A 52044-nucleotide genomic window follows, 5' to 3' on the forward strand; every position below is an offset into this window, starting at 1 on the left:
ACTATGATCATTTTATATAGGATCATTTTTATAATAATTTTTATTATAATATCAATGCTTGTCCAAACTAATCCCTTGGGAGAAATGAAATCCACGTAAATGATTGAGAGTAAAAAAACAAGTCAGGGAAAAGAAAATGTGAGTCATGCAACTCATTTTTGGGGAAAATTGTGAGAGTTTGTATATGCTACAAGGGAATGTTGCCGGTTGAGGGGTAATTCAAAGAAAACTCAGAGACTTCATAAACATTGGCATAGTTAATCATGTGTAAACGCTCTGGTTCAAATCAGACCACATCAGCGGCCAACAAACACCCCGTTGCCCTGCTCTGTATAAAATGAACATGATGTTCAGTTGTTGATCGGAAAGGTAAATGACATGGGGTAATGGGTATTATCTGTGCTCCTTTTAAGAATCCCTGACACGTGGTTTACAGAGGGTGTTTGACCACTGTATTCCTCAGGTTATTTAGCACCAGTAATCTGACCTGTGACCTGTTCTGTGTGTTGGGCAGATGAGGGTCTCTGACAGAGGTGGTGGGTGGAAAGAGTGGACTATAATCCTCTTCTCCATTAGCTTCTCTGTCAAAATATACACAACCTGAACAAAAACACAACTGACTAGGAAACTGGGAGGACCTGATGGAAACCATCCATACTCAGGAAATCTGGTCATCCTGATTGGGGGTAGACAGAGGAGGTTAGAGTTAGAGGCCTACCTGTCAGAGAAGAAACCTCTGGATTACAAATGTTTGGACTATCTCTAACAAGCGGCCTCGTAATTGTCTGTCAAATAAACACGGTAGGGAGTTTTAAGCACAGATAAAGTGATACTCGCAGGGAAGGTAAATGTGCTCAGTCCAATTAGCCAACGGATTTCAGGATTTAAGAAGAAAGAATGTCATGTTCATTGATATAAAGAACTCACCCACTAAAATGTAACATAAGCAAACAACGACATTGTGAGTGATTTTAAATTGATCCCAAGTGAGGTAACGTACATTTATGTAAGTGCATGCATAGTTTAACCACTCTCACAGTCTATTCAAAGACAGGCTCCCCATTATGATAATAAGTTCGTAGCAAAATTGTCCACTGGGCGCAGATATCAATTCAATGTCGGTTCAACGTAATTTCATTAAAATGACGTGGAAATAACGTTGATTCAACCAGTGTGTGCCCAGTGGGTGGTCTCCCAATCGATTTTTTGTTTCAACATTGCACATATACTCCCTGAGCTAACTGGTTTTGGGAAGTTCAACCTCCCAATTAGGAAGATGTTAAGACAGGAAGGACAGGTACCAAACCATGTCATTTGATTCTTCTTCGAGCTGGTCAGGTCAAAAATGAGCCACTCCATCAGCCCCCTTGTAAACTGTGCTGACCTCGGACCTGACTTAGCCTCCACTATCATGCTCAGTGTAACCAAAGGCAACAGTGTGTTTGTCTGAAGGGTGTGACCCATACAGACCCCACAGATGGTTAGGGCTCTGCTGTTCAGGGCTCAGGGTGACTGATCGCTGTGTGAAAGCATTCACCGTATTACTGTACTCTAGGGCTGTGACGATACCAGCATCACAATATTTTTTCCATGTCAAAAATGAAAACACGAAGCAGACCAAACTCTTTGGTCCTTTAAAAACCTTCTCTATGTAAAATATTGCGTGCTATAGCTTGGAAAAATAACCACATGTAACTCTGGATGACAACATAATGATGTTTGTTTCCAACATGAAGGCTTTTTTCCTCAAGAAGTTGAATCCATTTCGCAATACTGGTATCGTCCCGGCCCTACTGTGTTCCACGTCGTCATCAACCACTGGCCACTGTGCAACGTTTCTGGAAGCGCTTATCGATCCTCGCCACAACTGAATTTACAATGTACTGGAATGCAATGAATGGGCTGTTAGGCCATGCATGTATGTGTGGCAGTGACGTAGGCAGAAATCCGTTGATGGCACGGCCAGCAAAAATGTAGGTGGGCCCAAATTTGGGCACTGAAATTATCATGAAATGATCATAAAAGCATAGTCTACCCTATACCCTACTGTAATCGATCACACACAACAAACCCTCTAACGTGATTTCGCATTACAAACTAAATAGAATTGTAGGCCTACGTAAATCCATGACTCCTGCATTTTAACGTGCGACTAACTCACATAGACCTACACATAATAAACCATAGGTCTATAATTATTAGACTGTGAGACTAGGACATAATGCCCTGATGTCACAGTAATAATCACAACAGGAAACCATAGCTTATATAGACTAGAACCTTTTCTTAGTCACTTTATGAGTCAAAAAGCAAGCCGAGTGCAATTCTCTGCTGGGCGTGGGTGATCAAGTGGATCTACAATGGATTTTGTGATATCAGTTAAATGATCAATAGCTTATAGGGCCTAACTATAGTGCATGGGCAGAGAAGCACGGGGCAAAGTTCTATTTGCAATTACATAAAATTCCTAAAAATGATAGGCTGTTTACAATTGACTGGAAATAAATATTGTTTCATGAATTTGCTTATTTTCATATATAATAAGAGAGGTCCAATTTTCTCCATGTTGGCCTACCCCATATTATAAATAATGTAGAGTCCCTTGTAGTTAAAAACTTGACTCTCAAGCTAGGCTATACGATAACATCGGTAATAGGTCAGTTGTTGTAGCTAGGCTATACGATAACATCGGTAATAGGTCAGTTGTTATAGCTAGGCTATACGATAACATCGGTAATAGGTCAGTTGTTGTAGCTAGGCTATACGATAACATCGGTAATAGGTCAGTTGTTATAGCTAGGCTATATGATAACATCGGTAATAGGTCAGTTGTTGTAGCTAAGCTATATGATAACATCGGTAATAGGTCAGTTGTTGTAGCTAAGTTATATGATAACATCGATAATAGGTCAGTTGTTATAGCTAGGCTATATGATAACATCGGTAATAGGTCAGTTGTTGTAGCTAAACTGTATGATAACACTGGTAATAGGTCAGTTGTTATAGCTAGGCTATATGATAACACTGGTAATAGGTCAGTTGTTATAGCTAGGCTATACGATAACATCGGTAATAGGTCAGTTGTTATAGCTAGGCTATATGATAACACTGGTAAAAGGTCAGTTGTTATAGCTAGGCTATATGATAACACTGGTAATAGGTCAGTTGTTATAGCTAGGCTATATGATAACACTGGCAATAGGTCAGTTGTTATAGCTAGGCTATATGATAACACTGGTAATAGGTCAGTTGTTATAGCTAGGCTATATGATAACACTGGTAATAGGTCAGTTGTTATAGCTAGGCTATATGATAACACTGGTAATAGGTCAGTTGTTATAGCTAGGCTATATGATAACACTGGTAATAGGTCCGTTGTTATAGCTAGGCTATATGATAACACTGGTAATAGGTCAGTTGTTATAGCTAGGCTATATGATAACACTGGTAATAGGTCAGTTGTTATAGCTAGGCTATATGATAACACTGGTAATAGGTCAGTTGTTATAGCTAGGCTATATGATAACACTAGTAATAGGTCAGTTGTTGTAGCTAGGCTATATGATAACACTGGTAAAAGGTCAGTTGTTATAGCTAGACTATACGATAACATCGGTAATAGGTCAGTTGTTGTAGCTAGGCTGTATGATAACACTGGTAAAAAGTCAGCTGTTATAGCTAGGCTATATGATAACACTGGTAATAGGTCAGTTGTTATAGCTAGGCTGTATGATAATACTGGTAATAGGTCAGTTGTTATAGCTAGGCTGTATGATAACACTGGTAATAGCTCAGTTGTTATAGCTAGGCTATATGATAACACTGGTAATAGGTCAGTTGTTATTGCCTACTACTTTTGAGGCACATCAGAGCATACATTTAAATAAGTGGCGCTCCTGAGTGGCGCAGCGGTCTAAGGCACTGCATCTCAGTGCTAGAGGCGTCACTACAGACCCTGGTTCGATTCCAGTCTGTATCACAACCGGCCGTGATTGGGAGCCCCATAGGGCGGCGCACAAATGGCCCAGCATCGTCCGGGTTATGGTTTGGCCGGGGTAGCCCATCATTGTAAATCAGAATTTGTTCCTGACTTGCCTAGTTAAATAAAAAAATGATGTATTGTGGCCTGCTGGAGGTCATTTTGCAGGGCTCTGGCAGTGCTCCTCCTTGCACAAAGGCGGAGGTAGCGGTCCTGCTGCTGGGTTGTTGCCCTCCTACGGCCTCCTCCACGTCTCCTGATGTACTGGCCTGTCTCCTGGTAGCGCCTCCATGCTCTGGACACTACGCTGACAGACACAGCAAACCTTCTTGCCACAGCTCGCATTGATGTGCCATCCTGGATGAGCTGCACTACCTGAGCCACTTGTGTGGGTTGTAGACTCCGTCTCATGCTACCACTAGAGTGAAAGCACCTCCAGCATTCAAAAGTGACCAAAACATCAGCCAGGAAGCATAGGAACTGAGAAGTGGTCTGTGGTCACCACCTGCAGAACCACTCCTTTATTGGGGGTGTCTTGCTAATTGCCTATAATTTCCACCTTTTGTCTATTCCATTTGCACAACAGCATGTGAAATTTATTGTCAATCAGTGTTGCTTCCTAAGTGGACAGTTTGATTTCACAGAAGTGTGATTGACTTGGAGTTACATTGTGTTGTTTAAGTGTTCCCTTTATTTTTTTGAGCAGTGTATATACCATTGAGTTGAGTTTTTCATTGAGTTTTGCGCTTCCAAACATCTAGCCACAAAATGTATATTTGATAAAAATGTAGTTAAGGTTTGTATTATCTTGTTTTAGAATTTGAATTGATGCTGGTATTGATAGTCTTTGTCATAATGGACCAGTAAGATAACAAAACTTCCACATACAGTGTAAATCAATATTAGTGATTCATAATGTCAAATATAACAATATTTCATATTAAGTCAAAATATAAGTATTTGTTGCCTGGAGCTTGCTGACTTGCTGACTGAACACATCAATACACAGTGTAAGTGACAGCCAGGGCTATAGTTATTTGACTCCTGCTTCCTATTCTAATGAGTTTGCAGGAAAAGGGGCTGATGTGCGTTTTCCATTCTATATTGATTTGTTTTCCTTGGCTTGATCTCCTCTACAAGGATTCAAATGAAATGCACCGGTACAGCGAAATGCAGAATGCATATTTTCCATTCGATCAGCATCTGGTCACTTCTTTTATAGTAGTTTCTTCCGCTGAGTCAACCAATGCTATTCCATAGCCCATCAGGTCATGTAGGTGAATGTGTTAAATGATTTAGCACATTTACAGTAAACGTTTGACGTACTCTACTGTACTTCCCAGGTGGTAAAATGGGATGGCAGAGGATCAGCAAGCTCAGCTCAATGAAACAAGCCTTTTAAATCTACTGAACCCTGTTCCTCGCCGGAAGCCCATATATGGTTAACATCGACCTGGGCTGTCAGGAGGCATCACTCTTACCTCCAGGAGATCATTCCTCTTCCTCAATGGGCCCCGGCTATAAATCCAACACTAGTTGCAGAGCATCAAACACAGGCAGATAAGAGTGAAGTGAGTGGGCGGGTACCGCGGACAGGCATAAAACAAACTGTTTGTACTCTACTCTGCCACTGCCTTCATGTCCCAGTGAGAGTTGATTATGTGATTGTAAGCTAATTTGTGTTAGATTTAGATGGATTCCAATGTAAGAAAAATATGAATCAATCATTTTTTTTAAATGGTTACATGTCACTTTAAGTGAGGGCATGGTGACTCTCGAGGAATAACTGTAATATCAGGACAAGTTAAAAGCATCCAGCTCTGACATAATGGCATGTAGAAGAAGCAATCACCAACCTAGCTTCCAGGGGAAGGTTTGTAACTCTCACTTCCTATCACAGTATACTTGACATGGCCACCAAAGGACAGAACTCTTAACTCACTTACATAAGCTACCAGGCTGCCCAAAGAGGTCAGCCCAGAGTACGTTCTTCTCAAGTCATCAAATGTTGAAAAAGCTTTAATATCAGTGTGTGGAAATGCAGTACAGCCCCCCCCCCCCCCCCCCCCCATCCTGAATAGTATATTTCTGGAGGTGTCTTACTGACAGTGACAGAGGGAAGACAGTAGCGCATCACGGTACTATATCTTTCCATTTTACAGAGAGACCGACAGTTGATTCTATTAATAATGTGCCGTCACATTGACCTCTACTTGGCAGGCACAGAGGTGGCGTCAGGCAATGGAGAAACAGCAATAGCAGGAGACATTAGACATTAAATATGGAAAGGACCTTCAGGAGTCAGAGCTGCTGTACTTAAAGTCCATTTAACTGGCTCAAACTTAACCCCTTTGAGACAGGCATGCTATTTGGAATATCAAACAGAGCAAAGTATCACACGTTTGTGATCGCTCACTGGCAAAATAATACAATGCAAAAAAGTTGGATTAAGATTTTAATACAGATTGATTTATGGGGGCTTTTCTTAGAGTTTATGTATACTGTAACTTTCTCTAAAAATTCCTGTGAGTTCACTCACTTTCTAAGATGTGCTTATTAAAATCTTTTGACATGAGTGTTTCAACAGTGTTCTGGAAATGTTCAATGTATGCCCTCACACATTACAAACATGGTCCTGAATATACAATTAATATATTTAATTTGTGTGATGAATCATTATTGTAGATTTAATTTCACGTCTCTACAATATCTGTTGCCTGTGGTTATGTGTTACTGTAAATACGGTAGAAGGGTCTGGTCTAGCCTACAACTAGTCTATAAGTCCTCTCCAACAGCCTCTCTAAAGCCCTGTTTATACCTGGTTCTAACATGCGTCAGTAGTCCTGATCTTGTCCACATTCTGATTGTGCCAACATTTGTCGACAGGTGTAGACAATCAAAAGACGCATTGTGACCTGATTGTGATTAGATATTCCTGACTTCCTCCGGAGGTAGTCGAAGACGTATCTTGTACGAATATCCTTGAAATGTAAATGATCCTGACAAAAAAAGCATATACATTTGGCCAATATCACAGTTGTCCTGCCCTCTCCAAAAAAACACACTGGCCAGTTGAGGTATAATTATGGACGACGATACGTCTACAATTACTCCAGAATTAAGATCATGGTCTTCATTACAAACGAAGTGCCAGTAGACACACAAATAACCTTCTCACCCAAAAATGCTAACCTCCCCCTGTTATCGTAATGGTGAGAGGTTAGCATGTCTGGGGGTATGATATGTGTGTCTGTAACTTTCTCATTCATTATTATTCACGATTAATTCAGAACTATCTGTAATCAAAGTAGCCTCCACATTAATGTAGAAGTGTTTAGAAACATATTCTATTCTTATTTACAATAAAAGTGATACATTATTTACCATTCATTTATATTGGGCACAAAAGTATCTGAAACACAACCAAAACAAACAGCAAATGTAAAATATGAACATTATTAAAAAGACAACGTACGTAAACATCCAGGCGTAAAGATCAAACCTGTCCAGACCTGTTTGAAAAAATGTGTTACGCCATTCGGAGATGCCCTACTCTGTTTTACTGTGTACTTCAGGGCTTAAGTGTCATTTTTATTTATACTGTGTGTTAATTGTATTTTGCACACACATACTCTGATAATTTGTGAGGTGACTTTTTGGGGGATGGGAGAGATTCTCCAAATATTTATGTGTACGGCTGTGGACAGGTCAAGGTTATCAGGACAGTAGCCTATTATGCCAAGTCTTAAATCGTTGGATGACAAAAGTAGGCTGTAATGATGAGAGTATTAAACTATTCACTATAAAAGTGTTCTGTTTTCTGTCGATTTGTACAGCTTGTGTAGGGAGGGAGGGACCAGGAAATCTGGTCACAATACGGACGCAGTGGGCAGCTAGAGACACATTTTATTACCATGTGTAGACGCAACAAATCTCGATCAGATAGTGAGCAGATAATCTTGATCAGATGACGACAACCACACGTTAATGCAAGGTGTAACCACGGCTTAAAAGCCTGTCTTCTGTATTCGCTTGATATATAAGAAAGGCTTATGAAGCAGCATTTTCTAAATTATCCCTGGAGTTTTAGATTGATACTTGAATCAGTGTAGAGATGGAGCCCATCTCAGACTCCCTGTGTTATCTGAAAAGCCTGTTGAAATCTGCCCCTATGCTCCATGCCATATTAGCTTGAATACTGGGGGAGCAGCTTAGACTACTAGTAAAAATTTGCACTCAACAGCCTTTAATTAATATTATTTTTCTAAGGTGGTCTTAAAATGTGTATTTATGTATTGGCTCTGTCTGCACTTGCATTTACTGGAATTTGTGTCTCTTTTTCTTTGGAGTCTCTCACGTTGCTGTAAGCGTGACATGAATTAATGCTATTGCTTCATGACAGACTGAAAGTGCCATTCATTTGAAGGCTATGCCATCCTAACCATGTCAAGGTTTGAATGGGAATTTAAAGAGGAAAAAAGGACATACTGTACTTACAATGACCTTCTCCGAATCTCTTTACATACTAATAGGCTTATCGTTTTGGAACATGACTTCCCTAAATGAAGCTGAAAAAAACATGACAAGTTAAACCATTAAGCCGCAGAGTTGGCTGGAAGTCGTTGCTATTCGTGTGAAACCTGGGATGTCACACTCTTGCTTGGCACGCAGACATGTGATGCTATATGGACCTCCATTCATCACGATGTGACCTTTTCATTTAGAATACCTGTCAGGCACAAGCCTGCACTTCCTCTAGTACATCAACTATGTCAGGACCTCCATGGAACTCTTCCCTCTCCTACCCAGCCAAACCAGGTCAACATCATCCATTCACACACCCTCCATGGGTGACAAGTTCAGTCTGAACCATGAACATATCTGGGATTCGTTACTCTCCAATGTCTTTCATTCTGCTAATAAGGGATTCATGTTAGAACACTCACCAATCAGCTTTGCTCTGGTAGGTATGAGCCTTATAACTTTCCATTGCATAGCATAAGGTTCTGTTCCCAAATTCATCCTGATGTCTTAATCCTACAGAGTTCAATTTAGGACTGATAGGATTGGACCTGGTTAAGAATGTGTCTTCTCATTAGAGTTTGTTGAGGTTCAGTAGGTCTCTGGTCCACAGGAGTTTCTAGGATTTCAAGACATTTGAAGCTGAGCCTAAAAAATAAGGCAAAAAAAAAGGAAATTCAACAGCCAAATGCATTCATTTGATGCAGTTTGAGATGAACATTGAGAGATTAGATATTTTTCAAGTAACTTGCACCTTCCCACCTGCCACAGCAGACACTGCCAGTACTTAATTACAGTAGCTACTGTGGGTCTCTCTACCTGGAACACTCTCCTCTACTCTGGAACACATACATCTACAGTGTATTGCCAAAACCTTCATACCACTCAAAAACTTCAAAACATTGGCTCATTGGACAGGTCAGTCTAACTGATGAAATAATCCCACAGTACCCAAACACCCTCTCTCTTACACACACACTGTGCAGTAATTAGAATCCACAGAGCAGCTGCAAGTGATAGTCTTCTGTGTGCTCACCCCTCTGGCTCTCTCCATCGCTTTCTCTGTTGTCTGTTGCTGTCTCTCGTCTGCCCTCTTCTGTTGCTGTCTCTTATTCTTCTATGATGCTGTCTCTTATTCTTCTATGTTGCTGTCTCTTTTGTCTTCCCTCCTCTCTCGTCCTGGTTGTAAAAAGTGTAAAAGTAAACAATTGTTTTAATAGTAATTTCACAGGCTTTTTCTCCTCACCTGAAAATTCTTTGTAAATCATGTCTGTATTTCACTTGTAATAATTTCTGCAAATAAATAAAAGTAATTAGAATCTATAAAGCAGCTTGAAGTGATATAGTCTACTGTGTGCTCAGCCCACCTCTTATCTCTCCATCTCTTCTGTCACTTTCTCTGTAACTTGTCTGTGGCTGTCTCAGTTTTGTGTTTGTTACTGTCTCCTTTGCCTATCCTCTTCTGTTATAGCCTGTACTGTTCTTCTGGTATCTCTCTCCATCATAGCAACAAAAGAGTAGGTCATCTCTGTGTCTTGTCTGGTGTCGCTCTCCGTCATCTCTTTAGTTTTGCAATTCAAAATGGTCAAGTGGGGCAGCTTAACTTGCTGCCTTGTAGTTAGTGTCCAACCTGAGATTGAAAGGTTGGAAATTTGATCCCTGGCAGAGGGAAAAAATGGGACGCGGTGTGTCTCTGCTTGGCACTCAGCATTAAGGATATAGATTTGGGGTGAGGCCCTGGGATAGACTAGCTTCCTGTCCAGGGGGTGTACATCAAGTTGCCTCATGCTACAGAAACAGGAGATAGCCGGAACAGCTCATTGGAGCCTCACACATGCCATGGCTTGTGCAAGACTACTTACTTACTTTTTTTTTGTTTTACTTGTTTGGGCCTGTGTCTTGGTCACCTGAATCATCATCTTCCCTACCAGTTGCCCCTGGCTGCTGATGTTCTAAGTACTCCGCTGGCCTGCTGTTCGATCAAATTTCAATCAAATGTATTTATAAAGCCCTTCTTACATCAGCTGATGTCACAAAGTGCTGTACAGGAACCCAGCCTAAAACCCCAAACAATGCAGGAGTAGAGGTGTTCTCATCTGTCATTCGCCTTGGCTCATCTGCAAGGTAGCAAGGTAGCGAGCGGTACATTAGTTTGTTTTAAAGGACAACTGCACTTCCTGATTTGGCCTCATTTTAGATTGAGTCCATTAAGAAATGCTAGCGGCCATGACTGAATTCAAACGTGAGTTGGTTTCGGGGTTTGGTTTGATTTGATTTGAGTATATTGTGTGTGTGTGTTCGCAGGTGGGAAGAGTTAGTGAAATTAATTTGCCAATTAGCTTGGTGTGCGACCTGACTTTCACTTTGGATATCTTCAGCGCTAGTTAGGGACTGTCAACAAATTACACAATGTTGTCGTGACTTGACTTTAACATTAATCTGAAGACTGTTATTTATCTAATTACCTAAATATGTTAAATTGTTACCCGATTAAATTAATCATGTAACAATTAACTCATTAGGATCTGGGGCACCACGAGAGCAGTTCTTTAAAGAGTTACCATCTCCCGAATTAAACTCAAAAGGTCTTTACCTATCACATCTATAAACCGTCAACTTATTAGTCATAACCTCGTATCATATCACCATTCTGAACAGTTGTAACCTCCTTGCATGTGCAAAAACCTGAGTCTTACTTATGATTCAGTACTACACAAATTGGTATAATTATTTATTTACTAGCAAATTAAATGGTAACACTGGATAAAAATACACACTTAATACGTTAAAAATAGGTCCCTAGCATAATGACAATAAAGTGGCTGCTTCTTACAAAAGAGATGGAGAGAGAGGGGGCAGAGACACTTAACATTGGTACTTTCAGAAACTACTCTCACTTACAGTAACCATATACTTTGCACACGAACCGACGCCCGCTTTGAGTAAGAAATCATGAATGTATTTATGTGAAATGCCTTGGTTTTCCGGATCTCTCTCGTGGACAGGGCCGCCTTGGAAAGTGAGTTGGGCCTTTTCACGGCACGCTTGTAGGCTCCGATTGTCCAAAAGGGTTCCAACAAGTCTTCTACTGTTGTTCTTCACTGTAGTTGTCCAGTATCTGGTGACTTGTCGCGTAGTCCTAAACAGATCTACAGAGTTTATTTTCCTTCCATTAGCTCTTGAAGATGCCTCTTTGTAGATAGGCTAGCCAACCGTATCGATGGTTTGAGCAGAGTAACAGAACGGTCCTACTCAAATTCGCTTTCGAAGATACTTTACTTAGGACAGCTAATCAGCCGTACCAGTGATTGTTCGGGAGGTAAGTTTATCGTCTTTAACTTGTGTTGAGATTCACAGTTCAAACCAGTTTAAACGTGTAGCTACTGCTTGACGCTTTTTCTGGTCTGTCGTGACTTGACTTTAACATTAATCTGAAGACTGTTATTTATCTAATTACCTAAATATGTTAAATTGTTACCCGATTAAATTAATCATGTAACAATTAACTCATTAGGATCTGGGGCACCACGAGAGCAGTTCTTTAAAGAGTTACCATCTCCCGAATTAAACTCAAAAGGTCTTTACCTATCACATCTATAAACCGTCAACTTATTAGTCATAACCTCGTATCATATCACCATTCTGAACAGTTGTAACCTCCTTGCATGTGCAAAAACCTGAGTCTTACTTATGATTCAGTACTACACAAATTGGTATAATTATTTATTTACTAGCAAATTAAATGGTAACACTGGATAAAAATACACACTTAATACGTTAAAAATAGGTCCCTAGCATAATGACAATAAAGTGGCTGCTTCTTACAAAAGAGATGGAGAGAGAGGGGGCAGAGACACTTAACATTGGTACTTTCAGAAACTACTCTCACTTACAGTAACCATATACTTTGCACACGAACCGACGCCCGCTTTGAGTAAGAAATCATGAATGTATTTATGTGAAATGCCTTGGTTTGCCGGATCTCTCTCGTGGACAGGGCCGCCTTGGAAAGTGAGTTGGGCCTTTTCACGGCACGCTTGTAGGCTCCGATTGTCCAAAAGGGTTCCAACAAGTCTTCTACTGTTGTTCTTCACTGTAGTTGTCCAGTATCTGGTGACTTGTCGCGTAGTCCTAAACAGATCTACAGAGTTTATTTTCCTTCCATTAGCTCTTGAAGATGCCTCTTTGTAGATAGGCTAGCCAACCGTATCGATGGTTTGAGCAGAGTAACAGAACGGTCCTACTCAAATTCGCTTTCGAAGATACTTTACTTAGGACAGCTAATCAGCCGTACCAGTGATTGTTCGGGAGGTAAGTTTATCGTCTTTAACTTGTGTTGAGATTCACAGTTCAAACCAGTTTAAACGTGCAGCTACTGCTTGACGCTTTTCTGGTCTAGTAGGTGAATTTCTCTACTCATCATTTATACAGTTTGTTCAAAAGGGGCATTCCGTCTCTGACCTCACTCGGGGCGTGACTTGTCACTGTGCAAAGTTTATGTAAAACCATTATCTCTTATAGCTTCTCAAATCACATCCCTCTCTTAACAAAAATACCTTGATCATTTTTCATATTACTTGCACAACGCATAGTATGGAAAGTTTGTACATGTAGTGGGTATACTTTCCAAGTTACACAATTTCCTACATAACATTTTTAATGACATCACAAAATAACAAACAAAATTACATTCGTGTTCTATAGATCGCCTCTGACCATTCCCCACATTCTATGTTAGAAAAATTGTTACAGTATTCGCTTATGAACGTGCATGTTTTGGAGAAAAACATTTCTGTACAAGCTTCCTTCTTTTCATTCTGTCAATTAGTTTAGTATTGTGGAGTAATTACAATGTCGTTTATCCATCCTCAGTTTTCTTCTAGCACAGCCATTACACTCTGTAACTGTTTTAAAGTTACCATTGGCCTCATGGTGAAATCCCTGAGCGGTTTCCTTCCTCTCCGGCAACTGAGTTAGGAGGACGCCTGTATCTTTGTAGTGACTGGGAATATTGATACACCATCCAAAGTGTAATTAATAACTTCACCATGCTCAAAGGGATATTCAATATCTGCTTTTTTGTATTTTGACCCATCTATCACTAGGATCCCTTCTTTACAAGGCATTGGAAAACCTCCCTGGTCTTTGTGGTTGAATCTGTGTTTGAAATGAACTGCTCAACTGAGGGACCTTACAGATAGGGATTTTTGTCAGCTGGTGATTATTATTCAAATAACTGCCGGTATCACGCCCTGACCTTAGAGATCCTTTTTATTTCTCTATTTTGGTTTGGTCAGGGCGTGAGTATTCTATGTTCTATGTTTTTTAGTTCTATGTTTTGGCCGGGTAGAGTTCTCAATCAGGGACAGCTGTCTATCGTTGTCTCTGATTGAGAACCATACTTAGGCTGCCCTTTTCCCACCTGTGTTTGTGGGAAGTTGTCTTTGTTTGTAGGGCACATAGCCTTTAGCTTCAGAGTTTGTTTTTGTAGTGTTTATTGTTTTGTTCGGCGTCTTTTTCCCTAATAAAAGAAAATGTACGCTAACCACGCTGCACCTTGGTCCTCTCCTTTCAACAGCCATGACAGCCGGTCTCATGGTAATTGACAGTTCATTAACTTAAACATGTTTACCATCTCCGGCTTCCACGCATAGCCAACTGGATGCAGACCTTTGGAACGTCTACATTTTAAAATGTCTATTAAATCCATTTAATATAGCCTACACCATCACAATCAATCCATTATTTTATATTATTTTATAGGAAGAACAATACAATTGAACACGGCTGAATAAACTAGAAAGGATATTTTTCCCCAAATGATTTTGAGGGAGTGCGCACAAGCGGCTATTCTGTGTTGAGTGATTAACAAAGAAACAGGTCCTCCTGCAGTATATGTGTCACGACTTCCACTGAAGGTGGCTCCTCTCCCTGTTCGGGCGGTGCTCGGCGGTCGTCGTTGCCGGCCTACTAGCTGCCACCGATCCATTTTTCTTTTTCGTTTGTGTCTGGCTGTTTTGTTTACACCTGTGTCCTATTAGTTCATTTCCGTGGGTTTATTAACCTCCGCTGCCTGCTATGCTTTGTGCGGGATTATTTGCTGTTGTTTGCTCTGTTAGGGGTGCGTGTTTGCGCCACAGGGTTTGTTTTTTTCACGGTCGTTGTACCGTTTGGACTGTAATTAAGAGTAGAGGTTTCTCCTCCATGTGTTACGTTATTTTCCCTGTGTGTGGCGACTTTCGTTGGGTGTGTTTCCCCACCTGTTGTTGTTGTGTTGGGACTTTCAAATTAACATTGTGCTACTGGGACTTCCTTGCTCTCCTGCTCCTGACTCCTGCACCTACCTCTTCTTAGGAGGCACTTAACAATATGCTCAGAGTTATTTATGCAACTTTAGTTGTGATACAAACGTTAGGCTATATGTTTCGATTTCTAATACATTCTAAGGCTGCATGATGTGATGAATTATGATTTGAAAAAAGTTGCATGAAAGGGAAGCGCTCTACTCTCTTTCTTGAGCAGGCTGCACACACTTCATCAGTCTCTCATTCACAATTTGACAAGCACTTAATAATATTATAATGCAATATTCTCAATTTAATCTGGTCTTTCCATATACTAAATAATATGTGGGAAACGAGTTTGGTCATTATCATGCACCTGTCGGAACAGGGGCAGGGCATAAAAAGAGATGTCATCCATATGTACTTGAATAGCAAATGGTTTTCCCTCTGTTCATTTTCATGCCAGCCAGGTAGGCTACTCTAGTTGTAAAGTGAAGCAATGTGCTTAATATTAGGCAAGTTGCTAAATAAATATAGTAGGCCTAGCCTATAGAAAGCTGATGGCCTCTATTAAAAAGAGGATGATCTCATCAAACTCTATTTTCTCACGCAATCATAAAGTGTTTAATATGATTTTCGATGCATTTGCATTGATGTAAGAGCGATTAGAGGGACAATAGAGCGCGGAGTACCAGCCATTAGCAAGTTTGGTAGGCTACTAATGACCATCAGAGGCATTGGAGCGCAGTTTTGGAGAAGCGTAGTTACCGTGACTCAATGGTCACATGGAATTTGACTGTGGTCATGACCCCTTGACTGCCAGTGTGGCGGTAATAAGGTCACTGTAACAGCCTTACTTACAGATAATTGTATGTGTGGGGTACAGAGATGAGGTAGTCATTCAAAAAACATGTTAAACACTATTATTGCACAGAGTGAGTCCATGCAACTTACTATGTGACTTGTTAAGCACCATTTTACTTCTGAACTTATTTAAGCTTGCAATAACAAATGGGTTCAATACTTATTGACTCAAGACATTTCAGCTTTTCATTTTTTAATAAAATTTGTAAAAATATCTAAAACCATAATTCCACTTTGACATTATAGGGTATTGTGTGTAATCCAGTGACAACAAAATGTGTGGGGGTTGGATGGAAGCATGTTGGGCTGGGGGAATGGGATGGGAGTTGGGGGTGTAAGCCCACCTCTTTGTTTCTCTTTTCTTTACCAATTTTATTATTACAAAATCCTGTGTGTTCAATATGATGATTTCTCTGTATATATTTTTTTTTACTGTACCGGTAACCATTTCCAATGTGACGTACACTGAGCAGCTGCACCCCCGAATTGATGATTACCTGTGTGCTGCCAACTGTGGGTATGTGGGCAGGATTGACGCAAACCCAACCTTCATTTATGTTGTGATGCAGCCATGGCCACAAGTCTCACAAAACTCAGTTTTGGGCATGACTGATTCTATTACCAAATGTATCCTATTTTCACTTTGTAGTCAATTTTAACAGTAGAATAAGGAGACCCCAGCTCCACTAACAGCTTGTTTGCTTAGCTAGCTACATGCATAGGCTATCCTTAGGTATTTGAAGATACATAATTCATTTTGTTTACTGATCAAGAAAAGCATGCAGTTACTTGTTGTATAACTCTGATGATAGAGCTAAATGTGTTATAATCAGAAATGTGTTGTTCCGACTATGCTCTTTAAGAGGTGATGATATTAAAACCCAATAGTTATAACATTTATTTAACAATCCCTTGAAAATGGAACATAGTTGTCAATGGTTTTAGCGGAGCTGGAGGTTTCCTTGCCTTCCAGCAGTCAAATCAAACGCTCTGCACCATATTGTTACGTTTTATTGATAATGACCTATATGGAAATAACAGACATGAGCCAAGCATGTTTACCTGTGGAATAGGTTATAAGACCTCTATACTTCATTTCATTGTCACGATCGTCTTCTTGAGAAAGAGAGGACCAAGGCGCAGCGCGTGAAAAATACATCTTCTTTAATGAAGGAAACAACAACCACTTACAAAATGAACAAAACAAACGATCGTGAAGCTAAACAGAACTAAGTGCACACATGCAACATAGAACATAGACAACTACCCACAAAAGCCTACTGCCTATGGCTGCCTTAAATATGGCTCCCAATCAGAGACAATGAATGACAGCTGTCTCTGATTGAGAACCAATCTAGGCAGCCATAGACATAACTAGACAACTATACTCTACTCTGCCCCATACACATACAACACCCCAAGACACTACAAAACACATACCTTCCCCATGTCACACCCTGACCTAACTAAAAAACATAAAGAAAACAAAGAATACTAAGGCCAGGGCGTGACATTCATGTTCTGCCACCACAACATTTCCCATTTTAAACAAGGTTAATATCAAGTTGTAGTAAAGTTCAGCTTCCGTCCACAGGGTGGCAATATGTCACTGTCAGAAGATTTGTGCTTTGGTCAGTAAAACGTTCATCTTTTCGGTCTCAGATAGCTAGCCAGCCAGTAGCTACCGAGGTGACTAGCCAGCCAAGCTAGCTACAAAAACAAAACCCACTCACTGGAAATAAAACACTTTTCCTAATATCATAACTTATATTAACATCCTTGCTTGCCCATTCACTAAGTATACTGTTAAATAACTGACAAACAATAGCTTAATAAGGATACTGAGCACTAACGCTCAGAGAGAGAGAGAGAGAGAGATATATGGGAGAGAGATGAGAGAATTAGAGGGAGCATACATAAGAACACACAGGACCATCAAAAGGTTCAGAGCTGGACCAAAACCATCCGGGACTGAAGCCCCAGAAGCCCAGGCCTAATGACACCACTGCTCTGGTCCTAGCAGTTTTCCACTGGCCAGGTTTATTAGATGTCCAAATGTGGTCTGAGGGTGTTGTGTGAAGCACTCTCTTTCAGTCACGGCTTAATGGTTAATGACAACCCCCATCTCTCAGACGAACAGATATGAAATCTGAGCAACTTCCGTCTCTCCCCCTTTTTTTGCCTACCTATCTCCCCTCATTACTGAAAGCCTGATTGAGAGGGGCATGTGATTTGGGATCGTAACGAGGGTCAACGACCGTCCTACTGTACCAATAGACGGGTGGATTATTGCTCTACTTACCTCTGCCTATAGCAACTCTGAGCACTACTGATGGACGACCTGCTTGCAGCAAATTTGGGCCAAGTCTTGGTCTGTCTGTCTCACACACACACACATACTACCTCCATAATGTCTAAGATTAAAGCATAGCCAAATGTTCTTAGCCAAATAGCCAAATACTTACAGTAATTGCCTGTAAATACAGTTTGGTGGGAGGCTCCTTTACTTGCAGGTTACATCAATAAAAGTTGAACACCATGAAGGCCTTCTTCAACATGCCAATAGCAAGGTGCAAGGCTTTAGTTTTCCCTCAACGCTTGGGAAATGGCTGCCAAACATGTGATGTGTAATTGGGCATTCTGAAAGGGCTTGATCCCCTTTATAGCCCCTCTGCTGCCCTCCCCCCACCACACCGTCCCACAGCCAGAGCCAGACCACCCGACTGAATGCTTAGCCTGATTCAGCTACTGAGGGATAACCTGCCTTAAAAACAATGCAGATCAACAGGCAAGATACTTCACATCACTGTAAATAATTAGACTACACAAATATGTCAACCTTGAAGCCGGGGCCTCCCGAGTGGCGCAGCGGTCTAAGGCACTGCATCGCAGTGCTCGAGGCATCACTACAGACCCGGGTTCGATCCCAGACTGTGTCATAGCTGGCCGTGACCGGGAGACCCATGAGGCGCCGAACAATTGGCCTAGTGTCGTCCGGGTTAGGGGAGGGTTTGGCCAGCCGGGATTTCCTTGTCCCATTGCACTCTAGCGACACCTTGTGGCGGGCTAGGAGCCTGCAAGCTGACTCATTCACCAGCTGGAAGGCATTTCCGCTGACACATTGGTGCGGCTGGCTTCCGGGTTAAGCGAGCAGTGTGGCATGGCAGGGTCATATTTTGGAGGACACATGGCTCTCGACTTGCGCCTCTCCCGAGTCCATAGGGGAGTGGCAGCGATGTGACAAGACTTAGCCAATTGGATATCACGAAATTAGGGAGAAAAGTACCAAAAAAAACTTGAAGCCATGAATTGTTTACACGTATGATTGCATTGTGTTAATGAAAATGTTTGTGCCAATGGAGATAGAACAGATTGATTACAGGGATCCTTTCCAGGGACTGTCACAGGAAGTTGACTTCCAAGCATTGATGGATGGAGAGAAAGGTCCAGCATAAGACTAAGCTACTAACTGATCAAGTGTACCAGGTAGGTGAAGCAGCAAGGATTCCACTACATTGCTTACACCATCCCAGCCAAGTCAGATCAGTAACTACTCAAGAGTAGTGGGAAAACATCAGAAGCATGTCAAAGTATTCTAACAGAACTTAGGTATGATGAGGGGATGTAGGGTGGCCCTATTGAGTGGTGAGGGTCTACCACTGAGTCACAGCTGACTCAGACTGGGAATGGCATGATGTGGAAGGTCACATTCCATCTTGACACACACAACTCTGTCAATCCTGATTGGATTCTCTCAAAAGAACTGTATGTGATTTACCAATGCTCCCCCTCAAAATCCTGTCCAATTAATAAATCAGGTGAGCCTTTTGAAAGAAACATCAAATATTTCCAGAGGCCAAACATCCTTCATTCAATTAAATGAAAGCAGAGTGGGATAGAAAGTAAAATGTCTATTACTACTGTTAAAACCATGTAAATAATTATTGTGTCATCTAATACCCTTCTAGTATAATTGCTATACATTGTAAAACCAAGGTTGTAGAACATAAGGGACACAGATCACAGGAGGTTGGCACCTTAATTGGGGAGGACGGGCTCATGGTAATAACTGGAGCGGAATCAATGGAATGGTATCAAATACATAAAATATGGTTTCCATGTGTTTGATGTCATTCCATTATTATGAGCTGTCCTCCCCTCAGCAGCCTCCACTGACACAGATGTACATTGTTTAGACAACCTTCATTACTAGAATAAGAGACCGGCTTGTAGCCCTACATCCATACTGAATCTATATCACCTAATATATCTCTTGGTATTTCTTTCACACATTGTGAGAATTAAGACCGCCGTGGACGTTGACCTAGAGCCAAGATATCCAGATGCAAAATAACAACCCTGATGAGGTCTATATTTGAGGTGTCCAGAGTGGTTGCCTTGCCCAATCCAGAGTTAAGAGTGGAAAAAAATATATTTTTTTCTCATACATTTTAGGCAATCACAATTGCATCACATTTCCCTAAGACATTATTTTGCACCGATGTTGGCAACCAGTGTAGGAATGAGTTAAAAATGAATTTGCTCAACCAGTTATTCACCAATTTAGCAGTGTACAAAAGCAATAAATGTTTTACAAGAGCCCCACAATACCCATAAAACCTAGTGGTCAAACAGTGCCAATTGTTTTTTCCAATATTAATTTTTCCCATGGGGAATTTTAAAAACATTTAAAACAAGGGCTGTGTTGTGTAGGCTTACCTGGTGTGATGTTTTGATAACCATGTAAATCTCTCGGACACGGTGACTTTGATCAATATATATATATATATATATATATATATATATATATATATTCGGCTCCATTTACTCTGATTCGAAAATGATAATTAGCATCAAAGTAGACATCACGCAATACTACAAATCCCCGCATGTCATCTCTAGCGGACACCTTTGCGAACAGGTTGTGTCAATTTAAACCTTGCACAATTCACAGAATTGTCAAAACTTTTCTAACATTAGATAGAGAGATTCTTACCTTTGCCTTGATTTGAAAGTCTTGTCCAGCTCATCATGGCATTTGTAGTTCTTTATGATAGTCACATTAGCAGCTAATTAGCGTTTCATTTTTGGCCGGTAAATACAAGTCACCTTGTCCTAGAGAGATTTACATGTTTATCAAAACATCAAGCAAGGGTAAGCCAACATGAAACACAGCACTTATTTTAAAGTGTTTCTAAAATGTGTTTGCTTGGGAGACTAATGCCTTCTGATGTCATTCTCAGATTAACTGTGATCTAAATTACTGATTAAGAGGCCATTGCAAATTGGAGTTGATTGGCTAACATCCCAGCCAATTTGCACCAATGCCTCCACCTTGTGGCTAAAGCAAGGAGGTGCAGGATACAGACTAAGACTACACTCTTTTACACAAGTTTATTCAAGTAATATTCAATATACATGTCGATATATAGTCTCCCCCTCAGGCTGTTTACATCCTCGGTGGTCCCGCTAATCTCCAGCCCTCCATCTTGCCCACCTTGGTGAACATGGCCAGTGTCCCCAGCCCAATACATGCCGTCGTGCCCGTCATTGCACTGTGAGCTGTAGATCAAAGAGACACAAAATACATGTTATTTGTGGAAAAGATATGGAGAGGCCGGATATTATCTTTGTTGCCCCTCGGTATCTCGAGCAAACATCTAGCGATGAGAAGAAGTTCACTGCCCTACAAAGAGCGTAGAGATTAAAAGATGACAGCAATAAGATGGTAACTATGTAGAGCCAATTGCTTTTACAACCAGTCATCTTAGAAATGCATAGGGAAGTTAACAAGCGCTGAAGGGAAATTACTGCTTTTTGGAATGAAATGTTGGAAGAAAATGCTTTGAAACAGGATGTTCCACCCAAACGTTCCCAATGAGAATACTAATTTTCCTTGTTTTGAAACATTTGCTCCCGTTTGTTCCTACTGAATGCAACCCAGATCTTCAGCATACTGTGTAATATATAGCATACTCACTACGAGCTCCAAGAAAGACTCCTGATGCACAGCCTCCGATGAAGTAGTTCACAGGGTCATCAGGAGCATCCCGGGCCTGTGCAGCTAGACAAGTGGTCATTCCAAAAATCGCCCCCAAGGCAGCTGTTAAGGAAGGAAAGACAACAACAAAATGACTTACACTGGCATAAACCTTGCCTGGTTGTCACCTCTTTTCAATAACCCCTTATAGTTATCATCCAATATTATGCAAATTAGACTGATAGGAAAATGTTCTAACTTTATCCATAAATTTGATTGGAAACCAAACATTGGGCCAAATCAAATTTGATTGGTCACACAACATTTGATTTGGCCCAATGTTTTGAATGGAAACCTAACATGGGCATTCTGACATAATACATTTCATTGTAAACATAAACATTGGGCACGGGAAGAACAGAGGATTCCCGTTTGTTGCATTTTTACCACCACCACCTCAAATATATAAATAATTGGGCTAGGCTACTGGTTCAAAATCTATATAAGGAATAGAGAGAGGAATGAAGAGAAAAGGCCATTGGAGATGCCAGCGGAGATGTATGAATTGTGCAATGGAACAGCAAAGATTGAGGTCAGGGCTTTGTGATGGCCACTCCAATACCTTGACTTTGTTGTCCTTAAGCCATTTTGCCACAACTTTGGAAGTATGCTTGGGGTCATTGTCCATTTGGAAGACCCATTTGCGACCAAGCTTTAACTTCCTGACTGATGTCTTGAGATGTTGCTTCAATACATCCACAAAACTTTCACTCCTCATGATGCCATCTATTGTGTGAAGTGCACCAGTCTGTCCTTCAGCAAAGCACCCCCACAACATGATGCTGTCACCCCCGTGCTTCACAGTTGGGATGGTGTTCTTCGGCTTGCAAGCCTCCCCCTTTTTCCTCCAAACATAACAATGGTCATTACGGCCAAACAGTTCTATTTTTGTTTCATCAGACCAGACCATTTCTCACAAAAAGTACGATCTTTGTTCCCATGTGCAGTTGCAAATAGTAGTCTGGCTTTTTTAATGGTGGTTTTGGAGCAGTGGCTTCTTCCTTGCTGGGCAGCCTTTCAGGTTATGTCGATATAGGACTCGTTTTACTGTAGATATAGATGCTTTTGCACCCGTTTCCTCCAGCATCTTCACATGGTCCTTTGCTGCTATTCTGGGATTGATTTGCACGTTTCGCACCAAAGTACGTTTATCTCTAGGAGACAGAACACGTCTCCTTCCTGAGCGGTATGGCGGCTGTGTGGTCCCATGGTGTTTATACTTGCGTACTATTGTTTGTACAGATGAACGTGGTACCTTCAGGCGTTTGGAAATTCCTCCCAAGGATGAACCAGAGTTGTGGAGGTCTACAATTTTTATTCTGAGGTCTTGGCTGATTTCTTTTGATTTTCTAATGATGTCAAGCAAAGAGGCACTGAGTTTGAAGGTAGGCCTTGAAATACATCCACAAGTACACCTCCAATTGACTCAAATTATGTCAATTAGCCTATCAGAAGCTTCTAAAGCCATGACATAATTTTCTAGAATTTTCCAAGCTGTTTAAAGGCACAGTCAACTCCGTGTATGCAAACTTCTGACCCACTGGAATTGTGATACAGTGAATTATAAGTGAAATAATCTGTCTGTAAACAATTGTTGGAAAAATAACTTGTGTCATGCACACAGTAATGTCCTAACCGACTTGCCAAAACTATAGTTTGTTAACAAGACATTTGTGGAGTGGTTGAAAAACACGTTTTAATGACTCCAACCAAAGTGTATGTAAACTTCCGACTTCAACTGTAGGTATGCACGTCAGCTTTGACATCGGTTTTGCACATAAGCGTTAAACTAGACATCGGCCATTTTTAGCTAATATCGGCCGATTCCAATATGCTTACCGATATATCGTGCATCCCTAATATTTTGCATTACTCATCTCATAATTATATACTGTATTCTATCCTACTGTATCTTTTAGTCTATGCCACTGACATTGCTCATCCAAATATTTATAATTCCTTTACTTTAGATGTGTGCATTGTTGTGAAAGTGTTAGATATTACTGCACTGTTGGAGCTAGAAACACAAGCATTTTGCTACACCCGCAATAGCATCTGCTAAACATGTATGTGACAAATAAAATTTGATGATTTTGATTTGAGTCCTCTCTAGCCACTTTGAACAATATGACACTGCCTTCTCACAAGAGAATGACTGCAGCAGGTAATAACGGTATTGTTTATTGATATTCTTAAAATGTTATAATTGTACGCACCACCCATGTTCCATAACATTTAATGGAAAAATTGCATGTGGTTTCCAACTACCAAATCAGCAACTGCGCCGTAAATCCGGCTGCATATTGAACATTGAGATTGCCAAAAGGCCAGTCTCTTTGGCAAATGACAGGAGTGGCAAGGAGTGGAAAGTTAGCTAAAAAGATTGGTACCCAGACTAGCATAAACCCACCTTAACTGTATGTTGTTTACTCGTCCTTAAAACAAACATCTGATCACAGAAACCTGTTTCTTATCACCACTGAAACACTAAGATCAAACAGCACACTTTCACCATCACTCACACAAGGAAACTATAGAGACTCAGGTGCAATATTAGGTGAATTGCAGCATTTTGACCTGGGCCCATATCTACAAATCCTCTACTAGTAGGATCAGTTGTGCGATCACAATGTATAAGATTACATGGATGGGGGGGACCTGGGCCCATATTCACAGTGTCTCAGAGTAGGAGTGCTGATATAGGATCAGTGTTGCCTTTTAGATCATAGCCTGAACACTATTGGCTACTGATCTAGGAGGGGTAGCTGCATATTCAGATTTCAGGTGTAATCATGATATCTTCATGGCAGTAAGCAAGGCTATTATTATTACTGCTGTGTATGAGACTAGAGACACATACCCATGGTTACTGTGCCATTTGTGGCCCTCTGAACAGCTTGGATTGCAGAATCAGGCTGGAATGCCACAATGTGATAGGCTGAACCCACCAAACCTGTGTGTAAAAAAAAAAAATAGGATGTTAGACTACTGTGTACAGAGTTGACTAGCTAACTACTTACTTACTTGTCAAGTATTTAGCTACAAGAACGTTAGCAATGATTAGCTTGCTAACTAACTGGTAAACCTCGTTCAAATTCCAATGTTTAATGTCCTAGTTAGCTGTACTGTCTTACAGCAGATGCTGGCTAAACAACTGCCTAACCTAACAACGTTAACTGACGTTCCATTAGTTAAAAACAACACATTAACGTTACTTGCTAGTATGTTAGCAGAGCTAGCATGGCATTGGGAGCTAACTATGTTATGGCTAGTTAGTGTTACCGCTCTTTACCAACAGTTAACTAGCTAACTTCCATAATGTTTTCCTTTGTGTACGACTTACCTAGAGCTGTGCCTAATTTGGTGGTGATCCATGTTTTCTCGACACAATCCTTACCCTCTTGCAGATCCCAATAACCCATTTTGGATTTCACATGAAGGACACGGAGTGGTGAAACATCGCGAGATTAAAAAAATATGAAGACGAGAATTGATATTGTAAAACTTTATTATAATCAAACAAACATTCTATAGATTCCAAGAACACAGGATGAGATGTTACTATCCTTTGTGCAAGCACTTCCAAGAGTTCATGAACAGTGAGACTGGTGAAATTTGGGGAGCGCATCGTCAGTAGTGTACCTTTGGTTCCTAGGGTGTTTCGGCCTTTCACACTATACACCCTCCCCAAAGGCGGCCAGCGACAGGGTGATCAATCCTACGCTTGCGTCCCATTCCCAATTAGTCATAGGAGTTGCCTTGTTGTTGATAGCCAACATCCCATGGGACTATGCATGGCAGGGGCGTCTTCCTCCCTGAGTCAAGCATTGTTGACCGCATACCTCCTGGCCCTCTCACTTCGGGGCCCAGCTGGGGTCTTTCCTCTTCATCCAGAGCCATTGACTGCTGCCTTCTGCCGCCTCTGATACAGCTTTGATTAATAAATAGTACTTTGTCGACAAATTGGATTTTTATACGTTTAATATACAATTACTTTTAAATGTGTTATTAGCTACATAATAAATAAAAAACCATCTCACATTGACAACCTATTTCTAAATGGTCTGTAATGCTGTCAACACTAGCGACGGCTGAGGCAGCAGGAAGGATGGAGGATCACGTGATTACGTCAGATGTGAGAAAGAGAGCGCGCTTGTTTGAAATGGAGAAGCGTCGCGGAAGCTATTGATAAAGAAGAACATCAAGACGAACCACCTGCTTTACAAGTGGGATGTACTGTTGAGCGCTACATCCTGGGGGGTTCGTGCTGATTGTACGGAGATTGTGACAGCCGGTTGAATGGCGTCCCTTGACAAGGCGAGAACAATATGCATCAAGAGAAGTGCAGTATTATCATAAGGAGGAATGGAGGGGAAAAGAGAGGCAGAGGAGGTATAAGAGGAAGAGGGTGAGCTCGAGTCGGTTAAAAATGGCAGAAAAAAGGGAGACGGTTTGTTCAATAAGAATGGTAGAAAGTGTAAGCAGAGTGAGATGAAGACAGGAGGAGAAATGGAAGTGAATTAGGGCAAAGTATCAGAGGTGGTAGATATGGTGAAGTTATCGGAGCCCGAGGCGTGCACTGGGGGTCAGGATAAAGATGACTGTGACAGTAGTGAAGTTTTTAGAAAAACTGGACCCTTGCCTTTTGGCTGATCCATTTGAGGTTTCAGGGTAGGTGAAAACAGAGTTGGGTGCTGTGGAATCGGTGAGCTGAAAGAACTTCATTAGACTCTGTAAACTGGAAACCACATATCCTGAGGCTGCATTTATTGTAGCTGGGGAGTTTAACAAAGCTAATCTGAAAACAAGGCTCCCAAAATTTTATCAGCATATCGAATGCGCAACCCGGGCTGGCAGCATTCTGGATCATTGCTACTCTAACTTCTGCGACGCATACAAAGCCCTCCCTCGCCCTCCTTTCAGCAAATCTGACTACGACTCCATTTTGTTGCTCCCAGCCTATAGACAGAAACTAAAACAGGAAATGCCCATGCTCAGGTCTGCTCAACGCTGGTCCGACCAATCTCATTCCACGCTTCGAGATTGCTTCGATCACGTGAACTGGGATATGTTCCAGATAGCCTCAGACAACAACATTGATGTATACGCTGATTCGGTGAGCAAGTTTATTAGCAAGTGCATCGGTGATGTGGTACCCACGGTGACTATTAAAACTTTCCCCAACCAGAAACCGTGGATTGATGGCAGCATTTGTGCAAAACTTAAAAGCGCGAACCACTGCTTTTAATCATGGCAAGGCGACCGGAAACATGACTGAATACAAACAGTGTAGCTATTCCCTCCGCAAGGCAATCAAACAAGCTATAGAGACAAAGTAGAGTCACAATTCAACAGCTCAAACACGAGACGTATGTGGCAGGGTCTACAGTCAATCACGGATTACAAAAAGCCCCGTCGCGGACACCGACGTCTTGCTCCCAGACAAACTAAACAACTTTTTTGCTCGCTTTGAGGACAATACAGTGCCACTGACACGGCCCGCTACCAAAACCTGCATGCTGTCCTTCACTGCAGCCAAAGTGAGTAAAACATTTAAATGTGTTAACCGGCCCAGACGGCATGCCGGCCCAGACAGCATCCCTAGCCGCGTCCTCAGAGCATGCGCAGACCAGCTGGGTGGTGTGTTTACGGACATATTCAATCAATCCCTATCCCAGTCTCATGTTCCCACATGCTTCAAGAGGGCCACCATTGTTCCTGTTCCCAAGAAAGCTAAGGTAACTGAGCTAAATGACTATCGCCCGTAGCACTCACTTCTGTCATCATGAAGTGCTTTGAGAGACTAGTCAAGGATCATATCACCTCCACCCTACCTGACACCCTAGACCCACTCCAATTTCATTACCGCCCCAATAGGTCCACAGACGACGCAATTGCAATCACACTGCCCTAACCCTTCTGCACAAGAGGAATACCTATGTAAGAATGCTGTTCATCGATTACAGATCAGCATTTACCCTCCAAACTCGTCATTAAGCCTCGAAACCCTGGGTCTCGACCCTGCCCTGTGCAACTGGGTCCTGGACTTTCTGACGGGCCGTCCCGAGCTGGTGATGGTAGGAAACAACACCTCCACCCTGCTGATCCTCAACACTGGGGTCCCACAAGGGTTCGTTCTCAGCCCTCTACTATATTCCCTATTCACCCATGACTGCGTGGCCATGCACGCCTCCAACTCAATCATCAAGTTTGCAGACGACACAACAGTGGTAGACTTGATTACCAACAACGACGAGACGGCCTACAGGGAGGAGGTGAGGGCCCTCGGAGTGTGGTGTCAGGAAAATAACCTCACACTCAACGTCAACAAAACAAAGGAGATGATCGTGGACTTCAGGAAACAGCAGAGGGAGTACCCCCCTATCCACATCGACGGGACAGTAGGGGATGAAGGTGGAAAGTTTTAAGTTCCTCTGCGTACACATCACGGACAAACTGAAATGGTCAACCCACACCGACAGAGTGGTGAAGAAGGCGCAACAGCGCCTCTTCAACCTCAGGAGGCTGTAGAAATTTGGCTTGTCAGAGGGTAGTGAGGTCTGCACAACGCATCACCGGGGGCAAACTACCTGCCCTCCAGGACACCTACACCACCCGATGTCACAGGAAGGCCAAAAAGATCATCAAGGACAACAACCACCCGAGCCACTGCCTGTTCACCCCGCTATCATCCAGAAGGCGAGATCAGTACAGGTGTATCAAAACTGGGACCGAGAGACCGAAAAACAGCTTCTATCTTAAGGCCATCAGACTGTTAAACAGCCATCACTAACATTGAGTGGCTGCTGCCAACATACTGACTCCAATCTCTAGCCACTCTATAATAAAAAATTGGATGTAATAAATGTATCACTAGTCACTTTATACAATGCCACTTTATATAATGTTTACATACCCTACATTACTCATCTCATATGTATATACTGTATTCTATACCATCTACTGCATCTTGCCTATGCCACACGGCCATCGCTCATCCATATATTTATATGTACATATTCTTATTCATTCCTTTACACTTGTTGTGAAATTGTTAGATTACCTGTTAGATATTACTGCATGGTCAGAACTAGAAGCACAAGCAATTCGCTACGCTCGCATTAACATCTGCTAACCATGTGTATGTGACCAATAAAATTTGATTTGATTTGAAGCGGTCTTGTGTTAATTGTTTGTGTTTCTGCTGGTCAGAGGGAGCAGGCGCTCCGTGTTAAACGAATGGGGGTGTAACGGATGTGAAATGGCTAGCTAGTTAGCGGGTACGCGCTAATAGCGTTTCAATCAGTTACGTCACTTGCTCTGAAACCTAGAAGTAGTGTTGCCCCTTGCTCTGCAAGGGCCGCGGCCTTTGTGGAGCGATGGGTAATGATGCTTCGTGGGCGACCGTTGTTGATGTGTGCAGAAGGTCCCTGGTTCGTGCCCGTGTCGGGGCGAGGGGACGGTCTAAAGTTATACTGTTACAGGGGCAAGAGATGTGAATTGTTTTGTTCTTAAGGAAAGGGTGCCATTAAAAGGAGTGATTACTGGGGTAGTGGTAAATGTTAAAGCTGACTAACTGAAGGGGAAGATTCCTGGTGTTTGTGATGTTCGTCGTTGTGTGCGACGCATACAGGGTGGTGTGAGTGGAGAAACAGATTAGTCATTGTCTGTTCTTTTGAGTTTTGATGTTGTCTTTGCCCGACAAAGTGATGTTAGGATATATAAGTTATCCTGTACAAGCTTTTGTGCCGACTACATTACATTATTACAGGTATCAAGCTTATGGCAATGTGGCAGCAGTGTGTAGGAGGGAGGTTCCTAGGTGTGAGAAGTGTACAGAAGGGCATGAGACAAATAAATGTGTAGCATTGGGGAAAGTAGTGGTAAGTGTTAATTGTAGGGGTGCCCATGGGGCTGGGATCAGAAATGTCCTGTGCGAGAGAGGCAGGTTGAGGTTTCCAGGGTTAGAGTAGTGCAGAAGTTGTCATATGCTGAGGCAGTGAAGAAAGTAGAGGAAGATGGGTCAAGGGGGAGGGATCCTGAGAGGAGTGGTGTGAGTAGTAGATCTGTACCAGTACAGAGGGATGAACCAACAAGTGATATATGTTTCAGTAAGATTGGATTTTTGGCATTTATAGTAATGGTTCTCAACTGTACTGCAGGGATGGAACGTAAGTCGCAAAAAATTGAGGTTGTGGTAGCATCTGCAGAGAGGTATTTGGGTGTGCGAGACTTGACATCAGAAGAGTTACAGGATGTGTTATGTTGTGGTGGCCCATCCTTTCAGGACTAAATAAATGTAAATAGTGGAGCATGGTATTTATTAATAGTTTGTGTGAGTGTAGTCGGGTATTTGTTGTATTCTTTTTTTGTTGATATAAAAAATATATATTTTAATTGTTTTTTTTAAGCAAAGTGTAAGGGAGTTATATTCCAGTCTAGTAGGTGGCGGTAATGCAACATTTATTGGATGCCAACTGCCGTTAAACCTCATCGAAGAAAGAAGGACGGAGGGGGAGGTGTGTAACATGCAACTGGTAGAATATGGGGAAGAAGATGTGGCGCTGGTCGTTTGAAGATGCTGAAATGGCGGAAGCGGATGTTCTGTTTTAATCAGATGGCGTGTCGAGTGGAGGCGAGAGTGAGAAGAATTGGAAAGGAAATAAGATAATTAAAGTGGTAGTGGAAACTAGTAAATCCAAACCTAATTCTGATTATTTTTTGGTTGGAATAAGGGTTTTCGATTGATGTTACCTGGGAGATCTGTTTGAAGTCTCTTAAAATCATGGATGTGTTGGATGAGGTGGCGTCGATGAGAATAACAAAAGGGTGGCCTTATTTAGTTTTTTTGTGTGTTGGAACAGAAGGAGTGTGCTCTGTGCCTCAAGAAGATGGTGAGTTGAAATGTGTCCTGTGTGGATCTTCAAAGCAGGGCGCCTATCAAGGGTGTTATCTCTGGGGTTGCGCTAGAAGTAAATGTGCAAAGGATATTTGTATAGAATTGTATTGTGGTTGGTGCACAATGACTGCCCCGCATGGTAGATGGAGTGCGGAAGCCCATTCCATCCATTCTCTTCCTTCTCACGTGTATGCCCAAACCCATACAGTGTGAGAAATGTAAATTATTTGGTCATGTCAGGTGTATGTAGATGGGAGGAGTATTATATGCTCCTCCAGACACTTGTCCTCTCCCGTCTGGACTACTGCAACTCGCTGTTGGCTGAGCTCCTCGCTTGTTTCACAAAATCCCGGCAACTTATCCAGAACGCAGTAGCCCGCCTAGTTTTCAACCTTCCCAAATTCTCTCATGTCACCCCGCTTTTCCCCACATTCCACTGGCTTCCAGTTGAAGCTCGTATCCACTACAAGGCCATGATGCTTACCTACGGAACAGCAAGAGGAACTGTCCCTCCCTACCTTCAGGCTATACTCAAACCCTACACCCCAACCCGAGCACTCCGTTCTGCTACCTCAGGTCTCTTGGCCCTCCCACCCCTACGGGAGGGCAGCTCCCACTCAGCCCAGTACAAGCTCTTCTCTGTCCTGGCACCCCAAATGTGGAACCAGCTTCCCCCTGAAGCTAGGACAGCAGAGTCCCTACCCATCTTCCGAAAACATCTGAAACCCTACCTCTTCAAACAGTATCTTAAATAATCCTCCTCATCCTCCTCATCCTCCCACCCCCCCAAAATATAAATAAAACAGCATTTGCACTTGACCCCCCCTTCTAGCTCTAACTTTCCTGATAGCTACGTTATTGAGGAAAAATGTACTTTCTATGCCTGTGATATGTGGTTGTCCCACCTAGCTATATTAAGATGAATGCACTAACTGTAAGTCGCTTTGGATAAGAGCGTATGCTAAATGACTAAAATTTCAAATGTAAAAATATGCCAGCTGAGCTTAAATGCTGCAATTGTGGTTGCGAACATGCACCCGTTTCGGAAGTGTGCTGTTAGGGTGAAGGAGACAAAGGTGGCAAGAATAATCCAGAGGTGTTGAGAACAGTGGAAGAAAGGTGTGAAGATGAAGAAGTAATGGTTGTAGGAGTAGAGGCAGAAAATGATATTCATTGTCAACAGAGGGATCCTGACATGTTGCATGTTAAGAAGGTGGACATTGTAGCATTTATTTACTTTGGTTATCAACTGCACAGTGCAAACGGAGAGGAAATATGTGAAAATAGGTATCATTGTGAGTGTGGTTTTAGCGTTTTAAGGGGGGCTCAAGGATTTTTCTGCAGAGGCATTACAAGGAATCCTGTCAATCAATGCTCTGTCCTTACAGGTACCTGAGCCTGTGTAGGGATGTGACTGCGATGGCTGTTCGATTTTTTTTTTTTTGTATTTTTTGTTTCAATACCCCGTACAGTAGATGGCGGCAATACACCAAGATGTGTAGTCTGCCATAAAACTTAAAAGAAGAAGAAAAAATAACTAGTGACTCATTCCGGGGCGAAGTTTAAGCCACAGGTTACAAAACTGTTGCGAAGTTCATTGAAATTATCCAGCCTTTTATATCAAAACAGTGCAGACAACGAACTATTAGATTGCACGAGTCATGTTGTTCGTAATTATTACATGGAATTATATGTATTGTTACGTTTCTCATGGGTTTCAGATATTAGATATATCGTAGGATGACGTTTCGGTACTGTAGCTGGTTAACTAGTTAGCTTGCTGTTTTGGTTTTTAGCATAGCATCATCAAGCAGTTTTTTCTGGACACGGAACAATGTTTTTTGGTGCAATTGTACAGTTGTTTACCGAACTAGGAGGACCTATACCAAACGCTGAAGAAAGTGCAGCCATGGCAGGAAGAGTAAACACCAGCCCTCCGGTGAAATGCTTGTTCACGAGCAATGAGTCAATAGTCACGATCAGTCTTCTACGGTGAGCTAGTGTAAATTTACTTTTAGGTCGTGTCATATTCCTCATGTGACATGTCCTCGCCGTCACCGGTACAAATTCGGGAGGCGAACGCACACCTGGCCGCGGTGCACAGGCGGGTAGCAGAACTGGAGCAGCGGCTCGAGGCAGCAGAGAACACCGTGAGGGAGCAAGCGGAGAGTCTCATCAGGAAGGACGAGCAACTGAGGGCTGCTACCCAGGAGATCACCGAGGCCAAGAATAAGTAAGTGATGGAGGTGTTGTCTCTTCAGGCATTGCCACAGCTCCCCTTTCATTTACCAACTATTGTTGTTTCATATTTGGATTGTGTGGCCGAGACTGCAGAAAGATTTGCTGATAGTTTATCATCGAATCATCGATTTCCCTTTTTATCTAACTTTTCTCTAGAGAGATTTACTACCTCCACGAGAAGCTGTGCAAGTCAGAGGACACCATCCAGAGGTTTCAGAACATGGTCAAGGAGAAGGATGCTATGATAGGCCAGTTGCAACATCGCTGCCAGCTCCTGGACAACATCTGTAAGAGCAGGCCTTTACTAGACAGTATGCTGTTCCATATGGCTGAGGCAGAAAGACTTGGGCCAGTGATGGGGATGGGTGAACCCACTGTCAAAACATCCCTCACAGACGGGGAGTCAAACTGCAGTCCCAACCGCATCTCTAACCACAAAGACTTCTCTCTCAGTGAGGATGACCAGGAGCTGGATGAGATAGTGTTTGGAACAACTGTATAGTACAAGGCCCCTGAGAAGAGTTAGGTTAGTGAAGAGGTTCTAGAAGAGGGTGGTACTTGAAGTAGAGGCATGAGTCATTTCAAAACATCTGCATGTTATTGAATTTAAAAAAAAAATCTCAAATAGATTGTGCTCTAAGTAGTTCTTTATACTCTGCAGATAACTTACAAGTTAACATGATGTCACATGGGGGAACTGCTTGACACGTTATGAAGCCTTTGGTTTAACCAAATAAAGGGAAACTAATCTGCCTTGATTCCACATCTTAACCAGACAATAACCAGGTGTCCATTTGACATCAGTTTCTGTTGTTTTAACTGCTGTATTTTTGTACTGTAATATTTGGAAATGGTGTAAAAATGACCTCATGTTAAGCTCAGTGTTCAAATGTCAAAAAGTGTTGAGAAGGTCAGAGTTCAGAAAGTACATCTGTCGCACATGCAAGGCTAGGTTCTACTGCATCCCATGCATTTGACTATATAGTATACACGTTTCAGTCATTCTGCACTAACAAAGTTTTTTTTAAAGTGACAATTAAATTTAAAGTGCTTGAGGTTATTTTCGGGGAGTGTACTTACTCTACACGTATCCCATGTAAGCATGACATTTTAATGGTTAATCTAAGACATACATTAGCCTCTTGTTGGCGTCAATATTTGCTTCAGAGAAGCAAAGTCTATGCAACATTGAAGTTTGCGTCACTCTTACAGTACACTCACTCTTGCATTATAGAAGATGCTACATAGATGTGACATTCCAGTAGGGTCAAAAGCAGGGGAAATCATGCCTTGTGCTCTCATAATAATAGTGTACTGTTTTGCTTAGTCATTATATATTGTGTTGGCTTAAATCATCAGGTGGCTAAAAGTATTGTGTTATGTCTGCTGTGTCTTTCAGTACAACTGCATGATTGTGCAGCTTAAACTGTTCCTTTTGTGATCATTGTACCTGTGCTTTAACACGGGAACAGTTTTGCCTCTGAACTGTCAAACGTGTGTTGCTCTGTTCATTTAAGAAAATATTTTCTGAGAAGTGGTATTTTGATTCAATGAGGGAAGTTTTTTTTTTAGCAACAGACCAGTCTGTCTGCTACATTAATAAATTACTTATTTATACAATATTTACTTCATTTATTTGGAAAAAGACAAAGTTAATAGCTTGGCAGTGTCACTAGCTACTTTTCCTACTTCAGGGATAATGTGACTGAAAAACAATACTTAAATCTTTGTAAAACATTCCCCGTGCCTGCGTCTTCACTAGAGGGGTATGGTGCTTGACACAAAGGCTATGGTGGCAATGTTATTTTGACAACGCTATCCCTATGGAGATGCATACGTTAGAAGTTATGCGAGGAAAGTTCAGATAACTGCTCAAGACACCTATAGGCAGGAATGCAACCCAATTGTTTTTACCCCAGAATATTAATGTACTGAGATTTCATTGTATATTCTGGGAAGGATTTTAGAAAAGTTCATAGTGGGCATATCAAGGGAAAGAAGAACAACATTTAACACTATTGAACGTACATAGTAATCTTTATTAATTTCAATATAAAACATTTTCATAGCAGGAGTGACCAATGTGACTTCCCCCCCCCCCATTCATTTAGATAAACATTGAGACAATAAAAGGTCATTTTGCACAATATATGGTTTGTTATTTAAGATTCCAATCACTCTGCTTTGGGCAATAGTGATAATTTTGGCCAGGCTTTATCATTGCTGCAGTACCAGCTTCCACCTGCCAATGCAGTTGTAGAAGCCTTAAGCACAATCAGGGCCAAGTGGCTGGCGTAGCACTTCCACCATGCCCAGTGGCCTCTTAAGCAGGCCAGGCAAGAAGGGCCCACCTCTGTCAGGAAAGAAGGAATGGGCAGCAGTCTTCCGGCGGTGGACCCTGGAGCTCCCCATTAATCCCACACTATCCTGGGAATAGTCCCCAGAGCACGTGCTCCTGACAAAGGTCCTGTTGCCACTGGTCAAGGAACACTGGAACAGCCAGCGGGGAGAGGGTGTGGCTACTGGGGACCAGTTTTGTGAGGCAGGAGGGGGCTCCCCACAGGGCTACTCACTGGGTTCCTGTAATGATCTGAGCGGAAGGAAGACACCCGGGGGAAGGCCAGGTGGCTGCCGTACAGAGCCTGAAGCCGGGTGACTGCTGTTGGTGCTTTACTCAAAATGCCGCTTACAATCTGCTGCCTAGTGAACAGGCTACACCTGAACAAGAAAAAAAAAACAGTAAATAATGACCTAACTGGCCCTAGCCAGAATAGATTTTGACCCAACGCTTGCTTACAACTGCCTAGGCTTTGCTTACAGTAGCACTGGAGTCAGACACGCTTGACACTACGGAGCCGGTGCAAAATATGGCTCGGAAACCTTACCTCAATCCCTGGATGAGAAATGCGTGGTACGTATCATCCCATTATCCCAATTGTTACACCTAGAAGATTGAATGACTGCTATTCCCTCTGTTGCATAATGAACAAACATTGTGTCAGTCAAATCTATGTGTTGGAATATAACACACCCATGTGTCTCAAACTTTTAGATGGGCCAAAACACATTTCAGACATATTATATTTATGTTTTTATTTAAATAAGTGAATCAAGATAAAATGATCACGCTTCGTGTAGACTACAATTTTGTATGGACTGAACTGTCCAGGGAACTGAAAACTACATTCCCCACGTTGGAATCACAATTACAGGAAGTCACGTGGTTGAACAATATCGTTTCAAGGGCAATTTTTCCGAAGTGTTTACATTAGCTAACACGTGTAATTACTAGCTACAGTGTAATTTCTTAAAGATAATATTATAGCAGTTAGATATGGACGGATTTGGTTCCGATTTTTCATCAGGTGCTGGGTCCGGTAAAATGGATACCGGCACAATCATGGAGCAAGTAAAGGTACAGATTGCGGTGGCTAATGCGCAAGAGCTCTTGCAGGTAACGTTTAATTGTTTTGAGCTGGCTATGTAGTAGACATATTAACATTGTTTGTATCCAGGTATATAGCTAACTAATGCAAAAGCAACAGTTAGTTAGCTAGCTAGTTGGCTCAATAGACCATATCCAAACTGGGCATATCCAGCTAATGATTGTAATTGCCGGCCTTCAACTTGCTATCTTCTTAAACTCCCTGTCAGAGGTCGTTGAGCCTGAACTATGAGGTGAGAATTACTTTCTAGCTCACTGAAATGAAGGTGGGTTCAACTTTTTTCATTTTTCTTTGTTCTAGAGAATGACAGACAAATGTTTCAAGAAATGCATAGGCAAACCTGGAGGCACGTTGGACAACTCTGAACAGGTATGCCAGTGTATTTTATTTGCAGATTGATGGGATGGTATATGTATATGAAGTGTAATTTCAAACCTCAGATAAGGTGCATTTTTGAAAATGCTAATATTATGCTGTGGGACTGGGTAATGCTCACTGATATATTTGTCTGTTTATTGCAGAAATGCATCGCTATGTGCATGGATCGATATATGGATGCATGGAATACTGTGTCCCGTGCCTACAACTCCAGACTACAGAGGGAAAGAGCTCGTATATGAACATCGTCCTATTCTGCCAGCCACACCTTTGCAAAGCCAAAACATATGTCAGGGAAGGTGTTAGTGGCTGAGGCTGCAAGAGCGTATGTGGCATGATGACACAAACTTCTGTGAGAACACCTAACGGACAGGTTTGGAGACCCTGTGAATGGCAGCAATAATGATAGTGGACATTTTCCTTTCACTAAAAGGATATTTTAACAAATGGATATCTTCTATTGTTTTTTGTTATTATTATTAAGTGTCATGAATTAATAATGTTAAAAAGGAAATATCTGCAATTATAATGTAAAACTCTCTGTAACTGTCCCCTAAAAGTTCAGTGTCAGGTACCTATTCTTCAGTTGGCTACTGGCTGTCAGTGTGGGTGAAACACCAGTTCCCTGATGGGATTAGGCAAGGCTTCTTTTACCACCTTGCTAAACCTGGTTTCTTCCCTGTGGAAGAACTGAGGAACAATTTTTTGTTTGTTTTCATAATTGTGAACCAGGCACTCGGACCAGCTAAACAATCCTATATCATAATGCGTGTCGAGAACAAAACAGTATTGTCAGACTTGCGTTCCAGTTGTCACTATCTGCCGTGGTGCAGACTTTGTATTGAACCTGTTTTGACTTTGTATTGAACCTGTTTTGAACCTGGCTGGCTTTGTTTGTCAGATTACTGGGAACAGCTCTCCTTCATTCATCCCTTTGATTTGTGTAAGGAAGTAAAAATAAATGGCCTGTGAGTGCTTAAAGATGGGTGCCGCTGCTCAGAAGTGTGTTTGACTGACTGGAATGGCCTTTTTTACTTGTGAGACGTAAATAAATAAATTCCGATCAAGCATTTGTGCTCTGTTTCTTTATTTTCTTATTTTTAATACTTATTCCTTGCATATTTCATATACATTCTCCCATGCTGGAGGAAACAGTGTCGTTGGTTCATATTTCATATACATTCTCCCATGCTGGAGGAAACAGTGTCGTTGGTTCATATTTCATATACATTCTCCCATGCTGGAGGAAACAGTGTCGTTGGTTCATATTTCATATACATTCTCCCATGCTGGAGGAAACAGTGTCGTTGGTTCATATTTCATATACATTCTCCCATGCTGGAGGAAACAGTGTCATTGGTTCATATTTCATATACATTCTCCCATGCTGGAGGAAACAGTGTCGTTGGTTCATATTTCATATACATTCTCCCATGCTGGAGGAAACAGTGTCGTTGGTTCATATTTCATATACATTCTCCCATGCTGGAGGAAACAGTGTCGTTGGTTCATATTTCATATACATTCTCCCATGCTGGAGGAAACAGTGTCGTTGGTTCATATTTCATATACATTCTCCCATGCTGGAGGAAACAGTGTCGTTGGTTCATATTTCATATACATTCTCCCATGCTGGAGGAAACAGTGTCGTTGGTTCATATTTCATATACATTCTCCCATGCTGGAGGAAACAGTGTCGTTGGTTCATATTTCATATACATTCTCCCATGCTGGAGGAAACAGTGTCGTTGGTTCATATTTCATATATATTCTCTCATGCTGGAGGAAACAGTGTCGTTGGTTCATATTTCATATATATTCTCTCATGCTGGAGGAAACAGTGTCGTTGGTTCATATTTCTTGTAGCACCTGAACTGCTTCCAGAAGTGTAGATCTAGCTACACTACATAAAGATGCTTTCATGCAAGGCTCAGTTCCTGAGCATCTGCTATAAAAATGTATCTTTTCCAACTTTTAGATGGTTGGCCCACAGAATTTACATTAAAAAGCTGGTTGGCCACATATGAAAAATGACAGTAATGTAAATGTCAATAAATAAACATTTTGAACCCACAGAAATCTTTCTCAAATACGATAAAATAAATACACAACTTCTACATGTTTATATGCATATTTTAGTAAAATGTCCACAGACCCCCATTTTACTAGTCCAAAAGTTCACCTGGATCTCCTGATATCTCCAGGTAGTTTCATGATGTTGATGGTGGAGTGCATACATCATCCTTGACCAGTAGCGCACAAGAAATACCAGTGATGGCTGCAAAGTAGAAAACCCATTGTGTCCTCAAGTATTGTATGATGTCTCAATTCCTCCTTTTTTCCATAGCCTCAAAAGGGCAGATAGTTAGATATCCATTCCCTGATGGCAGTGACCCGCATGTAGACTCCTGGGAAACCAGTCCATCCACAGCCATGTCCCCACCTGGTCACCCCGGCAACAAACCACTGGCCAGAGGGTTCACAACGCATGAGGGGGCCACCAAAATCTCCCTGAATCTCCCAAAATGTGCATTGGTCCTGGGAAGGTCGATAAGAGCATAAGAACAAAAAGAAGTCACCTGATTTTAAATGTTTGTCACCATACAGACTGTAAATGTACATTTGGGAACAGTAGCTAGGTTTCCATCGAATTGACGCATAAAAACAAAATCTGCATAAGAACGATGTGTGCATTTTCCTACCAGAGGTGTATTCCCATCAAACATACTCGTTGCAGATTTAAAAAACTGTGTGATGACTGCACTTTTTTCGTTGTTGTTGCAGTTAAGTTATCATGTACTGAAAAAAAAACTAGTTAAATGGGTTTCCGTCACATTTTCAACTCTTATGGATGTTTTTGTTACAAAAACTGTTGCGATTAATGGCAAACTTGACCAATCTGGTTTTGGCGCATGCTTTCTAGACAACAGTTAGCTGATAAAGTGGACAGGGGGTTAATGATGAGATATGGATAAGATCATTTTATTTAATAATTAGCAGCCAAGCACCACTCACCATGTCACCGGCATTCAAATAATAGCAACAACCATTTCCAGTAGTCATCTGTCATACAGCTTTCACCGATCCTGTCATTTCAGTACAGTGTAGATGAATTGGAGATGCAGCCCCTGATAGTTTGTTGTAGGAGAGGTGGCAGAGCTGCTGCTACCAGCTAGCCCTCCTGCTGCTGTAAGAAGGGGCTTTAGGAATGGTCTCCAAGCCATCCTGTGGGCAAATGAGCACCACAGAGGTCCCTCTGCACACTGCTAAGCCCAGTTGTCTCTGTCAGCTTGAATTGGTCATCTGAGACTGGGGAGGGAGAAGAAAAGTATAAGTCAGCCACTCTCTTGGAGGAAAATGTAAGTTCAACAGCATGCATTTCCCATAAACTGGTATTTTGTTAGTAGTCCTCGTCAGGGTGCTGAGGGATGTGTTTCATTAGTAAAAAATAACATCCCTCAGCACCCTGACAAGGACTATTGTCAGAGGAGTTTGTATCCCTTACCACACATGCATTCAATTGTTCCATCCAACACCAGGTACAACAGATGATCGAAACCTTTCAGGACACCACTGGCTGTGAAAATTGTTAGTGAATAAAATGTGTTTGCAATTGAGGTGCATTGACTGTCAACATGAATGACCAGTCCTAGTTCAAAATAGCTGCTTAGTTGTTAGCTAGACAATTAGGCTACCTTCTCGTCCTCCCTGAAATGTCACTCAGACTGGTTTGTAAATATATTTTGACACGTCAAATATACTTTCTTTATCCTGCAGAGGAAATAAATAATGAATCAATGTGTCATGTGGGGATTGGAAAAATGCTAGCTCTCGTCCAGGGCGTTTACGTACGGTTTAAGACTTAACTTCAACACCCTGCGTCTTTCCATTCTTCCCTCAATAGAGGATTTTAATGTTGCTTAGTCACTGGCTTCAGTATACTTTCGTTACGCACCAACGTAAAGGTGTTGCAGGAGTGACAAACTTGTATCTATATGCGCAAGCTGTCATCATGGCCGTAACTAGGCTGCATATGGCATTGAAGTCCAGACCTCGGTAATCCTTTCTAATTTGAAAAAATTAATAAGACAAATATATATTTTGTACACAAAAGAAAGTCAATTACGGATCAACATCTAAATATTTCTTCCAGCGTTGATCAAAGCTCAGACAGATCTAACTGAGTTCTGGGCGGCAGGTAGTGGTTAGAGCGTTGGGCCAGTAACCGAAAGTTTGCTGGATCGAATCCCCGAGCTGACATGGTAAAAATCTGTCGTTCTGCCCCTGAACAAGGCGGTTAACCGGGAGGCCGTCAATAAGAATTTGTTCTTAACTGACTTGCCTAGTTAAATAAAGGTAAAAAAAAAAAAAAAAAAATCATGCCTGCCTCTTTGCGAACGAATGGCAGATTCATGAACAGTGAAAGTTCTCCTGCGTCCCCGAAATTTGCCTTCCAGAATTTGAACTTTTTCAGCACATTCACCAGTCTCAAACGGCTAACTCCACCCTCTAGCGGTACAGGCAAAGGGCCGATGTGAAACGAACTACCACAGCTCGCGGTCTGCTCAAGTAGGCAACTAGAAACGCTGCTGACAGTGTTTGAGAGATGCCGGACAAAAGGGTATTTTACAACCGTCCCGTGACGCCTGCCGTGTGCACAGACATCCCCCAAACAAACAAAAACTGACTGTCGGAGAATGAGTCCACAACTAGTAAATAGTCGCTTATAGTTACATTGCCTTCAGAAAGTATTCACACCCCTTGATGTTTTCCACATTTTGTTGTGTTACAGCCTGAATTTAAAATGGATTAAATTGCGATTTTTTTTAAAATCACTGGCCTACACACAAGATGTGCTTCTGCGGTGGAGGAGATCTTCATGGGCTATACTCAGCCTTGTCTCAGGGTAGTAAGTTGGTGGTCTGTTGATATCCCTCTAGTGCTGTGGGGGCTGTGCTTTGGCAAAGTGGGTGGGGTTATATCCTGCCTGGTTGGCCCTGTCTGGGGGTATTGTGTATGGGGCCACAGTGTCACCCGACCCACCCCTGTCTCAGTCTCCAGTATCTATGCTGCAATAGTCTATGTGCTGGAGGGCTAGGGTCTGTCTGTTATATCTGGTGTAATTCTCCTGTCTTATCTGGTGTCTTGTGTGAATTTAAATATGCTCCCTCTAATTATCTCTCTCTCCCTCATCTCCCAGAGGACCTGAGCCCTAGGATCATGCCTCAGGACTACCTGGCCTGATGACTCCTGGCTGTCCCCAGTCCTCCTGGTTGTGCTCCTGCTCCAGTTTCAACTGTTCTGCCTGCGGCTAGGGAACCCTGACCTGTTCACCAGACATGCTACCTTGTCCCAGACCTGCTGTTTTCAACTCTCTCTCTGTCTCTCTCTGCTGTCTCGACCTCTGAATGCTTAGCTATGAAAAGCCAACTGACATTTACTCCTGAGGTACTGACCTGTTGCACCCTCTACAACCACTGATTATTATTTGACCCTGCTGGTCAACTATTAACGTTTGAACATCTTGAAGAATAATCTGGCCTTAAATGGCCATGTACTCTTATAATCTCCACCCGACACAGCCAGAAGAGGACTGGCCACCCCTCAGAGCCTGTTTTCCGTAGAGGTTTCTTCCTAGGTTCCTGCCTTTCTGGGGAGTTTTTCCTAGCCACCGTGCTTCTACATCTGCATGGCTTGCTGTTTGGGGATTTAGGTAGGCTGGGTTTATGTATAGCACTTTGTGACATCAGCTGATTTTAAAAAGGGCTTTATAAATACATTTGATTGATTGATTGAATACCCCATAATTTCGAAGTGTAATGATGTTTATCTAAATTTTTCAAAATTAATAAAAAATGAAAAGCTAAAATGTCTTGAGTCAATAAGTATTCAACCCCTTTTTTATGGCAAGCCTAAATAAGTTCAGGAGTAAGACTTGCTTAACAAGTCACATAATAAGTTGCATGAACTGCATAGGCCTCCCGGGTGGCGCAGTGGTCTAGGGCACTGCATCGCAGTGCTAGCTGCGCCACCAGAGTCTCTGGGTTCACGCCCAGGCTCTGTCGCAGCCGGCCGCAACCGGGAGGTCCGTGGGGCGACGCACAATTGGCATAGCGTCGTCCGGGTTAGGGAGGGTTTGGCCGGTAGGGATATCCTTGTCTCAGTATGTAAAATGTAATAAAAATGTATGCACTCTACTGTAAGTCGCTCTGGATAAGAGCGTCTGCTAAAATGTAAATGTAAAATGTAACTCTCTCTGTGTGCATTAATAGTGAATAACATGATTTTTGAATGACTACCTCTTCTCTGTACCCCACACATACAATTATCTGTAAGGTTCCTCACTCAACAGTGAATTTCAACCACAGACTCAACCACAAAGACCAGAGAGGTTTTCCTGTACAGTATGTCAGTCAGTCAGGTGGCTAGCTGCCGGCAAGACATCTATTGCAGTAACGTTAAAGGGCTCTGGCTAGTATTACTTAGCCAACTAGAAGGATGAAGTAAGAAGCTAATGTTAAACGGAGCCTACCTCAGCTGGAGCAAAATATATGCTACTAAGTTCTTATAATAACTTTGCTTTACAGAGAGTAGGCTACTGAGACAGACAGTGATGTGGCGCTCAGTGGTGAGGCTGAGGCAGGCTGCACTGCATGCAGAAGGAAGCAGAGGAGACAGAGATAGAAAGGAAGCAAGCAGAGAGAGAGTTTAGTACAGTGGTTCCCAAACTTGAGGTCGGGCCCCATGTTGGATCTCTTGAGAAAATCTGTACTAATCTTATCAAACAAGTTAGGAACTTACAAAAAATGAGATATACTCCAATATGAACATCTTCATATCACATGGACTATCTTCCCTATAGGCCTACATTAAAATGGCATCAAAATATAGTTCTAAAAATGTCATAGGTTTTTGTTCCGTTCAACAATGTGTAGCTAATATGCTATGTGTTTGTAGATTGACTGTGGTGGATGAACCTACAGCAGCCAATGTGATAATGGCTGGGGTCATTTTTGAAATAGTTTTTGCTGTTCTCCAAATAGCATTTAAAGTGTCTCATTGTACAGAAAATCACTCCCACCCCTTCCGGACCTCAATAAAACTCAAACACTGTTCAAACCCTGGCTGTGATTTGTAGAATAAACAAAATAAATGACTTTTGAGCACTTCAGTTAGCATCAGACTAGCTGTCGCACATGCGCATGGACCAGAGATAGCCTGCAGCTTGCGCATAGCAGAGCAAATTTCATCAGCACTCAACGTCTTTACTTTGGTGAGTAACGAAAGTATATTAAAGCCAGTCACAAAATGTAAAGATGTAGGGGAGATTCTCATTTGGGCAAAATGAAATTCCCTAAAAACACACCACTTCGATACAGCTACAACTGGAAGTTACTTTTTCGTAGCAGGTTAGGATAATTCAGATAATAGGTTAGGAGAAAGATTAAGGTTAGGAAAAGGGTTAAGGTTAGTGAAAATGTTCTCCTAACCTGCTACGAGAAGTCACTTCTGATTGTAGTTATATCGAAGTGGTGTGTTTTTTGGGAGTCCCGAAAAAAACCGCAAGTGGGGTGTCTCGCTTCCTCTTTCTTCTCTGACAAACTCACCGCCATTTTTCCTCTTCCGGAAGTTCAATAACAGTTAACCTTTGACCTGGGGTGTATTCTGTTGCAAAGCGTTTCGTTTGTTGCAACAGAAACTGTTTACTCCAAACGCTGTTCAAAGTGACGTAAAGCTGCTGAGGTTCTAAACGGAAGTTGTAGTTAAGTAAAATGTTATGGTTTCATGCATTACCATTCCAATCTGAATAGTCTGCAAAGTATTTGAAACAATCTGCACATCTATAAACTATTGATTCTTCTGTACTCTAAAGTCTGTAAAGTAAAGTCTGCAGAGTTCCTTCCAACTTTTTCCAGTCATTAAAGTCGGGCATTTATGGTGCCTTCAAGACAACTGGGAACTCTGAAAAAAACAAGTTGGAATCATGACGTCAGTGATCTTCAGGTCGGAGCTCTAGAAAGAGGCCTGAGTTCCCGACTTGGAATTCTGAGTTGGATGACTTTCCAAACCCCTCATTGTTGAATTTGCGATTTCCAAGTTGTTGTGTAATGTTTATGTGTCACGACTTCTGCCGAAGTCTCTGGACATCGAGGGGGCTCCGGCGTACTCTGTTTGATCCATCCTGGATTCGAGACGTCGGGCGAGGGGCCTTCAGTACCTCATGGACTGGGAGGGGTACGGTCCGGAGGAGAGATGCTGGGTTCCGGTGGAGGACGTGTTAGATCCTTCCCTGCTGCGAGAATTCCACCGTCTCCATCCGGATCGCCCTGCACCTCGTCCTCCGGGTCGTCCCCGAGGCCGGTGTCGACGCGCTGCTGGGGCCGACTTCTGCCGAAGTCGATGCCTCTCCTTGTTCGGGCGGTGCTCGGCGGTCGACATCACAGGTCTTCTAGCCATCATTGATCCATTTTTCATTTTCCATTGGTTTTGTCTTGTCTTCCTACACACCTGGTTCCAATCCCATTCATTACCTGTTGTGTATTTAACCCTCTGTTTCCCCTCATGTCCTTGTCAGAGATTGTTTGTTGTTCATTTATTGTGTTGTTTGTATTGGTGTGCGACGGGTCCTCGTACCAACTTTGTTTTGATTATTGTCATGGTTTTGGAGCTATGTTTTTTAAGTTATTATACTACTCCATTTTACCAAGTTCGATTCTCCTGCGCCTGACTTCCCTGCCACCTATACACACGTCTATGACATTATGTCCAACAGCCGATGAGCACCGATACGTTTTATCTATAATTTCTCTTGATATGAAAAGGATTGAAAAGGATTTGCCAGTAGATTGTCGACTTAATTCATGACGATGACTGCTTGTGTAGCTTGCTAGCTAAGATTTTGAAAGTATGATGTCAAAGCTATTGTAGATATAACCTGATTTGACTTAATTGTATCTGTGGCCACTGACCTTGAGCCTTCTTGGATGTGCACTTCTAATGTAACTCTATGGCAGCACCCAAGGGTCTTGAATTTTCGAGCTCTCCCTGTAGATTTTGTGGTAACGTAGTGTCCTCATAAGTGACAGAACACTGAGCCAATCACGGCGCAACTAGAGAACATAAAAAAACTCCTACGCACCGTATTTTCCGCTGGCTGACCCACCACCACAGAAAGCACTGAGCTAGGTTGAAACACCTGCATTTTGGAGCTGCCTTAGTCAAGAAAGAAAAAAAGAGACCATGTTTGTATGCGGCTTTATTAACTGTAAGATTTTTTTTTAAATTACACTGTTTGCAAACTGATATGTGACACGTTTTAATGCCAAAATAACAGGCAAAACAGGCAAAAAATAAATAATACACACACATATATGTATATGTATATGTATATATATATATATGTATATATTTTATAGCTAAACGGGTGGGGCTCAAAACAGGTGGGGCTCTGCCCTGAATGACGGGTCGCCACTGCTATAAACATGTTGTCAGGAGTATGTATCAGTGGAAGCTCCTCAGAGGAGGAAGGGGAGGACCATCCTCCTCAGTGAATTTCATAAAAATATCAATTGTAAAACATTGAAAAAGTTATCATTTTTAGACAAAACTACACTAAATATATTCACGTCACCAAACAATTGATTAAAACACACTGTTTTGCAATGAAGGTCAACAGTAGCCTCAACAGCACTCTGTAGGGTAGCACCATGGTGTAGTCAGAGGACACAGTAATTATGACAACTTCCGGAGGACGTCCTCCAACCTATCAGCTCTTGCAGCATGAACTGACATGTTGTCCACCCAATCAAAGGATCAGAGAAGGATCAGAGAATGAATCTAGTACTGAAAGCATAAGCTATAGCTGGATAGCACTGCAGTGCATAAAATGTGGTAGTAGTTGACTCAAAGAGAGAGAAAGACAAATTCATTTCTTAAAAAATGAAGGAGAAGCAAGAGGTTTCATCACTTATTTTTTCACTTTCAGTTTCACTTACTTAACTCGCAAATGCAGCTGGCTAGTACAGTTACTCGAACACCCAGCTCAAACAGAGGAATGCTATGTTAGCTAGCTGGCCATGACTTTCCAACACAACATTGGAACTCTTCCAAGTCAAGGTAAGCTTTTGGTTTTATTAATTTATTGCCACCGGGACTATACACTGTAACGTTCTGCATGATTGTAGTGGGTTTACTAACGCATTAGTTCTATTAGCTATGTTGACTAGGACGTTACTTTAGCTAATATGGGGACAACGATGTAGGCTGTGTGTAGCGGTTATGATCTGGTTCGGCTTGGAAAGGTTTTTTCGCCTGGTCACATACAGGGGTTAGGGTTAGGGTTAAATGTGTTGGATCCTTGTGTTCAATGTGTTGTTCATTGAAGTCCACAAACAAAGGGAGAAGGTGAGAGGAGGAGAGTGCATAGAGGCGAGAAGGAATACAACATGGCTGCTATGAAAGTGAACTGTGTTCATGCTTGATCAAGGGTGTATTCATTCCTCCGATTCTGTTGAAAAACGATTCTTAAACGGAAGCAAACGAAACAGGGATAAAAATAATACCTGCATTTGTCCAATAGAAACTCTTGTTTGCACCACAATCAATGGCCAGATCTACCTGCTGAGCGAGCGAAAGATGAACAAAGCATTACCCAACATGGTACTGATGGATCCTTATATCGACACCTGCATGGGAATAGACAATGCCATACCCTGTCCTGGGCCTCTCCGTGGCTGTGTCACCATGCGCTCGGTCACAAGACACTGGTGAGTTGCCCGTAAACTAGTTTGAAGTTCACATCCTTCTCACCAACTCCCTCTCACCAACATAAGATATATTTATATATTGAAATGGTTAAGCACTTTTCAGCTATTCATTTTTCTTTCGAATGAAAAGGTACAAACAAATGTATCAATAGTTCAATAAAAGTCATTTATTGATTGTGTTGAACTGGCCACAGAGTGAAAAAACTTATGGGGTGTGTGCATTCATGATACGCAGAACAAAAAGACCAGTCATATGTTATTGACATGATGACCCTGGCATTTCTCTTGTTGCAATAGTTGAACTTTTAATAAAAGAAACATCCAATAATCATGATTAAAGTGAGTAATTGAGTGTATCAGCCCTTTTGGTGCTCTAGAAACAGACCACAGATAAAAATCCACAGACACTCAGTGTGAACGTGCCATACTGGAAGTGTGTTCCTACCGTGGTCCATATGTGCTTTAGTCAACTCATCTGATCCTCATTGTCATTTGCCTGATACACATCAAGCACATACAGATCTGGCACCGTGCTAGTTAGTGTATTTCAGTGTGAGACAGATAGAGATGGTTGTGATTGACATCTCTGGGCGAAAGAAAATTACAGGTAATTTCAAGCCCCCATCTTGCACAGTAATATCATGCTTTCAGTGCAAGAACGATTTGCCACATTTCAAACTAGACATATTTTTTGCAAAAGTGCATGTCAGTTATATGAATAGTAAATTTGTATTGATCCAGACATTATTCCATACGTATAGATTTCGACAGAACCAAAAACATTCTCACATTTTGAGGGTACCCATCAGCATGGTTACATTACATGGCTCTCCTAAAGATGTAAGATCTTAAAGACATGCTCCGCTACTTTGACGACTAAAAAATAATTGTTTAAACCTCCTGCTTTGGGCTGGATGTGTCAATGTGTAGTTCATACATGCATAATGGATGAGCAGAATTACCTCAATTAGCAATGAAATCCCTAAAACGACTGTTTTCTTGAAGCTGTGCTGCGCCCCATTTGAGTGACAGCTAGCAAGAGGCCTGCTCAGCGTTATCCAATGAGTTTGCAGGGCAAGCCCAACAGCTCAGTGGACACAGCGGAGGCCCGAAAAATGTATGAAGACTCTAGCTATAGTCTGTTCACCCTGTTACCGTCCGTCAAACGGTACCGGAGCATCGGCTCTCGGACCAACAGTTTCCGAGACAGCTTCTAGCCATAAGACTGCTAAATAGTTAGTCCGGGGAACCCTTAATTATCTGCACTGACCCTATCTTGCACTGACTCTATGCACACTCACAAGACTATGCACTGAGTGTACAAAACATTAGGAACACCTGCTCTTTCCATGACAGACTGACCAGGTGAATCCAGGTGAAAGCTATGATCCCTTATTGATGTCAACTGTTAATTCCTCTTAAATCAGTGTAGATGAAGGGGAGGAGACAGGTTAAAGAAGGATGTTTAAGCCTTGAGGCAATTGAGACATGGATTGTGTATGTGTGCCATTCAGAGGGTGAATGGGCAGACAAAATATTTAAGGGCCTTTGAACGGGATATGGTAGTAGGTGCCAAGCGCACCGGTTTGAGTGTGTCAAGAACTGCAACGCTGCTGGGTTTTTCACGCTCAACAGTTTTCTATGTGTATCAAGAATTTGATTTGAGAGAGAGAGAGAGAGAGAGAGAGTGAAAGCGCAATGACATGCAACATTTAAAACTTGTTGTTTATTTTAGGTTTAAAAAGGCTTCTGAAGTTTGTAATTTCCACTTTGAAATTTCAGACTTGATTTTCACTTAAGAAAAATGTATCAACCCTTTTAAAAATGTCCATTAATATTATAATTATATAATTATAATCCACATAATAATTTACATTTCCTGTTGCTGCAGGATTATTTTCCTGCTGTAGCAAACTGGCTCAAATTAAGCTCCAACAGCTGTACCTAGGCACTGGATGGCTGTCCAGATTCTCAATAAAAACCCTTTGAACAAGAGCAGCAAGTGAAGATTTTTCCCAATAGTTTGTAAAGCTATACTAATACATAGAGCTACATAATAAGTGCTTGTGACAGAAAAAGTACAAAAAAAATAGCAGCCAAGGCACAAAATAACAAAGTTCAGTAGCACAGAGTAAAACACCTTGTGGAGAAACATGCTGCAAGATCTTCTCTATTGTCACATTGATTATAGAAAAACACATCATATTTTTTCCCCAAGGCTTTACTTGTAAAATGTTTTATAAGGGAGCAGGAGTAGTTAGCCCAAGATACTGATCTAAGGTCCGTTTTGTGTTTGTCACCTGCAATCCTATAGCAACTTCTACTTGGGACCCTTTCCTAACAAATCTTCGCTAGAGGGCGCTATCACCATTCCAACAAGAGTAATATGACCAATTCAATCCTCCTGGAGTACTTTTGGGAAGTTTGTATTAGCTTCCACAGACAAAATTGTCTGATTAAAAACGATCAGCTACAAAGCTATATTATCTGCACATTTCAATCTAGAGGCTGTCATACTGTTGCCTATGATATCCTTAATTTGAATAAAAAGCTAATTGTTCAATAAATAAATTATTTTATCCAAAATCTATTATTTTACATGTGTTATTAGTGCCACAGTGGTTGATATAACGAATAAGAATTCCATAGATTAATCTGGGTTTTGTAAAAATCCAGATTCCACCATTTTTCATTAAAAAGAAAATCCAGGGATAAATTATCCAGGGAAGAATTGACACACTTGTTACAGTCACCAACGCTCTGGATAACATGAAAACAGCCTAACCAGCTCTGCTAGGGCGAGTAGAATGGTCAGAGTGAAGTGTTCTCTCATTTGTGTCTGGAAGTAGCTAGCAAGCTAGCCAACGTTAGTCAGTTAGCTTGGGTGTTTGACTGCCGTTGAGGTCAGAACACTCGGATCAACCCTACTCCTCGGGCCAGAGTATCCAGTGTGCGCTCTGAACGCTCCGAGAGCGAAACACTCTGAATTTACGAACTGACAATCTGACAACGCTCTGAATTTACGTACGACCCAGAGCGCACTCTGACACACTGGAGGCAATATAAGAATGCACCCTTTGACTGTACCAGAGTTAATCGCCATTGCACTGCACACTGCCCTATCCCACCTGGACAAGAAAAATACCTATGTAAGAATGCTGTTAATCGACTACAGCTCAGCCTTCAACAATATTGTGCCCAACACTAAGCTCAGGGCCCTCCCTTTGCAACTGGGTCCTGAAATTCCTGACGGGCCGACCCCAGGTGGTGAGGGTAGGCAACAACACCTCTGTCAAGCTGATCCTCAACACGGGGGCCCCACATGGGTGCGTACTCAGCCCCCTCCTGTACTCCCTGTTCACCCATGACTCCGTTGCCAGAGACGCCTCCAACTCAATCATCGAGTTTGATGACGACACAACAGTGGTGGGCCTGATTACCAACAATGATGAGACAGCCTACAGGGAGGAGGTGAGAGCCCTGGCGGAGTGGTGCTAGGAAAATAACCTCTCCCTCAAAGTCATCAAAACTAAGGAGCTGATCGTGGACTACAGGAGACAGCAGAGAGGGCACGCCCCCATCCACATCGACGGGCCGCAGTGGAGAGGGTCAAAAGCTTCAAATTCCTCGGCGTGCACACCACTGACAGCCTGAAATGGTCCCTTCACACAAACAGCGTCGTGAAGAAGGAGCAATACCACCTCTTCAACTTCAGGTGGCTGAAGAGATTTGTCTTGGCCCCGAAGACCCTCGCAAACTTCTACAGATGCACCATTGAGAGCATCCTGGGCTCCCGAGTGGGGCAGTGGTCTAAGGCACTGCGTCTCATTGCTAAAGGTGTCACTACAGACCCTGGTTCGAATCCAGGCTGTATCACAACCAGCAGTGATTGGGAGTCCCATAAGGCGGCACACAATTGGCCCAGCATCGTCCGGGGTACGGTTTGGCTGGGGTAAGCCATCATTGTAAATAAGAATTTGTTTTTAACTGACTTGCCTAGTTAAATAAAGGTTAAATAAATGAACAAAATCTAAATCCTGTCGATGTGTATCACTGCCTGGTACGGCAATTGCACCGTCCGCAACCTCAGGGCTCTCCAGAGGGTGGTGCGGTTAGCCCAATGCATCACCGGGAGCACACTGCCTGCCCTCCAGGACATATACAGCACCTGGTGTCACAAGAAGGCCTAAAAGATCCTCAAGGACCCAAGCCACTGACTGTTCATCCAGCTACGATCTATAAGGTGAAGACAGTACAGGTGCATCAAAGCTGGGACCGAGAGACTGAGAAACAGCTTTTATCTCCAGGCCATCAGACTGTTATTAAACAGTCACCACTAGCCGGCCTCCGCCCAGGACCCTGTCCTGAACCTTAATCACTGTTGCAGCCGGCTACCACTCGGTACTCTACCCTGCACCTTAAGAAACTGCTGCCCTATGTACAGAGTCATTGAACGCTGGTCACTTTCATAATGTTTACACACTGTTTCACCCACTTTATACACTGTATCTATATACTGTATTCTACGCATAGCTCATCAATATAACTACTGCTGTACACACCTTTCTATTCATATACCTACTCATTCAAGGGTTTTTCTTTATTTTTACTATTTTCTACATTGTA

General features: G+C 42.1%; 3 protein-coding genes and 1 long non-coding RNA gene across 4 annotated transcripts; 2 read left to right on the plus strand and 2 right to left on the minus strand.

The window, feature by feature from the left end:
- Positions 1 to 21027: 21027 nt before the first annotated feature.
- LOC120054738 (NADH dehydrogenase [ubiquinone] 1 alpha subcomplex subunit 11-like) lies at positions 21028 to 25168 on the minus strand. Its single transcript, XM_039002302.1, has 4 exons — positions 25032 to 25168; positions 24549 to 24641; positions 21629 to 21751; positions 21028 to 21210 (listed from the first exon to the last, which is right to left on the minus strand). The coding sequence occupies exons 1-4, from the start codon at positions 25108 to 25110 to the stop codon at positions 21098 to 21100; spliced, it is 408 nt and encodes a 135-aa protein (XP_038858230.1). The 5' UTR covers positions 25111 to 25168; the 3' UTR covers positions 21028 to 21097.
- Positions 25169 to 32144: 6976 nt separating this feature from the next.
- LOC120054739 (vimentin-type intermediate filament-associated coiled-coil protein-like) lies at positions 32145 to 34450 on the plus strand. The gene is made up of 2 exons (XM_039002304.1): positions 32145 to 32820; positions 32985 to 34450. Exons 1-2 carry the CDS (start codon positions 32630 to 32632, stop codon positions 33328 to 33330), a joined length of 537 nt encoding a protein of 178 aa, XP_038858232.1. The 5' UTR covers positions 32145 to 32629; the 3' UTR covers positions 33331 to 34450.
- A 1604-nt stretch (positions 34451 to 36054) lies between these two features.
- On the plus strand, positions 36055 to 37722 carry LOC120054740 (mitochondrial import inner membrane translocase subunit Tim13). The gene is made up of 3 exons (XM_039002305.1): positions 36055 to 36282; positions 36575 to 36643; positions 36796 to 37722. Exons 1-3 carry the CDS (start codon positions 36163 to 36165, stop codon positions 36892 to 36894), a joined length of 288 nt encoding a protein of 95 aa, XP_038858233.1. The 5' UTR covers positions 36055 to 36162; the 3' UTR covers positions 36895 to 37722.
- Positions 37723 to 37734: 12 nt separating this feature from the next.
- LOC120054741 lies at positions 37735 to 40899 on the minus strand. Its single transcript, XR_005477633.1, has 3 exons — positions 40158 to 40899; positions 39668 to 39961; positions 37735 to 39190 (listed from the first exon to the last, which is right to left on the minus strand). It is a non-coding gene; the product is annotated as an uncharacterized LOC120054741 (long non-coding RNA).
- Positions 40900 to 52044: the final 11145 nt, after the last annotated feature.

The sequence above is a fragment of the Salvelinus namaycush genome, chromosome 10 (assembly GCF_016432855.1).
Source record: "Salvelinus namaycush isolate Seneca chromosome 10, SaNama_1.0, whole genome shotgun sequence".
In the NCBI taxonomy this organism is placed as follows: domain Eukaryota; kingdom Metazoa; phylum Chordata; class Actinopteri; order Salmoniformes; family Salmonidae; genus Salvelinus; species Salvelinus namaycush.

Excerpts from the sequence above, each read along its gene's own strand:
- LOC120054738 (XM_039002302.1), bottom strand. The coding sequence starts at position 25,110 with ATGGGTTATTGGGATCTGCAAGAGGGTAAGGATTGTGTCGAGAAAACA. Across the intron at positions 24,642-25,031 it reads CAAATTAGGCACAGCTCTAG|GTTTGGTGGGTTCAGCCTAT; the intron begins GTAAGTCGTACA and ends TTTTACACACAG. Across the intron at positions 21,752-24,548 it reads AAATGGCACAGTAACCATGG|CTGCCTTGGGGGCGATTTTT; the intron begins GTATGTGTCTCT and ends CTTCCTTAACAG.
- LOC120054739 (XM_039002304.1), top strand. The coding sequence starts at position 32,630 with ATGTCCTCGCCGTCACCGGTACAAATTCGGGAGGCGAACGCACACCTG. Across the intron at positions 32,821-32,984 it reads ATCACCGAGGCCAAGAATAA|AGAGATTTACTACCTCCACG; the intron begins GTAAGTGATGGA and ends ACTTTTCTCTAG.
- LOC120054740 (XM_039002305.1), top strand. The coding sequence starts at position 36,163 with ATGGACGGATTTGGTTCCGATTTTTCATCAGGTGCTGGGTCCGGTAAA. Across the intron at positions 36,283-36,574 it reads ATGCGCAAGAGCTCTTGCAG|AGAATGACAGACAAATGTTT; the intron begins GTAACGTTTAAT and ends TCTTTGTTCTAG. Across the intron at positions 36,644-36,795 it reads CGTTGGACAACTCTGAACAG|AAATGCATCGCTATGTGCAT; the intron begins GTATGCCAGTGT and ends TGTTTATTGCAG.